General features: G+C 46.5%; 1 protein-coding gene across 2 annotated transcripts; it reads left to right on the forward strand.

Moving 5' to 3' along the window:
* The first annotated feature begins 1,476 nt into the window (after nt 1-1,476).
* saraf (store-operated calcium entry-associated regulatory factor) lies at nt 1,477-52,193 on the forward strand. Of its 2 annotated transcripts, none has more exons than XM_072517049.1 (6): nt 1,477-1,644; nt 2,519-2,697; nt 18,875-19,274; nt 21,106-21,226; nt 49,360-49,484; nt 50,103-52,193. In XM_072517049.1, exons 1-6 carry the CDS (start codon nt 1,569-1,571, stop codon nt 50,126-50,128), a joined length of 927 nt encoding a protein of 308 aa, XP_072373150.1. In that variant the 5' UTR covers nt 1,477-1,568; the 3' UTR covers nt 50,129-52,193. The 2 variants fall into 2 exon arrangements, with proteins under 2 accessions (XP_072373150.1, XP_072373149.1); XM_072517048.1 differs by lacking the exon at nt 1,477-1,644 and adding an exon at nt 2,193-2,396.
* Nucleotides 52,194-72,089: the final 19,896 nt, after the last annotated feature.

A 72,089-nucleotide genomic window follows, 5' to 3' on the forward strand; every position in this document is an offset into this window, starting at 1 on the left:
GTTGGAGGGATGGGGAGGGAATGGAGTTGGGGAAATGGGGAGTGGAGTTGGGGAAATGGGGAGTGGAGTTGGTGGGATGGGGAAGGAGTGGAGTTGGTGGGATGGGGAAGGAGTGGATTTGGGGGAATGGGGAGGGAGGGAGGGATGGGTAGGGAGTGGAATTGGGGGTTTCAGAGAGTGGAGCTGGAGGGATGGGGAGAGAGTGGAGTGAATGGAGTTGGGGGATGAGGAAGGAGTGGAGTTGGGGCAAGGGCAGGGAGTGGAGGAATGGGGTGGACTTGGAGGGATGGGGTGGAGGAATGGGCAGGGAGTGGAGTTGGAGGTTTGGGGAAGGAGTGGAGTTGGAGGGGAGAGTTGGAGGGATGGGGAGTGGAGGAATGGGCAGGGAGTTGGAAGATGAGGAGGGTAGGGAGTGGAGTTGGGTGAAGGGCAGGGAATAGAGTTGGAGGAATGGAGCGTGGAGTTGGAGGGATTGGGAGGAAGTGGAGTTGGGGGATGGGCAGTGAGTGGAGTTGGAGGGATTTGGCGGATAGGGAGTGGATTTCATAGAATTTACAGTGCAGAAGGAGGCCATTCAGCCCATCAAGTCTGCACCGGCTCTTGGAAAGAGCACCCTACCCAGGGTCCATACCTCCACCCTATCCCCATAACCCAGTAACCCCACCCAACTCTAAGGGCAATTTTAGACACTAAGGGCAATTTAGCATGGCCAATCCACCTAACCTGCACAACTTTGGACTGTGGGAGGAAACCGGAGCACCCGGAGGAAACCCACGCACTCATGGGGAGAACGTGCAGACTCCGCACAGACAGTGACCCAAGCCGGGAGTCGAACCTGGGACCTTGGAGCTGTGAAGCAATTGTGCTAACCACCATGCTACTGTGCTGCCCTTTTGGAGGGATTTGGAGGAATTGGGAGTGGAGTTGGGGTATGGGCAGTGAATGGAGTTGGAGGGATGAAGAGGGTAGGGAGTGGAGTTGGAGGCATTAGGAGGGGTTACTGGGATAGGGTGGCTTAAGAAAGGTGCTCTTTCCAAGAGCCGAATGGCCTCCTTCTGCACTGTAAATTCTATGAACCTCTATGAGTAGAGTTGGAGGGATAGAGTGGGAGTTTGAGGGATGGATTGCAGTTTGAGGAATGGAGTGGAGGGATAGGGAGTGGAGTTTGAGGGGTAGGGTGGGAGTTTGAGGGATGGATTGCAGTTTGAGGAATGGAGTTGAGGGATTGGGAGTGGAGTTGGAGGGGTTAGAGAGGGAGTGGAGTTGGAGGGACAGGGAAGGAGTTTGGGGAATGGAGTGGAGGGATTGGGAGGGAGTGGAGTTGGAATGATGGGGAATGAGTGGTGGGGGGGGCGAGTGAGATACACGAGGAATTGGGGCAGGGTGACAGGTGTGGGCGAGGGGGCGGGGCCACTCGCCATCAACGAAATGGGCGGTGCCTAATCGGCGATGACATCAGCAGAGGCCGCGCGCGGACGTAGGTACATGCTGCATTGTGCGCTTGGCGAGTGGAGCTGAGTGCGCATGCGTTCTCTCTACCTGGTAGCTGCTCAGTGGAGTGCTGAAAGATGTCTGCCTTCGGCCTGTGCTATTGCCTGTGGCTGCTGCAGCTCTTGATGCAAGCGAAGGGAGCGCACGATTCAGGTAGGGCTGAGCAGGGGCGCACTCAGTTTTTCCCCACGACAATCTGGCTTTTGGGCCCATGAAGAAAGCCCGCAGTCTGTTAATAAAAGGACCAGGAAGAGGCCTCTCCAGCCTGTACCGCCATTCACTCACATCATGGCCGATGCATGACCTGCCTCATCACCGTTATGGTTCTGTAACTCTTTAAATTCTGCCTAACAGAAATCAATCAAACTCAGCGTTATAATCAATTGGCCACCTTTTGGGGACGGGGGGGGGGGGGGAGGGGTGTTCTGGATTTCCACTGCTTCTTAAAAAAATGACTTCTTGGGATCAGCAATAAACATACAGAGAATCTGGTTCTAGGAAATTTAGGGGTGTGCAACAAATGCTGACCTTGCCAGCGACGCTAACAGCCCATGAAACAATAAAGAAAATAAAATGGTGCTGCAGGAGCTTTCAGGTCCACCTGAGAGAGCGGACAGAATCTCGGTTTAACATCTCTGCAGCTCTTCCTCAATCCACAACCTTCTGACTTGGAGATGAGTGCTACTAACTGAGCTGCAGTCAACACCATTTGTTGCCAATGAGTGATGTCTATTGCCCCAGAACTCATTTTGAGTGGCATAAATTGCCCCAGCACACTAACTGTTGTTGATTACTTCCACTGAGCAGCATGAGTTGCATTTCATTAATTGTCCTCGGATTACTGAGCTATGTTCGTCACTCCATTCACGATTATAATCAACCTGATCAACTGGCTACATTCACAAGTATGTTAATCCCTATCCCCTCCTCTGCCAACCCCTCAAGTCTGAAGTTAAATGTAGGATGGATAATGTGAGTTGATAATTCTTCTGCGAAAATAGCTATTAATGTCTCTTTTCATCTCCAGAAAGAGTCCTTCTCCGAGAAGTCCAAGCTCTGACATTGTATAGCGGACGGTATACCACTGGACGCAGATCAAGTCCTGTGCCCCAGCTGCAGTGTGTTGGTGGAACAGCTGGCTGTAAGGCCTTCTTTCCAAAAGTGGTGCAGTGTTATAACAAAGGCTGGGATGGTTATGATGTACAGGTATGCAGCTGAATGTTCTAGTCTAATTTCCAATTGTTACCAGATGGCATTGGGTAAAGTTACAATGAGAGCTGCATTCACTACGTAGGTGGAGTTTGATGTTGAAGCAGGAGAGGATTACCACACGAATGATCAATTTTGGGAAACTGTATTTTGTGGGTTGAAGGATGGAAACTGGACGAGACTTCATATGGAGAAGTACAGAGGAAAAGTGGTACCCTTTCAAGATTACGTTATTGTCAGTACATCATCTGGTGAGAAACTCAGCCAAGACACATGTGGCGAGAAAATACAGGCCGTTCCTCGGTACAGAGTTCCACAAATTGTTTGCACCATAGGGAATAGAGTGTGATGATAAATACCTATGATAGTGGACTCGATCTTTCAGTAGATTAATGGTGAGGCTAACAGTACTGAACATTTATTTATTTGGCAATCAGACAGCAAATTCCATTGAGTGCATAGTTGAGCACAAAATCAGAACGTTGCTCTCCATGGTACAGTGCTCCTTCAAAGGCTTCCAGATAATGACTCACCATTCAAATGTGGTGAGGGGCATGAAGTTGCTGTACTTCTAGCTACAGATAAAGCACTCCAGAAAAAGTTAAGGTTATGTGAGTACCCTGGTAACAGTGTGGTAAGTCTCAAAATCGCTGTCTCACTCTTTCAGATTTTAATTGGTATTGGAAACGTTAATGTTTTAACATGTTTCTTTCTGTCCCTTACCTCTGTGTTAATCCCATCGTTCCATCCCACTCTTTATTTTGCTTTCTGTAATTAATTTTGACATTGAATTTGGTGACTTGAATTTTATGGGGCTGGATTTTCCGTCCTGCCGCACCACATGCTTCACCCTGCCGGCGGGATGCTCCGTTACGCCAGCTGGTCAATGGGGTTTCCCATTGTGGGGCAGCCCCACGCTGTCGGGAAACCCCTGGGCTGTCGGCAAAACGGAGCATCCTGCAGGCGGTGAATCCAGAGGTTTCAGACGAATAATGATGGTGATACCGGTAATTTTGCCATCATTGCTACCATAAAATCTGGACTGAGAGGCTAATTGATAGTTCCTGGTTCAGACTCTGTTGCCAAAATCAATTTCCCAGTCTGACTGGTTTAAGAAATGCAGTTTGTTTGTCCTCCGTGCTCTGGAGAGGACACATCAGTTTTGAATGGTTTTTGGATCGGGGTTATGGGAAGAAGGCAGGAGAATGGGAATGAGAAATATATCAGCCACAATTGAATGGTGAAGCAGACCCGATGGGCTGAATGGCCTAATTCTGCTCCTATGTCTTATGGTCTCTTATGGTTCGATGGCTAACAGGAACTTCCAGTACAAAGGCCAATATGGGTTAGTGTATGTTAGAATCATAGAATGGTTTGAGCACAAAAGGAGCCCATTTGGTCCGTAATGTCCAAACTAGCTCTCTGCAAGTTCAGCTCAGCCAGACCAACTCCCACGCTCTTTCCTCGTCACCCTGCATATTTTTTCTCTTCAGGTGCTTGTCAGATTCTCCTTTGAAATCCCTGATTCTATCTGCCTCCACCACAATTCCATTCATCCTCTACATGTTTGCCACCAAAGGCAATATCTGATCCCATTATGATTTAGTTTAATAGGTTTTTCTTTTATTCTGGTTAGAATAAAAGCAGAGCTGGTTTAGCTCAGTGGGCTAGACAGTTGGTTTGTAATGCAGAACAAGGCCAACTGCATGGGTTCAATTCCTGTACCAGCTGAGAATTCTGAATTCTCCCTCTGTGTACCCGAACAGGCGCTAGAATGTGGCGACTAGGGGCTTTTCACAGTAACTTTATTGCAATGTTAATGTAAGCCTACTTGTGACGATAAAAAAAAAGATATAATGCAGTTTTGCCACAAGGAAATTCCAACATTTGTTTCTTGGTTTTCTTTATTGATCGATTAAAAATTGCATATAGACAAGAAATCAGGAATCTGGTTAAGGAGAGTAAGAAACTGGTCAGGAGGGTCAACAGACTAACATTACGTATGCTGGGAATAGCAAGTGTATTTCAAACAAACAAACAGATGGGTAGGAAAATGAAGGACCTAAAAAGAGCCAATATATCAAGTGGCCAAGGAATGGCAAATTTATGACATTTATTGTTTCTCTCTGTGTTCACAGAGGAAGCCCCCTGAGAGTTTTCCAAATGTTGAGATAGGATTTTTGATCAAAATGATGAGATTGTGAGGCAATATATTTGTGAAGGCAATTAAGCACACCAAAGGCCCTGTGTCCAGATGTACTGCACCCTAGGGCATTTAATGAAATAAATCAAATTAGACATGTTTGAAGCACTGCCTTGTTTCTGCATGCTGAGGAAAGGAAATTAGGGTACTTGTTTCAAATATTCAGTGCTGATTAAATGGAACAAAATTTGTTAAGAACATTATTGTACAAAGGGTTTGTTTGGATGGAAAGATGGTGACTAGTGGGTGCTTCAGAAATTACTACTGGGGCCTTTGCTGGTTAGAAAATGTGCAATCGACTTCCGGTGGCGGCTATGAAGGAGTAAGTCGCACATTTGGTGGCTCCCGCTCGGGTCGGACTTTTGGACCTTTTCCCCTGATTTTCTACCGGACTTGAACTGTAAAACTGAAGAAAGAGGCAATTGTGTACTGAATTTGCACATCGGTGCATGGAGAGAAGGACGAGAAGTGCTCGTAAAGGCAGAAACCGAAAGACAGAGACGGCTTCGGCTGAAGTTGCAGCGGGAGACAGCGTGGCGGAGGACCGGATCTCTGGCCTGTCAACCCAGTGGTCAACGGAGCAGCTGATGCAAGTTATTCAGGAAGACTTTTCTAAGCAGAAACGGGACTGTTTGGACCTGATAAAAGAGTCGATTGAGCGGCTGGAGCTTAGATTGGATGCCCAAGATCGGGCAATCCAGAAGGTGGAGAAGACGCTGGCTGAGCAGGAGGAACATCAAACTGCGGTGGAGTTGGAGGTGGGGATGCTGAGAAACTAAAAGAAGAAGCTCCTGGAGAAGGTTGAGGATCTAGAGAAGAGGCCCCGCCGGCAGAACTTGAGAATTGTTGGGGTCCGAAGGAGCGGACGCTGGGGCATACATCGCAGATATGTTTGAGAAGCTGCTTGGGGGATGGGGCATTCTCCCGACCCTTGGAGGTGCACAGGGCTCAGTAGAGCACTCACAAGGAAGCCGCGACCGGGAGACCCCCCCCCCCCCCCCCCCCCAAAGGGCAATGGTGGTGAGATTCCACAGGTACTTGGATAAGGAGCGCATTCTACAGTGGGCCAAGCAGACACGGCACTGTAAGTGGGAAGTATCCTGCGGGTCTACCATGACCTGAGTGTGGAGGTGGCCAGGAGAAGAGCGGGCTTCAACCAGATTAGGTCGATCCTTTTTAAGAAAAAGGTGAAGCTCAGACTGTTGTATCCGTCCCGTCTCTGGGTCGCGTACGAGGAACAGCACTTTTATTTTGCGTCGCCTGAGGATGCACTGGGCTTTGTGAAAAGGAAAGGACTGGTGGTGGACTGAAAACTTTTGAACTTTGCTGCAGCGTTCATGTTATTTTTTTTCTTTTGGTTTCTCTGTTCTTTAAAAAAGAGTTTCTCGTTTTTCGATTTGTGGAAGCTGTTTGTAATGCCCTCTATTGATTTGGGACCAGTGGCAGAGCTGTGTGAGTTAAGGTTTTCATTTGCACCGTTGGGGGATGGAGGTGTGCTTGTTTAGATGTTGGTGTTTTTCTGTCAGGCAATTGTGGGGATTGTTTGATGTTGGAGTATGTTTGTATGATCGGGGGGCTGGGGGTGGGGGGGATGGGGAGGGAACAATAGGTGGGGGGGGATGGGGAGGGAACAATAGGTGGGAGACTATCCGGCGCCAGGGATGGGGCCACCAAGCTAGCTGGGCGGGCTAGCTCACGGAATTGCAGTGGGGGTATGCATATGTTTGGTTTATCAAAGGGGTTGGGTTACAGAGTGTTGTTACTAGGCGGGGGAGGGGGGAAATTGTTCTGCTGACGAGGGAGGGACTGGGGCCAACGGACAAAGAGGAGGTTGGGGGCGGAGGCTGCGGGGGGGCGGGCCGGTGGAGGCGTGGAGCATAGGCTGGAGGCGGGCCCAAAAAAGGGGATGGCTGATCGGGGGAGGGGCAATGAGCCCCCCAACTAGGCTGATCACCTGGAATGGTTGAGGGTTAAATGGGCCGGTCAAGAGGGCACGTGTGTTCTCCTTCTACTCACACTTGCATAAAGTGTACTCCCGGATCGTTTTCTTCATTTTGAGCAGGGGTTTACTGGCAGGGGTGATGGACACGGGGTACACGGAGATCACAATCTCAGACCATGCTCCGCACTGGGTTCACCTGCAGGTTAATAAAGACAGTAACCAGCGCCTGCACTGGAGGTTAGATGTGGGACTTCTGGCTGACGAAGGGGTGTGCGAGCGGCTGAGGAAATGTATTCAGAACCACCTGCAGGTCAACGACACGGGAAATTTCAGCAGCGGTGGTCTGGGAAGCACTGAAGGCGGTGGTTAGAGGGGAGCTGATCTCAATACGGGCCCACAGGTAGAAAGTAGACAGGGCAGAGACGGACCGACTGGTTAAGGAGATACTACAGATCAATAGGAGGTATGCGGAGACCCCAGAAGCGGGGCTTTTAAGGGAATGTGGAGGCTACAGGCAGAGTTCGGCTTGTTAACCACAGGGAGGGCGGTGGAGCAGCTGAGAAAGGCGAGGGGGGCGATCTATGAGTATGGAGAGAAAGCCTGCAGAATGCTTGCACAGCAGCTTAGAAAGAGAGAGGCAGCCAGGGAGATAAGGAAAGTAAATGACGGAGATGGGAACATGGTTGGAGATTCAGCAGGGGTGAATAAGTCGTTTAGGGATTTCTACAGTAGGCTGTACAGGTCGGAACCCACTACGGGGCCGGCGGGGATGAGGCACTTCTTGGGAGGGGGTGGGGGGGGGGGGGACTGAATTTCCCAAAGGTGGACGGGGAGCTGGTAGAAGGACTGGGAACCTCGATCGGTTGGAAGAGATGGTGGAGAGTCTGAAGGCCATGCAGGCGGGCAAAGCCCTGGGGCCAGACGGGTACCCAGTGGAGTTTTATGAAAGGTTCTCTGGGATATTGGGGCCGGTGTTGATGAGGATGTTCAATGAGGCAAGGGAAAGAGGGGTGCTGCCCCCAACGATGTCACAGGCCACGATTTTGCTTATTCTGAAGCAGGACAAGAACCCGGAGCTGTGTGACTTCTACAGGCCGATATCCCTGTTGAATGTGGATGCCAAACCGCTGGCCAAAATTTTGTCTTCCAGGATTGAGGATTGTGTTCCGGATGTTATTCGGGAGGGCCAGACGGGGTTTGTTAAGGGTAGGCAGTTGGTGGCCAATGTAAGAACGCTGTTAAATGTGATCATGATGCCCCTGGAAGGTAGGGAGGTGGAGGTAGTGATTGCAATGAATGCAGAAAAGGCTTTTGATCGGGTAGAATGGGATTATCTTTGGGAGGTACTGGGACGGTTCGGATTTGGGCGTGGCTTTATTGACTAGGTCAGGTTGCTGTATCAGGCTCCTGTGGCAAGTGTACGGACAAATAGGACAACATCGGACTATTTTAGACTGCACTGGGGGACGAGAGAGGGATGCCCCTCTCCCCACTGTTGTTCGCGCTAGCTATAGAGCAGTTGGCAATTGTTCTGAGAGCTGGAAGGGGCTGGTCCGGGGGATGATGGAGCACCGAGTCTCGCTCTATGCCGGCGACCTGCTTCTGTATGTATCGGACCCATTAGAGGGGATGGAAGAAATCATGAGGATTCTTGGGGAATTTCAGGGTATAAGCTAAATATGAGGAAAAGTGAGATGTTTGCGATCCAGGCGAGGGGAAGGGAGAGGCGATTGGGGGAGCTGCCGTTTGGATTAGTAGGGGGAAGCTTTAGGTACCTAGGCATTCAAGTGGGACGGGAATGGGACCGGCTGCATAAATTACATCTGGCCCGGCTAGTAGACCAAATGAAGGACAATTTTCGGAGATGGGACGCGCTCCCGTTGTCATTAGCTGGAAGGGTGCAGACGTGAAGTTGACTGTCCTCCCGAGATTCCTGTTCGTGTTTCAATGTCTCCCCATCTTTATTCCGCGATCCTTTTTTAAACAGGTCAACAAAGTGATCTCTGGCTTTGTTTGGGCGGGCAAGACCCCACGGGTAAGGAAAGTAATGCTTGAGCGGAGTTGGGGAGAGGGCGGGCTGGCGCTGCCATATTTGAGTAACTATTACTGGGCGGCGGATATAGCCATGATCAGGAAGTGGGTGGTGAGGGAAGGATCGGCATGGGAACGAATGGAGGCGGCTTCATGCAAGGGCACCAGTTTGGGGGCGTTGGTAACTGCTCCTCTGCCATTCCTGCCGGCACGGTACTCCAGCCCCGTGGTGGTGGTGGCCCTGAGAGTCTGGGACAATGGAGGAGATATGTGGGAGCAGAGGGAGCATTGGTCTGGTCCCCAATCTGTAATAATCACCGGTTTGCCCCTGGAAGTATGGATGGGGGGGGTTCCGGATATGGCGGAGAGCAGGGATTGAGAGGATGAGAGATATGTTTATAGAGGGGAGCTTTCCGAGTATGAGGGCGCTGGAGGAGAAGTTTGGATTGGCGAGGGGAAACAAATTCCGGTATCTGCAGATGCGGGACTTCCTATGTAAACCGGTGTCAACCTTCCTACTCCTACCGCTAAGAGGGATTCAGGACAGGGTAGTTTCCAGAGGGTGGGTAGGAGAAGGGAATGTCTGTCATATTTACAAGGAACTTATGGGGTCAGAGGAGATGCAGACCGAGGAGCTGAAGCGCAAGTGGGAGGAGGAGCTGGGAGGAGAGATAGAGGATGGTCTATGGGCGGACGCATTGAGAAGAGTCAACACGTCCGCAATATGTGCCAGGATCAGCCTGATACAATTTAAGGTCGTTCACCGGGCTCACAAGACAGTGGACCGGATGAGCAGATTCTTTGGGGTGGAAGATAGGTGTGCAAAATGTGTGGAAGGACCAGCGAACCATGTCCACATGTTCTGGGCATGTCCGTAGCTTAGGGGATTCTGGCAGGGGTTTGCAAATGTCATGTCCAAGGTGTTAAAATCAAGGGTGGTGCTGAGTCCAGCGGTGGTGATTTTCGGGGTGTCAGAAGATCCGGGAATCCAGGAGGAGAAAGAGGCAGATGTTCTGGCCTTTGCTTCCCTGGTAGCCTGGAGACGGATACTGTTAGCTTGGAGGGACTCAAAGCCCCCGAAGTCGGAGACCTGGCTATCGGACATGGCTACCTTTCTCTGTTTGGAGAAAATCAAGTTCGCCTTGAGAGGGTCACTGTTGGGGTTCGCCCGGAGGTGGCAACCGTTCGTTGACTTCTTCGTGGAAAATTAATCGTCAGCAGGAGGGGGGTTAGTTTAGCTTAGAGTAGGGGGTTAATAAAGGTGGGACCTGTAAGGGAGGGAGATGGCTTTTGCACTATGTTTATAGTTTCATGAACATTATTTATTGTGTTGTTACAATACCAAAAAATACCTCAATAAAATGTTGATTTAAAAAAAAAAAAGAAAATGTGCAATGGGTTTCGAAGTAGGCTCAGAAATAAAACTGCAGATAATACCAAACTAAGAAGGACTGTAAGTAATAGAGAACAGGCTGATCAAACAGACTTAACCAACAATCCGCTGTCGAGTGCCCCAGCAGCCCATAATTCACCCATACCCACCATCACAGCTTCCGAAGTCAGATTGGCCTTCCTGAAAGTGAACCCTCGGAACGCGACGGGGCCGGACGGGATCCCTGGTCGTGCACTCAGAGCCTGCGCGGACCAGCTGGCAGAGGTATTCGCGGACATCTTTAGTCTGTCCCTACTCCACTCCGAGGTCCCCACCTGCTTCAAGAAGACCACCATCACACCGGTGCCAAAGAAGAACCAGGCAACGTGCCTCAATGACTACCGACCAGTGGCCCTGACTTCAGTCGTAATGAAGTGCTTCGAGAGGTTGATCATGAAGCGCATCACCTCCATACTCCTCCCAGAACGCCTTGATCCACTTCAATTCGCATACCGCTGCAACTGGTCCACATCAGACACCATTTCCCTGGCCCTACACTCATCCCTAGAGCATCTCGAAAACAAGGACTCCTACATTAGACTCCTATTTATTGACTACAGCTCCGCCTTCAACACCATAATCCCAGCCAAGCTCATATCAAAGCTCCAAAACCTAGGACTTGGCTCCCCACTCTGCAACTGGATCCTCGATTTTCTGACCAACAGACCACAATCAGTAAGAGTGAACAACAACACCTCCTCCACAATAGTCCTCAACACCAGCGCCCCGCAAGGCTGCGTACTTAGCCCCCTACTCTACTCCCTGTACACACACTTGGCAAACTTGGTTCCAACTCCATCTACAAGTTTGCTGACGATACGACCATAGTGGGCCGGATCTCGAATAATGACGAGTCCGAATACAGGAGGGAGATAGAGAACCTAGTGGAGTGGTGTAGCGACAACAATCTCTCCCTCAATGCCAGCAAAACTAAAGAGCTGGTAATTGACTTCAGGAAGCAAAGTACTGTACACACCCCTGTCAGCATCAATGGGGCCGAGGTGGAGTTAGTTAGCAGTTTCAAATTCCTAGGGGTGCACATCTCCAAAAATCTGTCCTGGTCCACCCATGTCGACGCTGCCACCAAGAAAGCACAACAGCGCCTATACTTCCTCTGGAAACTAAGGAAATTCGGCATGTCCACATTAACCCTTACCAACTTTTACAGATGCACCGTAGAAAGCATCCTATCGGGCTGCATCACAGCCTGGTATGGCAACTGCTCAGCCCAGGACCGCAAGAAACTTCAGAGAGTCGTGAACACCGCCCAGTCCATCACACGAACCTGCCTCCCATCCATTGACTCCATCTACACCTCCCGCTGCCTGGGGAAAGCGAGCAGCATAATCAAAGATCCCTCCCACACAGCTTACTCACTCTTCCAACTTTTTTCTTCGGGCAGGAGATATAGAAGTCTGAGAACACGCACGAACAGACTCAAAAACAGCTTCTTCCCCACTGTCACCAGACTCCTAAATGACCCTCTTATGGACTGACCTCATTAACACTACACCCTGTATGCTTCATCCGATGCCAGTGCTTATGTAGTGACATTGTATATGTTGTGTTGCCCTATTATGTATTTTCTTTTATTCCCTTTTCTTCTCATGTACTTAATGATCTGTTGAGCTGCTCGTAGAAAAATATTTTTCACTGTACCTCGGTACACGTGACAATAAACAAATCCAATCCAATCCAAATAACAGACCTGGGAAGATTGAAGAGCTGAGCGGCAAATGGCATTTATTGTGGTTTGGGAAAGGATAATAAACAGTGGTAATATAAACGTTTGGAAGGTCTGCGAAGAGTCCACACTGAGTTGGTCGAAACAAAAACTTATTTTACTTCGTAATTGTTACATACAGCTCCAGTAGTTTCCTACTGGGTCTTCTCTAGTCGGTGCCTTACTGGACGACTGTATTTATACAGCCAGACATCGTTAAAGGTCCCCTGCTCCCTTATCGGGGAAGCTTGTATTCTGCACGATCCACTGAGTAGTTAATCATCCGTACACCGTAAGACCCGTGGGGTTTTAACATGTCTCCCCACAAAGACCGAAGAATCCTCTGAAGACCGTGACGGAGGAGGGCACCGGATACTTTTGGTGTCTGACTGGGCATTGGACACCTGAGGTACTGGATTGGATGGCATGAATCTGGAAGATGAATGCTGCTTCAGTAACAAATATGGTGGCAGCTGCAATTGAGTCCGAGTTGCCGACCGTAGTCATTTCAGCGTCTTGGGGTTCCATCGTGGCCTGATCAAAAGACGTTTCTGAGGACAAGAAATTTTCTGAAAAAGTGGGCGTCTGGACTGAATGAGGTCAAGGTGCTATCGCTAACACGATTCTGTAAGAAATTGGCCCTGTCTGGTGGAGAATAACTCCAGAGATCCACTGGGCACCGTCGGCGAAGTTTTGAACGAACACTGAGCCATCACCCGGTACAAGGTGCCTGGAAGTTAGACATTGAATTGGGCAATGTCCTTGTGCTCCTGGTTGTGGCGCACTTTCGCATTTATATCAGGAAAAATCGAACCAGGCGGGTATGAAGTCTCCGGCCCATTAGTGGTTCTGCAGGGGCTACCCCAGTCACTGGATGCAGAGTGGTCCTGCAGTGAAACAAGAAATGAGCCAACCAAGTGCCCATCGATCCCAAAGACTCTTTCTTGAGCCCCCGTTTAAATGTTTGAACTGCTCGCTCTGCTAAACTATTAGAAGTCAGGTGATATGGGGTGGTACGAATATGCCGCACCTCATTTGCCTTCAGAAACCTGGAGACCCCCTGACTAGCGAAAGGAGTGCTGTTATCAGTGACAAGTACTTCAGGGAGGCCGTGTGTGCAAAATGATAAACGTAACTTCTCTGTGGTTGCCCAGGACAAGGTTCCCACCACCTTGTGCACTTTAAGCCACTTAGAATGGGCGTCAATCAACAAGAGGAACATGGACCCCTTCTCAATGTCCGCGGCAAGGCCGGCCACCATACATAGCTGCGTGCCAGCATTTTCAACTTGTCTTTCAAAATTAACTCCTGTCCTCTGTCTCAGGTGACTACGCGTGTACTCCACAGCAGAATACCATCCTCTCTACATTGAACTCCGACAGCTTGTAGGAAAATGCCCTGGGAGCCGCCAATGCTATCCACCTATAAGATCACGTGCCGAACTTTAGATTGGATCGGGTCCGTCTGGATCCACTCACAGAACTGTGATGCCATGACAGTCACGGAGTCCGTGAAATTCAGAGTTGCGACTGCCCCGACCATCCTGGGGGTCGATATGGGACCAGAGGTAACCGGCTCAGTGAATCGGCATTTGTGATTTGAGTTCTCAGCCTAGGTTCAAAAGAATACTTGTAAGCGGCCAGTAAAAGGGCCTAGCGCTGGATTCACGTGGAGGCAATGGGCAGAGTCGCCTGAGCAAAGGCTTATGATCTGTAATGATGGTGAAGTGACGGCCATAGACCTATTGGTGAAAACATTTCACTGCAAAAGCCACCTCCAAACCTCCTTTCCCGAGCTGTGCATACTTTCTTTCTGCTGCAGCCAACATACGGGAGATGAAGGCGAGTGGCCATTTCCTTCTATTCTACATCCGGTGGGGCAGAATGGCCCCAATCCCATAGGGGGAAGCGTTGCATATTATGAGTAAGGGTTTGGTTGGATCATAATGGTTCAGTAGCCTGGAAGTTAACAGCTGCTTCTTTGCCTGCCAGAAGGCTATCTGCTGCGGCTGGTCCCAGGCCCATATCTGATTTTTCTTCAGAAGAAGGTGTAAGGGAGCCAACGTGGTCATAAGGTTTGAGAGAAACTTTCCGAACTAATGAGATCAAGAAAAGATCAAATTTCCGAGGCATCTGTCGGGATGGGAGCTTGCTGGTGGATTGCATCTTATCCATTACTGGGTGTAAACCTTCATGGTCCACCTGACATAGAGAGTGGTGGATCTGTAGAATTTGCTCCCACAGAAAGTAGTTGAGGCCAAAACATTGTGTGATTTCAAGAAGGAATTAGATATAGCTCTTGGGGCTAAAGGGATCAAGGGATATAGGGGAAGGCGTACTGAACTTTTAAAAAAATATATATCAATTCAAAATTTTCAACAAATCCCCCCCCCCCAACAACAAAAAGAAAGAAACAAAAACACAGCAATCAAAAATTATACATTGGATTTCCCCCATATACAATAACCCACCATATGACATTTAAAAGCACTAATAGGGAAGCCCCCCCCCCCCCCCCCCCCACCCCTGGGCTGCTGCTGCTGACCTCCTAACGCTCCGCGAGATAGTCTAGGAACGGTTGCCACCGCCTGAGGAACCCCTGCACAGACCCTCGCAAGGCAAACTTTATCCTCTCCAGCTTGATGAACCCTGCCATGTCATTGATCCAAGCTTCCACACTAGGGGGCTTTGCATCTTTCCATATTAGCAAAATCCTCCGCCGGGCTACCAGGGACGCAAAGGCCAGAATACCGGCCTCTTTTGCCTCCTGCACTCCCGGCTCGTCCGTTACCCCAAATAATGCCAACCCCCAGCTCGGCTTGACCCGGGCTTTCACCACCTTGGACATAGTCCTCGCAAAAACCCTCCAAACCCATCCAGTGCCGGACACGACCAGAACAGATGGACGTGATTTGCCGGGCTTCCCGAGCACCTCCCACACCTGTCCTCCACCCCAAATGGGGCTGGTTTAGCACACTGGACTAAATCGCTGGCTTTTAAAGCAGACCAAGGCAGGCCAGCAGCACGGTTCAATTCCCGTACCAGCCTCCCCGAACAGGTGCCGGAATGTGGCGGCTAGGGGCTTTTCACAGTAACTTCATTTGAAGCCTACTTGTGACAATAAGCGATTTTCATTTTCATTTTCATTCAAAGAACCTACTCAACCTCGCCCCTGTCATATGCGCTCTGTGAATAACTTTGAACTGTATTCGGCTGAGCCTGGCGCAAGAGACATCAGCCCACAGACCCTCATCTGTCTCCTCCCCAAGCTCCTCCTCCCACTTGCCCTTTAACTCCTCCACCGAGGCCTCCTCCTTCCTTCAGCTCCTGGTAAATTGCCAAAACGTTGCCTTCTCCAACCCATACACCCGAAATCACCCTGTCCTGAATCCCCTGTGCCGGGAGCAGCGGGAATTCCCTCACCTGCCGCCTCACAAACGCCCTCACTTGCATGTACCTGAAAGCGTTTCCCGGGGGTAGCCCAAACTTCTCCTCCAGCGCCCCTAGGCTCGCAAACGTCCCATCGATGAACAGGTCCCCCATTCCACTTGTAGGAAAAACTAGAATCCGATGGCACAGCTTCAGACTGAAGGGCCAATCCTTTAAAATTGAGATGAGAATTTCTTCAACCAGTGGTGAATCTGTGGAAGTCTTTGCCGCAGAAGGCTGTGGAGACCAAATCAGAGTGTTGTTAAGACAGCGATTGATAGGTTCTTGATTAATAAGGGGATCCGGGGGGAAAGCAGGAGAATGGGGATGAGAAACGTATCAGCCACGATTGAATACCATTGATCAGAAACTGAACCGGACTAGCCACAGTATTACTGTGGCTACCGGGGCAGGTCAAAGACTAGGAATCCTGCGGCGAGTAACTCGCCTCCGGACCCCCCAAAGTCTGCCCACTATCTACAAGGCACAAGTCAGGAGTGTAATAGAATACTCTCCACTTGCCTGGATGAGTGCAGCTCCAACAACACTCAAGAAGCTCGTCATCATCCAGGACAAAGCAGCCCGCTTGATTACTCCCCCTTCCACATACATTCAAATCCTCCACCACTGACGAACAGTGGCAGCCGTGTGTATCATCTACAAGATGCATTGCAGTAACTCACCAAGGTTCATAAGACAGCTCCTCCGAAACCCACGACCACTATCATCTAGAGAGACAAGTGCAGCAGATACCTGGGAATCCCACCACCTGGAAGGTTTGCCTCCAAGTCATTCACCACCCTGACATGGAAATATATTGTTGCCTTTCACTATCTCTGGGGCAACATCCTGGAATTCTCTCCCTACAGCACAGTGGGTATACCTACTCCTCATGGACTGCAGAGAGTCAAGAAGGGAACTCACCACCATCTTCTGAAGGACAACTAGGGATGGGCAATAAATGCTGGCCTAACCAGCGGCGCCCACACCCCGTAAATTAATTAAAAAAAAGAAAGGTGTAGCAGACGCGATGGGCTGAATGGCCTAATTCTGCTCCTATGTCGTATGGTCTTGTGGTGCTGTTGAAGGGAAGGGGTGTTTTTTCTCTCTCCAAATGCGTACTCCGCCTGTCCTTTTCCAGTGGTCAGGGTTGCTTGTAGGTGCCTTTCCACTGATGTGGTGCTGCTGCTGGAACTGCGGGTGGGCTTTATCTTCTTGATTGTTGGATTTATTTTGGTATTGTCTATTTTGTGGTTGCCCTGTATTTTGTCTTTGATCTCTTGTGTAATGGAACTGTTTTTGGGTTGAACTGTGGCCCCTTACGTGGGAGACAGGTGTTCTCTCTCTCTTCCTCGCCTGCCGTGCCCCGCATTTGGTCTGTGCTTCTTGTTTGGGCGCTTATCCACCGATGTGGGCTGGGCGGGGGCCGTGTGTGCTAGCTTGTGCGTCCTATGGTTATTAACAGTGGTACATAATGCAAGCCTGTTTTTGAAAAGATGACATTGGTCTAATGAAGTTGTGACGTTGCCCACGTGGCACACTTTCTCTTGACTGGCTTGAGCAGTGTCCACAACTTGAGGCCTCACCTTACTCCCACAACTTTCAAATTGGTTATTTTTTACTTTTGATATTTTGATGGGACATCACATACCCTCCATATCCAAAAATGTTTGGCCTCAATTTGTGCTTGAAATGCCCCTGTACACATGTGATGACTGAATGGCTTGAGTGCCTTTGCAGAAAGGGTAACACGGTAGCACAGTGGTTAGCCCAGTTGCTTCACAGCTCCAGGGTCCGAGGTTCGATCCCCGGCTTGGGTCACTGTCTCTGCGGAATCTGCACGTTCTCCCCGTGTCTACGTTGGTTTCCTCCGGGTTCCCTGGTTTCCTCCCACAGTCTAAAGAAAGATGTGCAGGTTCGGTGGATTGGCCATGATAAATTGCCATTCGTGTCCAAAAAAGATGAGTTGGGGTTACAGGGATGGGATAGGGTGGAGATGTGGGGTAGGGTGGAGGTGTGGGCTTGAATGGGGTGCTCTTTCCAAGAGCCGGTGCAGACTCAATGGGCTGAATGGCCTCTTTCTGCACTGTAAATTCTATGATTCTATGAAAGCTGGTGGTTTTGTTTTCTTATTGATTATTCATTGGTTTCTGTTTTTGGTGTATTGTGGATGTTTTTAGTGTATTGCTGATTGTTTTGCATTATTGATTAATAAATTAAAATAGATCCATGGGGTAGTTAATCATCCCTACCCTGTAAGACCCATGCGGGATATAAACGGAATGGTATTTTTCTACAGGAGATAACACAGTAGATGATTCTGGGAATACTGAAAGGTAGATAACTAAAATCATCAGCACAGCTTGTGACAGTGATGAAAAAGCAAATGGGATCAGTTGTTATATAGCGTGTGGAATAGAGTAATTGAATCTGAGTTATTGGCCTTGCATTAGTACAGAGCTCTGGGGCAACACGGAGGCACAGTGGTTAGCACTGCTGTTTCATAGGGCTAAGATTTGATTCTGGCCTTGGGTGACTGGGTGGAGTTGCACCTTCCCCTCTGGTTGTGTGAGTTTCCTCCGGGAGCTCCGATTTCCTCCCACAGTCCAAAGATGTGCAGGTTAGGTGGATGCGCGGGGAGAGAGAGTGGGCCTAGTTAGAGTGCTCTTTCAGAGTGGTGGTGCAGAGACGATGGGCTGAATGGCCTCCTTCTGCACTGTAGAGATTCTATGGTCCGTCCTCAACTGGAGTGCTGTGTACAGCATTGATCACCGCATTAAGAAGGAGAGTTAGGCATTTGAGATTGTTCAGGAAAGGGCAACTGAGATTAATACCGTTGTTATGAAAAGAGACTGCAGAAACTGGGAATGTTTACGTGGGGAAGTATTTAATATCTGAAATAAGTTTAACACAGTGACATGTTCTGAAACTAGACTCATGCTTCAAGGTAGGGTTTTGATTTAATCACTTATGCAGAAGGCGGTGTGAATGTATGGACTGGACTGTTAAAGGAGACCGTGGGGCTGTTTAGCAAGTTAAATATATACCTGGAGAACATTCTGTTAAAGGGGAAAAAGAACCTCAAAGAGATGAGACTGTCCTTTACCCATTGAGACCTGATGTGCTGCCTTAAAGGATGATGGAGCAGATTTGATAGTAACTTTCCAAAAGATATTGAACATATACATGAAAACAGAAAAAAAAATTGTACGGTTGTGGGGAAAGAGCAGAAGAATGGGACTAATTGGACAGCTCTTTCAAAAAGCCAACAAAGGCATGTTGAGATGGCTTCCTCCTGTGCTATATGATTCTATGACTGTCTTTGTATACAAACAATAAAACGATTAATTGATGCAAGTAAATATCTAATAACTTTATTTTATGTATTCTCCACCCTTCAACCACACTCACACAGTGGGAATGCAAGACAGATATGGACACTACGTATCGATTTGGAGCAATCACAGTCAGTTGTGAAGGATACAACTATCCAGAAGATCCTTATATTTTGAGGGGATCTTGCGGACTGGAATATGTCATAGAGCTTACCGAGGAAGGCCTACGGAGCAAGAAAACTAACTCTGAATTTGCTCGTGATCCGGATGCAACTACCGCAGCTTCAGATGATTCATTCAATTTTGCGGTGATTCTGGTACTGTTTGGCCTTGCCTATCTGGTGTACATCGTGTGTTTAAGAAACCAACAGAACAGGAACAGGTTTCAGGAATGCAGCGACCAAAATCCTGACGATTCTTGCAACGGTGCAGGTCCTTCTGCACAACCGCCGCCTCCTGGCTTTAAACCAGCCTACAGAGGTAAATCAACCAAAAGATAATACAAGACTGTATAGACATCGGAAGCAATAATCATTAAAATATTGAGTTTTATCACATGGGAGGCTATTTAGCCTATTGTGCGTACTCCATCTCTGAACAAGTCATCCATTTAATCCGAGTCTCTTTTAAGGTTTTTTTCCAAGTATTTATCCTTTCATCTTTTAAAAGCTGCTATAAATTCCGTTTCCATCCTTCCTTCTTGCTGGGGCATTCTTTATTTAACAAACATTTCTGTGGAAAAACAATTTTCTAATCTGTCCCTTTGGTAATCATCTTACCTGCACACCCTCAGGTTGCTGATTTGCCATCAATAAAGTTTTTTGTATTTTTCTCATCAAAATACCTCCTCCTCAAAATACCTCATAATTCTGAACACCATTTTATTCCAAACATGTTCAAAAGTACAAAAACATAAATCAAAAAAACATTTTCCACACCTCACAGCTTGTGAAAGTTTTCACCCCCCCCCCCCCCCCCCACCCCATGATGAGCAATTCCTCCAATATGGTGGTCGTGAACAGTCCCCACCGCATCTCAATGCCCTCCGCTGATCTCATTTCAAACTTGATCTTTTCCAGCCGCAGAAAGATGTACAGATCCCCTAACCAGGCTGCCACCCCCATTGGCTTTGTTGACTACCATTCCAACAGAATCCTTCGCCAGGCAACAAGAGAGGCAGAGGCCACAATTTTGGCCCTGCTCCCATTCATCAGCTCCGGATACCCCAAAAATCGCCACCATAGTGCGCGGCCCGGCCTCTACCCCCTCAATTTTTGATAGCATCCCAAACACCCCCTTCCAGTATCTCTCCAACTTCTCACAGCCCCAGAACGTATGTGCGTGATTTGCTGGTCCTCGCTCACACTTTTCACACTCTGCCATGCCCTGGAAAAACCTGCTCATCCTCGCCCGAGTCTGAATCAAACTCATCCTCGCACACGAGGAGATTGAATTCACCCTGCGCATTGCCTGACTCCACACTCCCCATCCTATCTAAGGTGTATACTTAGTGCATATGTGGGTGGGGTTGTCATGTTTACCACCTTTTGGCTTATTGAGTCATGAGCTCATTCCAGTGAATGAAAATGATCTGAACTGGAGTTTTGTATTTCCTTCAGATACTATGTTTTTAATCTCTCTCTACCTTGTTTAATCTCTCATCTCTCAATAATGATGATCTCGCCTCTTGGCTGTCCTCTGACATTATCGCTTTCCACATGCGCCAGTCAGTTACCCAGTGTGTGTCCATACCCTTGTAAGCGATAATTTTTAAGGAGAGGCAGTGGTGTTGTGGTATTGTCACGGGACTAGAGATCCAGGGATGGGCAATAAATGCTGGCCCAGAATAGAAAAAAAAATTATTAATCTCCTTTATAATTTATGTCAAATTACTCTTCATATTAAATCAGTTTCTTGGTCTTAATTCTATTTGATTCTGTCTCTTCCTTGTGAATTTCATGATTTCTTCTAATATCGTTTCATTTTCTTGGTCATTTCGCCGTGCTGTTTGATCCTCTAATTATTTTCAGACTAAAGTGCCTGTGTAAAGTAAAACAAAAATTCTCAAATCATTTGTAGCTTATGCCCGCTCGCTTTAAAAAGTCTTTCCATTTTAATCCTTTAATGAATTATCACCTGTTCTGACCTAATTTGAATTGAAAATGAAAATGTTTTGCTCTCAAGCTGCCAAGCGTTCTTTTTACTGTGACTTGCCGATTGCTCCTGTCATTCAGTGGGGAACACCCCCTATTGTTTTACTTTTTACGGGGTTCTCTCGCCCTGTGTAATCTACAGATGTTTTTGTTTTCAGATTGCCCAACAGAGGAAACATTTTGTGGCGAGGTCCCTCCACGACGTACCCGCTCAGGACCTGGATTTTGGTCCGGAATGGGAGCAGGCGGTTTGCTTGGATACCTGCTTGGCAGCAGAAGGTATTTAATTTACAATCAGAAAGACATATCAGAATCCTTGTCTCTAATCTGATCATTTTTATTGAAATCAGGCCCAGAATTTGCAGAGTTTTTGACAACACACCACTTCTGAAGTTGACCACAACTTCAGGGTGTAGCACAAACACAGATGAATAAAGAAAATGCTGTTTGTCATTTACTGCCCCTCCACAGGTTGTGCTGTGGAACATCCAAGCCAATAATCATCAAATGTAATTGATTGGTGGAGAATGTTTCCATTCTCATTTCGATGTCATAATTCCCATAAAAAGTGAACTTGATCAGTGAGATGAAATTAGGAGTTCAACGATCATCTGAATAATAACAAGTGTAAATAATTGATTTATCCGTGATAAAACCATGTGGAATATTAAGTATCTCCATTGTGATCAATAGCTTGATTTTGTTTTTTGTTTTTGGAGAACAATTTCTTAAATAGTTTTTTCATGATATTTCAATTTCTGCTTTCACCCCATGTATATGTCCCAATCTTAATTTTGCATTCTGTTAAAAAAAAAGTTTTAAAGGTGAGTTGATTATTAGTGATCTTCATTTCCTGGTTGGCTTCCTGTGAAAATTCCTTTGTGTGACTGGTTGTTTGACCAGCGTGGTGATATCAAAGAAGCGTTTCACCGTGAATTCCCATCAAACTATGCCGTAATTAATTGGATGTTGAAAGGTAACATTTTTGTCATAGAATTTGTTAGATCTCTATGCAAGACTTTCTTTTGAGGCCAATGGCAAGTGTTTGTGCTTCGCTCTGGCACCCAAATGTCCGAGGGTAAAGTAGGCATTTGAATGTTGCATATGATGCCTGATTTATGGAGATTGTTGGTAAGTGAGTGATTATGAATACTGTGAATTGAGCAGTGTGTGATGCTAGTGATGAAGTTCGTATGATATGACATTTGTAGATGGATTTACTGACATTGGCAACTTGTCGACGAGCTAATTGATAAAGTAATCAAGTGTAGAGAAGATAACACTTCTTGTCAAGATGTGATTGCATTTGCTCATATCAAAAAGTCAGGGAAGCGATAACTGAGGCAGCATTACATACATAAATATATTGTTATGGGCGAGATATTTTCAGAACCCCAAAATGTATCATGGAGTTCAACCAACCTCTCCCTTTAATGTATTTGTTGCTTTTCCTAGCACACGGCTTTTTCCCTAGGTGTGGGATTACAATTATAGACACCTGGGTTTTTAAACACAAAACACTGTTTATTCCATGAACTCAACTTAACATCTTGAATAAACATTGGTTCTCTTAACACCCCTTACTTCAAAGATAACTCAGAAAATATTGCAACAGTAAATAATTCCCTAAAATGTTCCTCAAACTTCCAAGAGACTTAACACCTTTAAACAAAATCACATTAGGTTAAAGGTTTTACTATTATGGGTTTAAATCACGCAAATGATCCAGAGATGGTCTTTTATGGCAGACATCACAGCAACTGCAAAACACAGACACTCCCCAAGCTGTTTTCTAACTTGCAGCTCTCTGGAAACACACAGACACAAGCCAACTGCTCTTTCAAACTGGCTTTCTCCTTTTTAATCAGCTCACAGCAAAACCAGCCAGGCACTTTTTAGCTGCAAAATCTTCAAAATGGCTGAACTGAGCTGAGCTCCACCCACTCTCTGACATCACTATTTTCTTAAAGGTACATTGCTTAAACATCCATGGCTTAAAGGTACCCTCACATGACAATATGCATCTGAAAACTGGGTGGGAGGGGACGGTATACCTTGGCGGGGGGGAGCCACCCGTGCTAGCTAACTAAAGTCGGCTAGTGAACGGAGGTGAGGTGAGAGGAGGGCTGCGGACATTGGAGCCTGGTTCGCAGGTTTCGATGGGCCTACGAGGCGAGCAAGGGGGGGGGGGAGGGATCGATGCTGGGAGATGTTTTTTCCAGAGGAAATGTGGAAATGTAAGGGGTGGGGTTTGATGTTTATGATGGATAGGGGTGGGTCAGGCTCATGGGGCAGGGCCTGGTGGTATGATGATGGTGGATAAGAAGGATGTGGGGGGGTGAGAGACCCCCAGTTAGGATAGTCACGTGGAATGTGAAGGGGTTAGGAGGTCCGGTCAAGGGTGCTTGCGCATTTTAAAAGTTTGAAAGCCATAGCAATTGTAGCAATACTGCAGGAGACTCACTTGAGGGTGAAGGACCAGTTGAGACTTAAAAAGGGCTGGGTTAGTCAGGTGTTTCACTTTGGATTTGACGGAAGGGCTCGAGGGGTAGCGGTAATGGTCAGCAAAAGAGTACGTTTCCAGATGGAGAATGTGGTGGCAGATCAGGGGGTATATATGTGATTGTGACAGGGGCGCTGGAGGGGAGGTAATTGGCGCTGTTAAGTGTATACGGTCCCAATTGAGGCGATGTGGGATTTGCAAAGAAGGTGTTTGGGGTGGTCCCCGACTTGGACACACACAAACTGATAGTGGGAGGGGACTGGAACTGTTGAATCCCAAGTTTCTTTATCCGTCAGTCTGGCCTCAATAAAAGTCGAGATGGATTTGCAGGTACAGCATTAGTTACTTTATTTAGCTTGCAAGCTTGATTCATTTCACAGAAACATAGGAGACATCCAGTCTTCTACATCCCAGAAAGCGAATGAACAAAGAGACAAAGGGATCTCTGCAAATCAATTCAAATGGTATCAAGTTTCACATACTCGACACCCATAGGTCATCCTATATCCCTCCTGACCTGTTTGATCTATTCTGATTGGCTCACTTCCAATCCCTTCCTCTGGCCCCTATTACTCAGCATCCTTTTCTCCTGCGTTGGTGGACACACCTCTTCCTGCTTTTCCATGCGGTCTGAAATCCTTTGTCTGTGAACTCACCAGAATTAAACTGGCCTACCTCTACATTGCATTAACTAATATCTCTAAAGTAACTATTTTATATCACATTCGTCATTCCCTCCTTTTATCATTCCATGATAACCGAACTATCCAATCCATAGCTACGGTTCCTCATCTAAAAAGATCCGTCGCTGCATTTCCAATTCCTGGCTTTAGCCCCCCCTCATCTGCTGCACCCTCATGGATTTTAACAGTTAAGTTTTTAGGGGCATTGATCTGATCCAGTGCACCCCGCATTTTACCCATCACACATTTAAGGATGGCCAGGCCCACAAAGATGCAGCCGATAGCCACCACTAAATACATGGCCATATTTATCAACCAGTCCTTCCAACCTCCAAATCCCCAGTTACCCCAAGAGCCAGGATCCTGCATTCCGTCCAGGTGATCCCGTATGTGATCCATAAATTTAGTGATGTTAGCGGTCAAGTCTTGAACTCCCATGATACACTTGCCCTGCACTATGGCGCATACCCCACCCTCACGGGCCAGAAGATAGTCAAGAGCATACCGGTTCTGCATTGCAAACAACCGTAGCTGAGACAATTCCTTGGTTATTGCCCCGAGGGCTCCCAAGGTTTCATTTCCCAAGATGGTAAGGCCACAAATAAAATAATTCCTATTGCTGACAGCCAAGGAACCCCCCACACCTCCCAGTGTCAAGACGCTCAGAATCCCCCACCCGGCTGAGTGGCCCCGGTTGGGTGTGAGAACCTGAGGTTTTTTCCAGATCTCGCAAAATTCAGCAGAGACTGCCCGGCGTGCTAACTGATTATGCAGCTTCCACGCCGAAGGGCAGGGGACTGTGGTAGGGACTAGAGTCCCTATAGCAATTTGGCGGGGAAATGGGGGTGACAAAACGTTGGTCGCTGTGCCATTAAATAAAAAGTAGTATCCTTGCTCCGTGTGCAGGCTAGCATCACAATCAGTATACCGGTTGCGTAAGGATCCCCCAGTAGCCCAGTTTATCCAGCTTTGAAACGCCCATTCGGGCCGCCTAGCAATGCGGAAAGCCCTAGTCCCAACAGTAATATGAGAGACATTCGCCCAGCCACAAAGGAGCTGGAGGCCGGCGTTCAATGGAACGCAAGTGGTGTTGTAACAAACGCATTGGCCAGACACCTGGGTGATATGGCACCTCCTGTCCGTACAGGTGGGGAACAGACATGTTATATTCGTTTCCACCTCTACCAGCAAACAGCCGTATCCTTCACTGCGGAAACAATTCTCGTACGACCGGGAATCCCTATTGGGAGTGAAGTGGCGAGCTATGTATGCCCTCCACCGTTGCAGCCTATCATACTTTGAATGGGAATTATCCCGAGGAAGGGGAAGGCAAATAGCCGGTGGTGCTGAACCCGGATCGTAAGGAAGAGTGACTTGCTCGGGCAGTGGCTCGGAATGCTGACAATGAACCACCGTTTGGGGAGTGCCCCAAAGCGGTGAAACAGAAAATAACCTAGACACCGCTGCGGGGTTCGGGTAGCAGACAACCCGTCCCTGGCCATACAAGCGGTGGTAAATCTGGTAAAAGAGATTCATACTACCCGGGTTTTCCTCAGTTTGGCCTTTAACTAACTTAAGTGTATCTCCCGGTAACCTACGTTCTAGCTGTACTTCCCTTCTCACACGCCCCGTCCTCTCTCTAGTCCCTCTCTCTTTCTCATAGCCTCTTCCTACGCTCTCCTGATGGCCTGATGTTACCTTTATTGCACCAATCTTAACACATCCAAAATCAAATTTACATGTATTCCAAAAACAAGGCAATGTCCATATGATATTCCCTTCCCATCGCCGGGACCGGTGCAATTGCTTCATGAGTCCTGCATTCTCCTTAACTTTGACGACCTTCCATGAGTCGATACCATGTCCTCGTATATGGGAGCAGCGAAGAACATCACCTTTGCATAGGTGATGTATCCTTGTAGATTGGTTGGGGTTACAAATATAGATAATATTCCCCTTTTCCATGTCCATTGCCAATAACACTCCAAGCGAGGTGAGGCCAAATATCACACAGACGGTGCGTAGCCACCCCATCATGCTCCACACCTGTAAAATAGCACTGGAGAAGGGAGGCAGGTTAATCTGTCCAAGAAAATGAGGCCTGTTATCAGAACTCAACTGAGCTGGTCTACTGTACCGGGGAATGATTTCCCGCATCAGAACTTTAACCACAGTAGCAGCTTTATTATCGGTAGTCGGATATGCCTCAACCCATCTGCTAAACACATCCACAATGACCAAAACATATTTATAACATTGACACCTTTCCAACTCAATGTAATCCATTTGGAGCGTCTCAAAGGGACCACTGGGCAACGGGGTTTGCCCCATCCCACAAGGGATACCTTTTCCGGTGTTATATTGCTGACAAATCAAACACCGATTACTGATACTCTGGGCCAACCCCTGCATTTTAGGGTGCCAGCAAGTGTCCAGCAACAAATCACTAGTCCCTCGAGCCCCACAATGAGTTGCAAAGTGTACACATTCAATGACCCATAAAGCCAGTACATCAGACATACAAGTCTGATGTGCTGGCGTGGTCCATAAAGAGGAAACAGAATCATATGTACAACCTAACCGTTTCCACATTTGTTTATCACTCTCAGGAGCGTCCTCCTGTAACCTTATGACGTCTTGGATGGTTGGCATTGACTTGTCAGAAGCAGACATATTTATAGTAGATCGGTTAGTCTGACTTAACATTTTAGGCACCATCACTTGCTGAATTTGCGCGGCTGTCCGTGCTGCACAATCTGCTCGTTCATTACCAACGTCAACTGGGGTCTTACCATTTGTGTGGACAGCGCATTTAATAACAGAAATCTGCACGGGCATAAGGAGGGCCTGCAGTAGGTCATTAACTAAACCCCGGTTGGATATTTCTGTGCCTGCCGAGGTAAGGAATCCCCTATTCTTCCAGAGTTGTCCGAAGTCATGAACTACCCCGAAAGCATATCGGGAGTCAGTGTAAATATTTACCCGACGATCTCCCCCAAGTATACATGCACGGGTGAGGGCAAAAAGTTCGGCTTGTTGAGCTGAATAAGGGGTCTGGAAAGCTGCCGCTTCTAGAATCAGACCATCCTGTTCTACGATTGCATAACCGGACAGTCTCCGGCCAGTGGGGCTTACTAATGCACTGCCATCAACATACATAATCATGTCAGTTGTTCTAACGGAATATCACTCGGATCGTCCCTTATTGTGGTAGTTTCCTGAATCAAGGCTAAACAGTCGTGACCAGGTGCGTCCTCATGGACAGGGGGACCGCTAAGAAAACAGGCTGGATTGATAGTGGTACAATATTTAAATGTCAGACGTGGATTGTTCAAAAGGTATATCTCATACCTATTCTGACGAGCTGCGGTAAGATGCTGAGTCTGCAGTTGCCTCAGTAGTGCTATTACCGAGTGGGAGCTATACACCGTAATATCCTGTTGGAGGGTGAGAGCATGTAACGGCTATGCGATGGCATTGATTGAACGTAAATCCTGTACTAATCGGTACTGGTCTGGTTTGGCTGGTTTAGGCACAGCAAGTATGGGGGTGTTACATTCTGATTGGCAAGGGACCAAAATACCCTGTTGCAACAGCTCTTGAATTAATTTGTCTATCGACGGAGCAGCTTGGGATCTCAGGGGGTATTGCCGAATGGAAGGTAGCTTTACATGATCCTTAATCATTACCTTTATAGGTGTAACATTTGTCTTTCCCACTTGTGATGGGTATTCCGCCCAGACCTGTGGATTGACATATTCCAACACATCATGTCCCCAGTGATGCTGCAGTCGAGTGTTAATTGTTTCAGGGACCTCAAAATATTTTATGGCAGTGCCGTCCGGCATGACTTGAAGTGCGTAGTCTGTTGGATCCGAATGATCCACTGCCCTCCTTACCATTCGCCCCATATCCCTGGCATGGTACTGGTCGTGGACCTGACGTGTAATATGAGGGCTTACCGAAGCTGACTGTGGCCATAAATGTGGTGATATTGTAACAAAATCGGCTGTACCTTCTTTTCCCGTGACTGTGGCTATAACCTTGACTGGCCATTCGGTCCCAATTAATGGCCGGTATTTATCCTCCAACTCCCTGTTTTGTCCAGTTCTGTCATAGGCCAGGGTAACGTGATGCAGTGAATGTTCAATGTCTAACGTCCACCACTGGGGGGTGATAGAAATATAGCACTATTGTCTCATCCTCCATGATTTAACCGTTACCCCCTCGTCTCCGCACTCTAGCTGTAGCTGGAAGATACACAGTAAATCTCGGGCCAACAAGTTACAGTCCAATCCAGTAGTCACTACAAACTGATGATCTGCAGACTTATTCTCGTAAGTGACTGTCACAGGTTCAGAAATAGGATACTCACACACCTGTCCTTGGAACCCCGACAATTGCTGCGTGTGGTCGGATAGTGGTAGTCGAAGTTCTGATTGCACAGAAGACATGGCTGCTCCAGTGTCGATTACAAATGAGTGATGTTGATCTCCTATCTGCAGAGAGATAATAGGTTCCCTTTCCGATTGGAGAGTCCTTATGACTAAATTAGCTCGTCAATCCTGTGTTGGGAAAGGGTTTGCCTGGGAGAAGTCAGTGTATCTCGTCTGTCCTCCCCTTGGTGGGTATCCCCTCCTTTGAGTCGGATATTCCCCTTCCCTGCCTGTCTTTTAAAGGGGCATTCCTGTTGCCAGTGATCTGCACGGCCGCAATGAAAACATGCATTGCTCCCTCTATATCTGCCCCGTCCTCTTCTCCCAGTAGACCAATGGCCCCTCAGAGGGGGTGGCGGTTGTAAAGCTGTTGATGCATATGGTGGGCCATAAAAAGGAGCTGAGGGTCCCTTTGGGTGGGTTTGGTATCTTCCTAATCGGCAACTGTCTCCGAATTTCACCAGAGGGCACTCTAGCTATTTCTTCTGGTTCTTCGACGTCTCTCCCTGTCACTAGAGGGAGTTCTTTCTCTTCAAAATCATCTGTTGCAGCTTCCTTTGTTCTACAAACCTTGCGGTTTCTCCTTAGTTTGGAGGGACTTAGGTGGTATACTTAATTGTTTCTGGTGAGGATCAAGCCCTTCTCTCGCTGTCCGAGATCTGGTCCTAGAGCTAACTGGGCTTGCGGAACAGAGCTCCTCTTTCTCTACTGATCGTGAAAATGGTAAATCAGGACCCACACTATCACCCAAAAGGGCTTGAGTTACTGGCATAATTGGAATCTGGGAGCAGTGACTGGATATCAATTATTGTACTCTGGTGGTTCTGGAATTAGTGCAGACAATGCTACAGGTGCAGTCGGAACTTTTAGTGAACATTTTCTAAATTATTGAATTTATCATTTTCTATCAATTCAAGGCCAGCCATTGAACTACGTAGCTCATCTTTTGTTTGACCCGTGCCTTTCCTGTCTCTCCTTGCGCGTTTTTTTCTTTTTTTCTTGGCAAAGCGATTGAAAAGGTTCTAACAGTGTTTTTTTTTTAAACTTAAAAATGTTTGAAAATTCAAATTGAATTACTGCAACTTGCAAGCTTAGCTCTGACTCAACTCAGAACTAAATTTACGATTTGCTTAACACAAACTTGTATAACATTTACAACTTAATTAATTCTTTATCTTAACAATTTTTTCTTTTAACAAGTTTTTTTTTTACATTCACAAAAATGTTGGCAAAGTCAACTATCATCTCCAGATTTACACTTTTTAAAATGGTGTCCGTGATCTTCTTTAAATTTCTATTAATCTCCAGATAAAATGAGATAAACATTATTTCAAGTCAGTAAAACTGAAGATTCTGGCAATTTCAATCCATTGCTTTCGAAAATAATAACTTTTATCAAAGAGGTGGAGAAACCCACTGGTTTCCATTAATTAATTCAAAACGTAACATTGCTGGAGTTCACTGACTCAAAGGAAAGGTATCCGATTACACTACAGGCTGCTGCTGTTATCTCAAAGCCTGAGTGAGAAGCACTGTCTGTCTTTAACTTTGGCTGCTGCTGTTAACCCTTTGAGAGACTTCTGCTTCAACCAATATGCAGCATTCCCCACAATCTCAACTAGTCCTCAGAACTGCGCCCTTCGCCACCACAGTCCAAGGGTACAATTTTAGCTTAATCAACTATATATTTAACACACTCACACATGGAGGTGAACCATCTTCAATTTCAAATGCCCCATCAACCCCATAACCTAACCCAAGCCGAATCAGAACTCACACATTGAGTTGAACCATCTTCAGATTTAAAAACAGTTATTCTGGACTGAACCTTCACTACTGAAGTCCCATCAGCCTCTCTACCCATATAATAGACTGAACCCTCAGTACTGAAGTCGCATCAGCCTTAAAAACACTTATACTTGGAATTGAACCATCATTCGAGATGTCACATCAACCCAAAACCCTAACCCAAGCCGAATCAACAATATGAAATCCCATCAATTAAATTGCTAATCCCCAGACTGACCTTTGATTTCGTCGAGACGATCTTTCCGTACCAACCGCGAGTGACCAGACTAATCAGATGATAAGAATAGGGGAAAAATCAATGCGTGGTCATTTTCCAGTTCTGCATTGTGGGCCCTCTTTCCCCATCCTCCTGTTCATAATCAGTCTAATTCTGATTTCGCAGTTGGTCAGAACCGTCTTGAGAAATCCCGGGTTTTCGGCACCAAATGTTGAATCCCAAGTTTCTTTATCCGTCAGTCTGGCCTCAATAAAAGTCGAGATGGATTTGCAGATACAGCATTAGTTACTTTATTTAGCTTGCAAGCTTGATTCATTTCACAGAAACATAGGAGACATCCAGTTTCCTACATCCCAGAAAGCGAATGAACAAAGAGACAAAGGGATCTCTGCAAATCAATTCAAATGGTATCAAGTTTCACATACTCGACGCCCATAGGTCATCCTATATCCCTCCTGACCTGTTTGATCTATTCTGATTGGCTCACTTCCAATCCCTTCCTCTGGCCCCTATTACTCAGCATCCTTTTCTCCTGCTTTGGTGGACACACCTCTTCCTGCTTTTCCATGCGGTCTGAAATCCTTTGTCTCTGAACTCACCAGAATTAGACTGGCCTACCTCTACATTACATTAACTAATATCTCTAAAGTAACTATTTTATATCACATTCGTCAGAACTTGGTGCAGGAGCCAACGTTAGACAGGTCATGGCCGCCCACGGCAGCGGGGGCGATGGCGATGTCTGGGCTAATGGTGGAAATGGGAGGTGTGGACCCTTGAAGGTTTCTGCACCTGAGGGAACGGGAGTACTTGTTTTTCTCAGCAGTCCATAAGGTATACTCGCGGATCGATGTTTTCATGGTGGGGAAGGCTTTGCTGGCTGGGGTTAAACGGTCGGAATACTCGGCAATTGCAGCGTCAGATCATGCTCCGCATTGGGTGGATATGGTACTGGAAAAGGGGGCAGCGCAGAGGCCGGGGTGGAAATTAGATGTGGGACTTTTGGGGGACCAAGGGTTCTGTGACAAAATTGCTGGGAGGGGCGCTGCCAACGGCCCCCGACTGGCGTGGCGTGAACCCCGCCCCGCCCGAAAACCGGTGCCGGAGAATGTGGCAATCGGCGGCGGAGTGGGATTCGCGCCGCCACCCGGGGATTCTCCAACCCGACGGGGGTCGGAGAATCCCGCCCAATATGTTTTTTTTTACGTGAAAATCATGTTTAACTAACTTGCTGGAGTTTTTGATGAGGTAACATTTGATGATATGGTGTATATGGATTTCCAAAATGCATTTGATAAAAGTGTCACACAACAGACTTGGGAGCAATGTTACAACTCATGGAATTAAAGGGATAATAATGACATGGATATGAAATTGCTTGAGTGACAGAAACAGAGTAGTGATTAATAGTTTTTCTGATTCGAGGAAGGTTTGTAGTGGAATTCCCTACGATCCATGTTCTTCCTGACATATTAATGAGCTAGACTTTGGTATGAATGCAATTTCAAAATTTCTGAACGTTACTAAACTTGGAAGCAGTGTGAACAGTGAGGAGGATAGTGTAGAACTTTAAAATGACATAGTCAGGGAGAATGGGCTGGCAACTGGTAGAGACAATATAAAATAAAAGGTACAATTCAAAAGGGGATACATGAACAAAAGAATCTGGGTGTATATGTGCAGAAGTCATTGAAGGTGGCAGGGCTGATTGGGAGAGCGATTAATAAAGCATACAGAATCCTAGGCTTTATTAATAGGGTAAGCGTTCTCCAAGGCGGCCTTCAGGACGCGCGACAACGCAGAATCGCCGAGCAGAAACTTATAGCCAAGTTCCACACACGTGACTGCGGCCTCAACCGGGACCAGGGATTCATGTCGCCTTACATTCACCCCCCCACCACCTGGCCTGGGCTTGCAAAATCCTACCAACTGTCCTGGCTTGAGACAATTCACACCTCTTTAACTCCAGTTGCTCCGTCTGGACCTGTAAAGACTTAATTACCTGCAAAGCCTCGCATTCAAAGTATCGTCTTGCATCTTGATTTTGTCTATATATGAAGAAATTGAGTTTTTTCTGTCCAGTCTGGTCTCAATCAAAAGGCTGAGTTCAGATTTAGAAATTCCTTTAGTTTATTTCAAATAGCTTGCAAGCTTACACTCCCTCTGATGAAGGCAGGAAACTAGTGTCTCTTGAAACTCCCAGAGCGAGCGAGACAAAGGGAGGCAACACATGTTGTCTCATATACATTCATGCAGTATCAAGTTCCACATACATGAATATAAGATTCCGATAGGCCCTTTCCTTGACCTGGTCATATAATCTAACTGCCACTGATTCTGATAGGCTCATTACACATTCCTTTCCTTCCTCTGGGCCTCTGCCTCCCAGCATCCTTTGTACAAAGAGCCAGTCCTGATAGCCACCCCTCCCCCTCTCGCTATGCTATGCCCATCTCTTTGTTCACTCCCTGCAACCCGAATTAATGTCCATAATGCACTATTATAACTGGTCATGCCAGTCTAACGCTCTTTTCTTTAGTTCAATTCCTCATTCTCTCCTTTTATCATTCTATGATAACTACTATGCCGCCTTATAACCAACATTTCCTTCCGCTACCCGCCGACAACGGGACACCTGTGGCGCTGTGGCAGGTGCATTGGCCTGGCGTCTGGGTTATGCTACACCTCCGTTCCGTGCAGGTGGAGAACAGACATGTTATATTTTCTGTCACCTCTGCCACGAGAGTCTCTATCGCTAGAGAAAGGTGTGGGTAGTATTCGCCCTAATGGTCAAAAGTGTGCTAACAATTCGGCAGACCAACAATAGTCCTGTTGCTGTCTCGGTCCAAATTTGGAGTTTGGTCAGGCATACAACTCCCAGTGTCCATTATAAACATCCCCGGGTTAATAACCTGCATCAATGTCTGGTCTGAAAGACCATCCCGCAATTCATTACATTCTGTACATAAACACCTCATCACATTTTTACAGCCAGTGACTTTCCGTCCGGGTTCCTTCTGGTTTGATGGTTGCCAGTAACGGGATGTTATCTTGGTGAGTGGTGATGGGCCGAGTCTATCGGCATCACCCGAGCCATAGTCATCTTACAACACATTTTTAAAAATATATATATATTTTATTAAATTTTTCAAACAAAAATATTTCCGTTTTTACAACTCACCAAGAGATATACATTAACTGGTAGATAACATTATTTAAATAATATAGTGAACTTACTACAAAAACTAAAAAGAAAAAACAAATAGCAAAAACACAGAATAGTGCTCCCCCCTCCCCCGGTTGCTGTTGCAGTCATTTCTATCTTTTCATTATCATTCCGCGAGATAGTCAAGGAACGGTTGCCACCGCCTGGAGAACCCCTGAGCCGATCCTCTCAACGCAAATTTTATTCGTTCCAATCCTGTGAACCCTGCCATGTCGTTTATCCAGGCCTCCACGTCCGGGGGTTTCGCTTCCTTCCACATGAGTAGAATCCTACGCCGGGCTACTAGGGACGCAACGGCCAAAATATCGGCCTCTTTCGCCTCCTGCACTCCCGGCTCTTCTGCAACCCCAAATATAGCTAACCCCCAGCCTGGCTTGACCCGGACCTTCACCACCTTTGAAATTACCCTTGCCACACACTCCCCCCCAGAACTCCTGCAGTGCCGGACACGACCAGAACATGTGTGTGTGGTTCGCTGAGCTTCCTGAGCACCTCCCACACCTGTCCTCGACCCCGAAAAACTTGCTCAGTCTTGCTCCCATCATATGTGCTCTATGTAGAACCTTAAATTGAATCAGGCTAAGCCTGGCACACGAGGACGAGGAATTTACCCTACTTAGGGCATCCGCCCAAAGCCCCTCCTCAATCTCTTCCCCCAGCTCTTCCCATTTTCCCTTCAGCTCCTCTATCATCGCCTCCCCCTCGTCCCTCATCTCCCGGTATATTTCGGACACTTTGCACTCTCCAACCCATGCCCCCGAAATCACTCTATCTTGGATCCCCTGCGTCAGGAGCTGCGGAAATTCCCTTACCTGTTGCCTCGTAAATGCCATCACTTGCATATATCTGAAGGCGTTCCCTGGGGGCAACTTATATTTTTCTTCTAGCGCTCCCAGACTTGCAAACGTCCCGTCTATATACAGGTCCCTCAGCTTCCTAATTCCTGCTAGTTACCAACACTGGAACCCCCCATCCATCCTCCCTGGGACAAACCTGTGGTTATTCCTTATCGGGGACCACACCGAGGCACTCGTCACTCCCCGATGTCGCCTCCACTGCCCCCAGATCCTCAAGGTTGCCACCACCACTGGGTTTGTGGTGTACCTTTTCGGGGAGAACGGCAGCGTCGCCGTCACCAGCGCTTTTAGGCTCGTTCCCTTACAGTACGCCATCTCCAGCTTCATCCACGCTGCTCCCTCTTCCTCCCTCATCCACTTACAGACCATCGACACATTGGCGGCCCAATAGTAGTCACTCAGACTCAGCAGCGCCAGTCCCCCTCTGTCCCTACTGCGCTGCAGGAACCCCCTCTTTACTCTCGGGGTCTTTCCTGCCCACACAAAGCTCGTAATGCTCCCATCTATTTTTTTTAAAAGGCCTTTGTGATCAGAATGGGGAGGCACTGAAACACAAAAAGAAACCTCGGGAGGACCACCATTTTAACTGCCTGCACTCTGCCCGCCAGCGACACCATATCCCACCTCTTAAAGTCCTCCTCCATCTGCTCCACCAGTCGCGTCAGGTTAAGTCTCTGCAGGGTTTCCCAGTTCCTGGCCACCTGGATCCCCAGGTATCGTAAGTTCCTTTCCACTCTCCTCAGCGGCAGAGCATCGCCCTACCCTGTTCCCCGGGGTGCATTACAAAAAGCTCGCTCTTCCCCATATTTAGTTTATATCCCGAGAACTCTCCAAACTCCCTAAGGATCTGCATTACTTCTGGCATCTCCTCGACCGGGTCCGCAACGTATAGCAGTAGATCATCCGCGTAGAGCGACACTCGGTGTTCCTCTCCCCCTCTAAGCACCCCCCTCCACTTCTTAGAATCCCTCAGCGCTATGGCCAGTGGTTCAATTGCCAACGCGAACAGTAACGGGGACAGGGGCACCCTTGTCTTGTACCCCTATGTAGCCGAAAATACCCCGATCTTTGCCGGTTTGTGACTACGCTTGCCATCGGGGCCCCATATAAGAGTCTGACCCATCTAATAAACCCCTCACCGAACCCAAACCTCTTCAGCACCTCCCACAGATAGTCCCACTCCACCCGATCGAATGCCTTCTCTGCATCCATTGCCGCCACTATCTCTGCCTCCCCCTCCGGTGGGGGCGTCATCATCACCCCCAGCAACCTTCGTACATTAACATTCAGTTGTCTCCCCTTTACAAACCCTGTCTGATCGTCATGCACCACCCCTGGGACGTAATCCTCTATCCTTGTCGCCATCACTTTGGCCAGCAGCTTGGCATCTACATTTAGGAGTGAGATAGGCCTGTATGACCTGCATTGCAGCGGGTCTTTATCTTGTTTCAGGATTAGCGATATCGTCGCCTCTGACATTGTCGGGGGTAGCATTTCCCTTTCCTTAGCCTCATTAAAGATTCTCGCCAAAAGCGAGGCCAACAGATCCATATACTTCCTGTAGAATTCCACCGGAAACCCGTCTGGTCCCGGGGCCTTCCCTGCCTGCATGTTCCCCAGTCCTTTAATCACCTCATCCCCCTCGATTGGCGCCCCCAGACCTGCCACCTCCTGCCCCTTCACCTTCGGGAACCTTAGCTGGTCCAGAAAGTGTAGTATTCCTTCTTTTCCCCCGGGAGTTGGGACTTATATAGCCTCTCATAAAAGGTCTTGAACACCTCGTTCACTTTCCCTGCTCTCTGCTCCCTATTTCCCGTTTCGTCCCTAACTCCCCCGATCTCTCTCGCCGCCGTCCTCCTCCGAAGTTGGTGGGCCAACTGCCGGCTCGCCTTTTCCCCATACTCATATTGCATCCCCTGTGTCTTCCTCCACTGTGCCTCTGCCTTTCCCGTGGTCAGCAGGTCAAACTCCGTCTGTAGTCTTCGTCTTTCTCTGTATAGCCCTTCGTCTGGGGCCTCCGCATATTTTTTATCCACCCTTAAAATTTCCCCCACTAATCTCTCTCTTTCTTTGCCCTCTTGTTTCCCCTTGTGGGCTCTGATGGAGATCAGCTCTCCTCTAACCACCGCCTTCAGCGCTTCCCATACTACCCCTACCTAAACCTCCCATCGTCATTGACTTCCAGGTATCGCTCAATACACCCCCTCACCCTTCCGCAGACCCCCTCGTCCGCCAGTAGTCCCATATCTAGTCGCCAGAGTGGGCGCTGCTCCCTTTCCTCTCCGAGTTCCAGATCCACCCAATGCGGGGCGTGGTCTGAAACAGCTATGGCCGAGTACTCCGTTCCTGCCACCTTTGGGATCAGTTCCCTTCCCAAAACGAAAAAGTCTATCCGGGAGTATACCTTATGGACGTGGGAGAAGAAAGAGAACTCTTTAGCCATCGGCCTGGCGAATCTCCACGGATTCACTCCCCCCATTTGTTCCATAAATCCCTTAAGCACCTTGGTGGACTTCTCCCGGTCCTGGATCTGGACCAGTCCAGCCCAGGTCCGGGATACGTCCCAGCATTCGCTTCATGAATCCCGCGTCATCCCAGTTCGGGGCATATACATTCACCAGCACAACCGCCTCTCCCTGCAGTCTGCCACTCACCATCACATATCTGCCCCCGCTGTCCACCACTATATTCTTAGCCTCGAATGATACACGTTTCCCCACCAATATTGCCACCCCTCTGTTTTTCGTGTCCAACCCTGAGTGGAATACCTGTCCCACCCATCCTTTTCTTAGTCTAACCTGATCCGCCACCTTCAGGTGCGTCTCCTGGAGCATGACTACATCCGCCTTCAGTCTCTTTAAGTGCGCAAGCACCCATGCCCTCTTAATCAGCCCATTTAAGCCTCTCACATTCCACGTGATCAGCCAGATTGGGGGGCCATTCACCCCCCACCCCTCGTCGACTAGCCATCCCCTTTTTTAGGCCATCTCCTCATCCAGGTCCCGCGCACCCGTCTGTCCCCCAGGCAGCGCCTTCCCGCTCCGACCACCTCATCTCTTACCAGCTCCCCCTTGCACTCAGCAGCAGCAACCCAGTTAATTCGACCCCCCCCCCCGGCGCTAGATCCCTCTCTAGCTTGGTTACTCCCCCCATATTGCTTCCGGAAGTCAACTAACTCTGGCTGACCTCGGTTTCCCCCGTTCACTCTTTGACCTCCCTGCGTGTGGGGCTCCCTTCCTTCCTGCACCCATTTTCCCGCTATAATTTCCATAGCGTGGGAAAAATACCCGCGCTTTTCTCTCGGCCCCGCACTCTATGGCGCAGTTCCCTCATTCCCCTTCCCTGTCCCTTTTCCCACCGGTGCCCACATTTCTTCGTGTCCCCCCCCATCGGGGGGAGAAAAATTCCCCGTCCAACATTGCTGTACAATAGCCCTCCCCTTTCCCCACTTTACATTTCTGTACCACCACCTCGCTGCTTCTCTCCAAGCATCAAACTCTCAAATCTAGTCCCGTTTCTCCTCTTGGATGAATGTCCATGCCTCATCCGCCGTCTCGAAGTAGTGGTGCTTGCCCTGGTGCGTGACCCACAATGGCGCCGGCTGCAGCATCCCAAATTTTATTTTCTTCCTATGGAGCACCGCCTTGGCCCGGTTAAAGCTCGCCCTCCTTCTCGCCACCTCCGCACTCCAGTCCTGATACACACTTATCACCGCATTCTCCCATTTGCTACACCGTGCTTGCTTGGCCCAGCTCAGGACCATCTCTCTGTCCCTGTAGCGATGGAACTTCACCACTATTGCTCTTGGTGTTTCACCTGCCTTTGGTCTTCTCACGAGGACCCGATACGCTCCCTCCACTTCCAGCTGGCCCGTTGGGGCCTCAGCTCCCATTAGTGTGTGGAGCATCGCGCTCACATAAGCCCCAACATCAGCTCCCTCTGCTCCTTCGGGGAGACCTAGAATCCGTAGGTTTTTCCTCCTCGAGCTGTTCTCCAGGGCTTCCAGCCTTTCTATGCACCTCTTGTGTAGTGCCTCGTGTGTCTCCGTTTTTACCACCAGGCCCTGTATCTCATCTTCATTTTCGGCTGCCTTTGCCTTCACTCCACGGAGCTCCATCGCCTGGACCTTTTGTGTTTCCTTCAGTCCCTCGATTGCCAGTAGCATCGGCGCCAGCACCTCTTTCTTGAGCTCCTCCACACATCGTCGGAGAAACTTCTGCTGGTCCGGGTCCCATAGCATCTGGGCTCCATCCGCCGCCATCTTGCTTCTCCCTTCTCTTCTCTGCCGCTGGTCCAAAGGATCCTTCGCAATCTGGCCATTACCGCCGCTCCTTTCCATACACACCCGGGGGACTCCTTCCTTCGTCACCCCACACTGGGTTAGGTCGAAAAAAAATTCCGTTGGAGCCCCCGATAAGAGCCCAAAAGTCCGTTGGAACGGGAGCTGCCGAAACGTGCGGCTTAGCAGTGCATCACTGCAACCGGAAGTCTTACAACACATATTAAGGCAGCCAATGATTATACAATATACAATTATAATAACAAGTATTATCAATCCATGCATCAGGTAAAACCTCATGACCGAGCTATGAGAGCTGACTCTCAGCTGAATTCTAGTCGTACTGACTAGCAGCAATCACCGATCCTTATCATGTATGTGTATACATGTCGTGATTTGTAAACCGTGCACAGAATCAACTGTAAATTCATCCATCCCGCAGACCAGTGGGATAGACTCTTTGTATTGTCCTTGCCTCAAGTCTAATCACCGTGAATCATAGCTGTCGCTACTCAGGAAGATAACCAAATAGCTATATCCATGTGTTTCACTCCGTCCAAGGCATCTGATTACCTTGGGGTAGCAGCACCGTAGAAGCTTCCTCATGTCCCTTGGAAACAGCACACAACTCAGTCCATCAGCGACCAAAAAGGTTTTCATCCCTCACTGGTATTATTTATGATATCATGTACGATCCACTGATTATCTCGCTTTATGATTTGCAGAAGCTTCAATCAATCCTGTTTTTATTCCTGACTTCCTCACACTAACGTCTAACATTGTACTGAACCATGTAGTCTGCCAGCCCCAGTTTACATGAGACAATACTCCGTTTTCTTCAAATCCCTTTTGTCCGTTATCATTTTCCTTACAGCATGGAGTGTATATTTGCTATTATTTGTTTGTTTGTTTTTCTACTTTGCAATAACACCACTTGCACATTCAATACAGTCAACTTTTGGGGTTACAACCCAATTGAATCCATACATAACAGTCCCTAAAACTTACAGGACATTTCGTCCGTAATAACTATTACACTCTCCAATGCAATATTGTTTGCTGCATTGGTTATAAATTCCCTGCCGTGGCAACAAGCTGCCAAAATTCCTAAACTATTGTCATTTAAAATGCGGGGGTTCCTCGTCAGTCGCTGCCGTGTGCCAAGACCCTGGATAACTTCACCGCGTAGTACATACCCCGTGGAGACCACAGATCATCCATCAGCTAACGTGCAGTTCGGGATGTCTGATCGGAGGTTTCACTATTCAGGAATAATTTGATGTTTCGATTTGTTTCTAACCCGTAAGGTTTTCCTTCTGGGCTCTTGTCATTTAATTCCCTCAAATATGTAGCCAATTGTATCATTAGTTTTCCCCCCCCCTCCCCGCCCCCATACTGTCTAAAACATACTTCTCTGGAGTGTAGTTCTCGTTCTTAGTCTGTTATTTTTGCTTCATCTGAAAACCAAATTAACAGGTCAAAGGCGGAGAGGGCCCTATTCCTTAATTTGTATCTTTCTATTCTTGTTTGGATGTTCCAGAAGTGCCCTCTCCAGGACTTCCGGATTTCCATTTAATTCCCTTTTTTTTCTTTAACTGATTTGTTTTCCCGATCATGTACGTACATCATATGATTACGGCCTGTTAAGCCTCCTCCTCCTATCGTTGCACCCCGAGTGAGACTCGAAGAATCTCAAACTCCTCTTTTACTAACTCCGTGATCCAAGCAGGTTGAAACTTTCCCTGATACATGTCGGATAGTGCTACTGCATGTACTTTAATTCCTTTAATTTTGATTACGACCGGATTTTTATGAAAGTAATTTCCAATCATGACATTTTCACTTTATCATCTGTCCTATCAATGCTGCTAACAGGTTTCAATTCCCTGGCATCCCGCTCCACTGATTCCATTATACTAGTAAGTGCAGTTATCCCCTGCCACTCACAACGAAACATTCCTTTTCCCTTGTCCGAGTGGTTTGGGGATATGATCTATCCTGTGGCACGGCATCATTGCCACAGTCTCTAAACACTGTTAGGCTATTTTTACGTCCCCAGGTCATCCCAACATCTCTTCAACTACGTACTCCCTCACTAATTGGTACCACAAGTTTATCACTTCTTCACAATCCTGCACATCCTTTCCCAATCACTCCGTCGTCAGCTTGGTTTTCTCTGCAGTAATTACAATTTATCATTATCGCACCATCCCATGGTCAAAAGCTATCATGTGGTCACAAACTTCGATCATCAGTGTTGCCTGATGTTTCACAAAACAATCATGACAACTGAATTCCCCAAATTTACATGGGAGCCGAAGCATTTCCCCATTTCTGTCGTTCTAAACGCAATGTCAACTCACCTGAATGCTATATCTGCCATTCTCCTCGGTTGCATATGATTACTTCCTGTCCAAACTACTGGGCTACAGAACGTGCCACATCCTTGACACGATGTTTCATTATGTTCACAATGAATCATTTTAACTGGGGTCCATTAATAACAGCCCTTGATCTATCATCCCATATTCTCAATTCCTGACTAATTATGTTTCTTCGTTTGCTGCCGATAGGTTGCAAATGGATTATTATAATCCCTCTTTTATCATTTAATTGGGTTGGATGTTTTAATTCTGATATAATTCCTTTGCTCCAGATGCCACTGATTCTCTAATTCAACGTCCCCCGTGCTGCTATCAGCTTTGATTTTAAAAAGTACAAATTACTTTTGCTGCTCCTAGGAAAAAGAGGGCCTGCATACTCTAGTGACCATTCTTCCATCAGTGTCTCAGTTTTTTTCTATGCTACTATGTTTCTTTACTCCCTGTTTCTCCACCTTTTTCTTTCCTGAATTAAAAAATAAATAAATGGATGCCCCCCTGGCTTGTCCCTCGTCCTCAACTTTACTACCATCCGTATATACCACCCAAGCATTTACCAACTCTGTTCTGCTAACAGATATATCAAGTTTCTGTCCCTTTTTAATGTTATGAATAAACATTAAGGCAGGGTTTAAAAGAATGGTTTCCCATCTTTCCCATCGAGCTGTATTCGCGCCTTGCTGGCAACCCTGTCTCTTGGTCAACTCTGTCAATTCTAAAAAATTCATTTGTGACATAAATTTTCTTCCCGGCTGATAGATTTTCAATCTCTGCTTTCCTTTTTGTTATGGCTGCCAAACATTTTGCAATGTCCGAAAACTTTTGTTCAGCCCTTGACCAATTTCCTGTCAATGTTTGATAGGTGTCTGAGTACTATGATTAACCAGCACCATACCATATCCATTTGCGTACAGATCAAATTTAATGCTCAAATCGTCCTCTTCATGTCTCTCCTCTAATAGCCCGGATGTTGCTACAGCTGTTTTTAACTGGTCCAACCTCCTCTTTGACAGGAGCTAGGGAACTTGGATTGGGAGCAGCTGTTTAAGGGTAAATCCACATTTGAAATGAAAGGTTGATTAGAATGCAGGACAGACGTGTCCCTGAGAAAATCAGGGATAGAAATGGCAAGATTAGTGAACCATGGATGACGGGTGGAATTGTGAGACTAGCTCAGGTGAAAAAGGAAGCATACATAAGATCTAGGCGACTTAAAACTGATGAAGCTTTGAAGCAATATCGGGAAAGTAGGACAAATCTCAGATATGGACAGGGTGGATAGCAACAAACTTTTTCCAAGAGTGGGGGTGTCAATTACAAGGGGTCACGATTTCAAGGTGAGAGGAGGAAAGTTTAAGGGAGATGTGCGTGGAAAGTTTTTACGCAGAGGGTGGTGGGTGCCTGGAACACTTTGCCAGCGGAGGTGGTAGAGGCGGGCAGGATAGCATAATTTAAGATGCATCGAGACAGATATGAACAGCGGGGAACAGAGGGAAGTATATCCTTGGAAAATAGGTGACCGGTTTCGATAAAGGATCTGGATCGGCGCAGGCTGGGAGGGCTGAAGGGCCTGCTCCTGTGCTGTAATTTTTTTTGTTCTTCACTGGTCCACCTAAAATCCCCTTTCAAAGTTTCATAAATGGATCTAGAATAAAGACTTCCACTACTGGTCTCAAATACCCCAAAATTCCCATGATTTGCTTACCCTTGTTTCGTGAAACGGGCGCTGCAATTCTAGCAGCTTTCTCGCTCATCCCAACACTGGCTTCCCCACCTGCCCTTGACACTGACTACCCAAGATAGTCGACTTCATTCCTGCCAATCTGGCATTTCTTTAACCCTATCTTAAATCCTGCTTCATTAAGTGTTTTAATAATTTTGGTCACTCTTTCAACATGTGTCCCCATGATCATCATCTCCAATTAACACATCATCAATATATCCTAAAGCCAAATCATCTTTAATCAACTCCCTTACTATTGTCTGAAAGTGGTCTGGGGAATTAACATATCCTTGTGGCAATTTACAGTATACGTAATGTTTAGTGCCAAAGGTAAATGCTGTCTTTTCCCTGCTGTCTGGGTCTAACGGAACACTCCCGAATCCGTTGGCTAAATCTATACTAGTTAAATAAGTTTTGCCTGCCACCTTCTCCAATATAGTTTGTGGATTTATTAAATACCGTTTATCCTTCTCTTTTTCTTTTTGTAACCTTATTTAATGCTTTGTAATTCGTTACCATTCTAAATGTACCAGCAGGCTTGCTAACTACCTGAAGTGGGCTATTCGTCGATGCATATGTGACTTCTTGAATGATTCCGTGCTGTTCAAACTCTTTGATCATTATCTCCAGCACGCATTTGGCACCTTGGGTCAAGGGCTATTTCTTTTACGGCCTGTTATCGTCTCCCTGGATTGTGTGCTGGAATTGTGTGCTGATTCACCCTGTGCTGATTAACCCTGTCATTCTTTCTATTGCTAGGTTTGCTTTCCTTATCTCCTTTACGTTATCAATTGGTTTTAATATCTTAATTTTAAAACATTTCTGCACCTATTTTTATTAATCTTTCCCTGCCATCGGATTCTCATTTCCTGATACTGCAAGTAATACTCCTAATCTTAGCTCCGGTCCCATATCTTTATTCCCTAAAGCTCTGCCTGCAATGTAGTTTACATTCTAAACTTCATTTCTTCTGCTAGTGACTTTCTTGCAACTCAGCGGGCACAAGGACCCAGTGGAGCTGTGCCATATCACTTCCTTTCTCCTGGGATCTTCCTTTCCCCCTGTGTAATCTTAAAATAAAGTTTTAAAAATCCATAGTCTTTGCTATATGAAAATCCCCAAATCTTAAGTTTGATATGTAGTGAGTTTACAGAGAAAATACTGAAATCTCTACAATTTGGAACTCACCGAACAACATTTTTTAATGTAGGTACATCATGGCTGCCTCTAATAAAGGAGCACATGGACTCAACTCACCGAATGTCTAGTCTTCGCATTTCAATTTTAGATTCCTTTGTGTTCTCCTCTTTTTCTTTTTTAATCAACCAAGACTATGCCGAGTTCAACTAATCATTTACAAATCCCAATTTATAGATTTTGATTTTGTTTTTTGTTTACTTCCTGAGAATTGTGTTCTAAATAACTTCCACAATGTTAATCATTATTACTGATTTTCTAAAGAACTTTCAAATACTTATATCCCATTTTAAATCTCACTTTTAACTACGCCTGAATACCTCCTAATTGATGTGCAACTTCCCGCTCCCGCCGAAATCCCAAGGCCTGCTCCTGTGAAGGTAAGTGTTTTTAAAGGAGAAACTTACCTCCCAGAAATCACTTGCGCACCGCTCCCGCTGAAATCCCAAGGCCTGCTCCTGTGAAGGTAAGTGTTTTTAAAGGAGAAACTTACCATGGGAATGCGATTGTGGCCAGCGCTCTGAGGAATGTCCCTGCACAGGAACTTTCCTCCATTCTCACTCACTCCGCTCCTGGTTCCTTGACCCATCCCCGTACTCTTTCTGCTGTAGCCGCCCAGTGGTAGAACTGTAGGTTCGGGAGAGATAAGCCTACAGCGTTTCTCCTCCTCTATAGGACCTTCTTTTGGATCCCGGGTTCTTTTCCCCCCCCCACATAAATGCCATGATTAACCTGTCAACTGCGTTAAAAAAGGCCTTGGGGATGTAGGTCAGGAGAAATCTGAACAGGAAGAAAAACCTGGGCAGCGTGTTCATTTTCGTCGTCTACAGTCTCCCTGCCAGGGAGAGAGAGAGTGAGCCTCACCTCTGCAGGCCCTTTTTGACTTCCTCCACCAAACTTGTCAGGTACTGTGTCCAGTCGTGGGTTATTTGGATACCCAGGTAGTGGAGTTTAGTCTGGGCCTATTTGAATGGCAGTCCCCCAGCTCTGTCCCTTCCCCTGTGGATTAACAGGGAAGATCTCGCACTTGCTCAGGTTAAGCTTGTAGCTTCTCTTGTATTTTTACACACTTTGAATGCAATAATTTCCCCCGATCAGAACCTTCAGCACCTCCCAGAATGTGGAGGGTGAGACCTCCCCGTTCTGGTTGTTGGTAACGTACCCATCTATGGCCTGTGATATCCGATCGCAAAATGTCTTCTTGGAAAGGAGGGCCTTGTCCAGCCTCCATGAGGGACATTGAGCCCGGCCCGTATCCAACCTCACATCTACGTACTGTGGTCGGAGATTACGGTTACAGAGTATTCTGTTCCTGCTACCCTTAGATCACCGATTTCCCCACTAAAAAGAAGTCGATTCAAGAGGATTCAAGTCGATCCTTCTTCTCCCTGTGGACCTGGGAGAAGAAGGAGTCCGCCTTCTCCCTCGGGTGCGTGAATCTCCAGGGGTCTGCTACCCTCATCTGCTCCATGAAGACTTTCAGCTCTCTCGCCATATTCATTAGTTTCCCCGATTTGGGGCTGGATATGTCTGTCCATGGATCCTCTTTGCAGTTAAATTCCAGCCACATGATGAGTCATGTGTGTCTATGTCGGAGATTTCTGCCATGATTTTCTTGAATTCCATTTCATCCCAGTTGGGAGCATACACGTTTACAAGGACGACTAACAATGTCATACCGTCCCCCTGGGTCCACAATCGTCGTCTTGTTTAGAAGTATGGCTCCCCCCCTCTCCCTCATCCTGTAACACGATTTGTATGTCTCACCCACCCAGATTTTTCTTACCTGCAGTCAGTGCTCCTCCCTCAGATGTGTTTCCAGCCCTCAGACTTTTCAGATGGACGAAGACTCTGGATCATTTCACTAGATCTTTAAGTCTCCTGACGTTCTAGGTGACTATACTGATGGTGGGGGGGGGGGGGGGGGGGGGGGGGGGGGCGTGGTTTCCTAATCCCCCCTTCCTGCTGGGTCAACCATACTAACCTTGTGGATGCGCCCCTGCCTCCAGGGTTTCCCTTTGTTAGGGGGGAAACAAGTTGGTCGTTCCTGGCATTGTTCTTTTTGCTGCTGCCATGTGTGAACCATGATAGCCTGTATTCTACAAACCCCCCTCCCGTGCCCATGTGGGCTCTCATTCTCCCCCTTCCTGGGACTCAAAATATAGGTATAAAGTGAGGCAACTCAGTGCCGCCCTCTTAGGTCTTTCTATCTCTTTTGTCGCCCCTATCTCCCCCCCTGTAATTTTCCCCCCTTCCTCCCATCACTCTCACCCTCTCCTTCCTGGGACTCAAATTTAGGTTGAAAGTGAGGCAGTTCTGTCCTGTGCAATTGCCCTTTTCTGTTCACACACAGTTTGTTTCTACTGTTGCCTCTGTTGCTGCTGCCTCCCCAGTGCTGTCCGCCTTGGCTGCTGCGATGAAGTAGTACTCCTTCCCCTGGAAGATTTCCCACGGTTTGGCCAGGTACAACATTCCAAATCTTACCCCACTGTTGTAAAAGGCCACCTTGGCTGCGTTAAATTCAGTGCGGCGCTTGGTCACATCTGCCCAATGTCCTGGTACACTCTGATTGAGTGGCCTTTCCGCTGGCAAGACCATGTGTGCTTTGCCCAGGTCAGCATCTTCTCCCGGGCCTGGTACCGGCGAAGTTTCGCTATGACGGCCCTTGGTTATTCTCCCGCTTTAGGGCTTTGGCCTGAGTGACCTGTGGGCTCTATCTCTGGGGGTTTGTGAAACTCTCCCTTCCTCCCAGCTTACACAGAATCTGGGCCACATATATTCCATGGGGATCCTGCCCTCAATACCCTCCGGCAGCCCCATGATGCGGAGGTTTTGGCAGTGCGACCGGTTCTCCTGGTCCTCTAACTTCCCCTTCAGGGTCCCTTGCCACCAACCTTGTCATTTCTGTCTCCAAGTAAGTGATTCTGTCACTCTGGTCAGTCGCCGCTTTCTCCAGTTCTCTGATTGTCGCCTCTTGTGCCTCCAACCGCTGCTCTGTCTTTTCTAGCACCATCTTGAAAGGGGCCAGGGCGTCAGCGACCGCTGCCTTCACCATTGGCATCATTTTGAGTGTGATGGCGTGGCACCCTGTGCTTGAGTAGCACCTGAGTCGGGAGGTCCAGAGCCCCGGCTACCCAGCCTGCTTGGGTGTGGCTGGCTCGGATTCGTCTCACGTGCTCGCTGACGTCCCGTTCTTCCTCTCTCGGCTTTTACTGATTCTGCCGCCATTTTGGGTCCCAGAGCTATACCCGGGCATTTCTTGGTAGTTATGGTGGTCTTGGAGGAGGGCGGTTTCAGTGGCCTATTTTCGTGTTGAAGATATCGATTTGCTGAGTTCCCGGAGGAGAGCCACCTTTCCTGCATTCGGTCAGCACGTCCCCATCCATGATGTGGTAACTTGAAACCACAAAGTAGATAGTCGAATGTGTTGTTTAAAATAAGGAATGTATTTACATAAATAAATAACAATGTTTATCAATAACAGTAATAACTGAAAACAGGAGCGCTTGAGGTCTTGCTTAACAGGTCACCTCTTGCAGACTGAAAAAGCCTACCCAAAGCTTGCACCTTGCACTAACCAGGACATTTTTGCACAAGAATGTATGAAAAGCAGCGATATCTCACTCCTTTTCACCCACTGTAGATCCATTAAAACCACAAGATTGCCTTGCTATTACATGAAATCTGCAGGGGCAGAAGTTAGCTGTGCCCATTTTTCAGGAATAAATTGGGTTCAGCACCGAAAAATTCTATAGTGGCACTTGTCAGTCATCTAACTACTATAACTGCAGAGGTATTTATTTTAGGAAACCAGGTCAGTTGCCCTAAAACAGGCATTACAACCCAAAGGTATGTAAATCAGGGGCTTAATTGGGCGACCCATTGTTTCAGCCTGTTGCCGTCCCACTAAACATACTTTTTCCTATCTCAATCCTGCGTTTTTCTCCCCCTTTGCAGTCTACCCTTTTGCAGTCTCTTTGTGCTAGCATCGGTGATTCTTCCAATGCTCTATCTCACTTCAATGGTTTCTGTTACAGAGGCCAGAATTCTCCGGCTGTTGGGATTCTGCTTTCTGGCTGGCAGCGCGCCCCCCCTTTGGGTATCCCTGCAGCAAGGGGTGCCTTCAATGGGAAATACCATTGATAAGCAGTGGGAAGAGAGAATCCTGCCACCAGCAAACGCAATGTTTAGCAATAACAGTAATAACTGAAAACAGGAGCGCTTGAGGTCTTGCTTAACAGGTCACCTCTTGCAGACTGAAAAAGCCTACCCAAAGCTTGCACCTGCTCAGAACCCTTAACAGACACCAGTAAAACAACTACAAACAACAAAGGCTAATGAGCATACACTCTACTCAAAATGACACTCCGGCGGGATTCTCCGGTCCCCCAGCCTCGTATTTCTCATAGGCATGCGTTTGCTGGTGGCAGGATTCTCTCTTCCCACTGCTTATCAATGGTATTTCCCATTGAAGGCACCCCTTGCTGCAGGGATACCCAAAGGGGGGGCGCGCTGCCAGCCAGAAAGCAGAATCCCAACAGCCGGAGAATTCTGGCCTCTGTAACAGAAACCATTGAAGTGAGATAGAGCATTGGAAGAATCACCGATGCTAGCACAAAGAGACTGCAAAAGGGTAGACTGCAAAGGGGGAGAAAAACGCAGGATTGAGATAGGAAAAAGTATGTTTAGTGGGACGGCAACAGGCTGAAACAATGGGTCGCCCAATTAAGCCCCTGATTTACATACCTTTGGGTTGTAATGCCTGTTTTAGGGCAACTGACCTGGTTTCCTAAAATAAATACCTCTGCAGTTATAGTAGTTAGATGACTGACAAGTGCCACTATAGAATTTTTTGGTGCTGAACCCAATTTATTCCTGAAAAATGGGCACAGCTAACTTCTGCCCCTGCAGATTTCATGTAATAGCAAGGCAATCTTGTGGTTTTAATGGATCTACAGTGGGTGAAAAGGAGTGAGATATCGCTGCTTTTCATACATTCTTGTGCAAAAATGTCCTGGTTAGTGCAAGGTAAATTCTAATTTAATTAAAAGTATTATTTCAAAGATTAAATAATAATGCATTTTGAATCTTCTCCTTTCAGATCACAGCCAAACACTTCATCCTATCAGCACTATCAGAACTATCCGGATTATTACAGGTACCAACCACAGGCAAGGCCGGGTACTAACTGGAATCCTGAAAGTCCAGCAACCAGGCCAACTTCAGGTAAACATGATTTTCTTTCAAATATGATATCAATAAAGCTACAGGGCGGGATGCGCCGCCACGCCGCACCCGTTTTTTGGTGTGCCGCACACCCGCCGGCAGCAGGATCCTCTATCCCAGCAGCCGGCCAATGGGGTTTCCCATTGTGGGCACCTCCACGTCGTCGGGAAATCCGCAGACGTGAGTGTGCTGCTGGCGAAACGGAGGACCCCGCCAAACAGAGAATCCAGCCCCACAGTGTTTCTCAACGTGATTTTGCTGATTTTCATTTTCACCACTTCTTCACATATTATGCATCTTCCAGTATTTAATTTTCCATTTGTAATGTTGCAACCCCCTGGGTCGCCCAAATTGAAAAATGCTGATCCGGTGTCGTAACAAAGTTCCACAGAAGGGTCATATGGACTTGAAACATTACCTCTGTTTCTCTCCACAGATGCTGTTCTGCTGAGTTTATCCAGCATTTTCTGTTTTTATTGTCTGAGATCGCTGTTGTACCCCACAATAACAAACTGCTTCTCATCTAAGTGCAACAGGTTTCCTGGAAAGATATAGAATGTATTTGCAAAAAAGCTGCAATTAAGAGATCAAATTTGTTTCTCACTTTCATTTTAACAGGCTATGGTGGGACAAAAAGAAGATGAGATGTGCATGACGAAGAGGACAGGAAGATTAAAAAGTGCAAAAACTGTCAAGATTTGGCTGTACAATTGTTCAAATGCTCTTGATTCAGTCTGACTGTCCAACATAAGGCTGAGGCATTCTTTGTGAGCAGGAGATGTTCTTGCATTGTTGAATAGTTTTAAAATTTTCACTCAACTTTTTATGTAAACATCCAACTACTTGTATTCCAAACCTGTAATAACAATGAAGGTACTACTGACTGAGAAATATTCACATATGAATGAACATTTGAGCCAAGCTCACTTTGCCATAATTTATCATAAATATGAAGGAAAAAAATATTCAATAAGCTAAGGTAGTCTTTTGATACATCCTCTACCCCAAAACACGCGTAACTCGATTGGGAGGTGGGAGGGGATAAAACTGACCAAAAATCTTATTTGCTAAACCTAATAATGCTTTTGGTAAATTTTCTATTTGAATTTTAGTGCAACATATGAGAGTGCTAGCTAAGAGAATTCTGCTCCTCTGAGGCTTTAGAGGAAATCCTGAATATGGCAAATTAAATAACTGAATATTATTTGAGGAGAAGGGGACAGTTCAAAATGTGAGTTTTGGCTCGGTATTCAGAGCAGGACCTGCTTAATATTTCATTTTACTCCGCTAAAACGAGGTTGTGTACTCGCATGAAATTTTTTAATGGATTTACCCACTGGTTTACTTCAGCCACTACCCACTGCTTCTGTCCCTGTTGGCCTCCCTTTCTTTCAAGCATTAACAATTATCTCTCTGTCCTGCACAAAAGCATGGACTATATTTACATGGGTTCTTCAAAGGCACCGGATGTTAAATGTTCCAATGCGCAAGAATGTTCTTTGGTTTAGAATTTAGAATTTACAGTGCAGAAGGAGGCCATTCGACCCATCGTGTCTGCACCGGCTCTTGGAAAGAGCACCCTACCCAAGGTCAACACCTCCACCCTATCCCCATAACCCAGCAACCCCACCCAACATTAAGGGTTTCAATGTTATCAAATTTTATAATGGAAAATAAGTGACTGAATAATTAAATAGTTGTCCTGGAAGCCCACCCCCCTGCTTAATGTTAGAGTAAATCTGAATGCTCGATTGGATATGAGGGAAGAATCATGGGATATGGGAATTGCTAAATGAAAAACACACGGTCTATCTAGTTCGCTTGCCATCATGGTGGTGTCATGATGCAACAATAATAGCGTTGCTACCGAATCAATCTTTATCAATTATAACAGACCCAAAAATAGCTCAAGAAACCCCAATGATAGAGAGGTTGTTTTTTTTTTGTTTGTTTGCCTTTCACATAATGACATTGATGTTTTCTATGATCAATTTTTTCTTTCGGTAGGACAGCATGTTGGCGTGGTGATTAGCACTGCTGCCTCACAGGACCGAGGACCCAGGTTCAATCCTGGCCCTGGGTCGCTGTCCATGTGGAGTTTGCACATTCTCCCCGTGTCTGTGTGGATCTCACCCCCACAACCCAAAGATGTGCAGGGTAGGTGGATTGCCACGCTAAATTGTCCCATAATTGGAAAATTAAATAATATATTTTTTTTTCTGGTTGCATGCAGATGCACAGCAACCCAGAAAGCATTGCACAATTCACGTGCAAGTTGTCCTTTTTAAGATGCAGTTCGTGCACATACAAAATAATTTAAAAGTACCTTGCATTGAAGTGAATTGGCCGACCCAGCATTAAGAAAATTAGAGGAATATTTCTTTGGCTCACTTCCATTTTCTCAAATGGAAGGTTCGACGTGATAGCCCATCTTTATTTTGCTCTCATGAGAAGTTCAGGGAGCATAACATTCATAGTACAAGAAACAGCAATGTTACTCGGTTTATATCTAAAACATTCAACCTTCTCCTTAGAATAGAATTCTGTCTTATTTTCCTCTGTGAAGACGCAGCTTGCAATTGCTTGTGCTTTTTATCCCTGTGATGTCTTGTGTTCATGTTAAAATATGCTGAAACGTTTCACTAGTTGGCAATGCTTTATTGCTGCTAATCAGATACCAATAAGGAATAAATAACTAACATAGCCCAACCATGTTTTGTAGGCCACAATTTTCCACTGCACAGAAATCTGCACTTATTTATCTATGCTGGAATATAAAAATCAATGTGAAAGAATCTGTTTCGCACAGGGCTAAATCGCTGGCTTTGAAAGCAGACCAAGGCAGGCCAGCAGCACGGTTCAATTCCCGTAACAGCCTCCCCGAACATTCCCTGCCGGAATGTGGCGACTAGGGGCTTTTCACAGTAACTTCATTGAAGCCTACTTGTGACAATAAGCGATTTTCATTTCATTTCATAAATACAGTACAACTAGTAGGAGTCATAGAGAGTGGGGTGTTATCTTCTGTCATGGCACCTCACTATCGTAACTTTTGAACAGCACAGGAGAACCATAGAATTCCTACATCGCAGAAGAGGGCCATTTGGCCCATCAAGTTTAAGGGATTAGCAATGGACATTGGACTGTGGGTGGAGATCAGAGTACCTGGATGAAACCCACGCAAACACGGGGAGAAATTGCAAACTCCACACAGTCAGCCAAGGCGGGAATTGAACTTGCGTCCCTGGCGCTGTCTTGGTCTTCATTCGTGTGGCTCATGACAGCACTCGTTGAAGCCCATGGAGCCACGATTAAGAAGATGGAGGCGACAGTAACAGATCACAGTGGTCGGATTACCTTTCTGGAGTCCGATCTGTCCTTGGTGGTCGAAGCCAATAAATCATTAAGAACAAAGCTGAATGACTTGGACAACCGGTCCCGCAGGCAGAACATCCATATTGTGGGGTTACCGGAGGGGATTGTGGGATGCACCCCTATGGAATTTTTATCGAACATGTTCCTCACGATAGTGGGTGAGTGTGGGTTTGCATCCCCCCCCCCGAATTAGACAGGGCCCATTGCTCACCTCGACCGAACCCTCATTCTGAAGATCCGCCGTGTGCAGTGGTCATAAGATTTCATAGTTTTAAAGAAAAATAAATGGTTCTTTGACGGGTAAGGGAGCATCGCGACCTCTAGTGGGAAGGAAACTCCATAAAGATGTACATGAGTACGGAGTTAGTGAAAAGAAGAGCCATATTTAATGTAGTGAAGGCTGTCCTGTGCAAGAGTGGAGTCAGGTTTGGGAAGGTTTATTCAGCTCGCTTTAGAGACACATGAGGAAAACAACCAGGGGCTGGATTCTCCGCTGGCGGGATGCTCCGTTTTGCCGGCAGCCCGGGGGTTTCCCGGCGGCATGGGACTGCCCCACAATGGGAAACCCCATTGACCAGCCAGCGTAACGGAGCATCCCGCCGACGTGCTGAACCAGAAATGTGGCACGGTGGGTCAGAGAATACAGCCCCACTTTTTTCACATGTGGGAGATTTGGACTCTTTAAAAGGCACAAGCTGTGTGATGTGTGATCTGTTTTATGACTAGAAAGGCTCTTTGTGTTTATTGTTTTTTTTCGTGTTCTTTGTTGGGTTGTGCTCTTTAGTGCCTTTGATTAGATTTGTTTTTATTTAAATTTTACATGAATCTATTGTTCCTTTTCTCTTTTCAGCGTTGTTGTTTGACGTGACATTTTGTCATGAGTGTGGGGTTGCAAGTTAGATGGGGTTTTTATTCTCCAGTTGGGAGTCCCCCTGCTGACTAGGGAGTTAGTTAATGGTTTGGGAGGGTTCACTGCAGTTTTTAAAAAAATGAGCTGAGAGTTTTTGTTTTGTTGAATGTAGGGTTTAGTTTTAGGTAAGTCTTTGTTTACCACTGTTTCATTTGCTTTTGGGTGGTTACATTCAATGGTGATGGCAATTTTGGGATGGGGAAGGTGGGAGCAGGGTTAGGGTTAGTCTGTTGACGGTGTCTGCCGGCTTTCCTTTGTCCAGTCTTTTGACTTGGCTTGGTGGCTACCTTGGGTGTGTTGCTAACTTTGCCTCAGTTTAATTGCTCTGTTTTATCACCTTTGCTCTTGAGTCGCCAGGTATCTTTCTGATACCGCCACGTGGTTCAAGTCCGTGTAATGATCAATAATCCAATACACCGCTTAGTAAGATTTAAACCAAAGCACATTTATTATACACAGCAATCACTACTCATGTATAAATTCTACGTCTAAGCTACTTCTACGACTAATAGGCCAATACTTAACTTGGAACTGGCCCACCAGGTCAGGGAAACGAATGGCCTTTCGTTCGGGTTCTGAGCCTGCGGGATTCGAAGTTGGTACAGATTGGTAGCTCAGAGCGCCTATCTCGTAGCGAGCATTGAAGTAAGACTTACTAGATATCTGCGGTGGCTGGACCGGTCACTGTCAAGGGTTGCTTCGCGTTGCTGAGTGACCCGGTCAAGCAGAGAAGCAGAGGGCCGATTTGAACTTGGGCTTGATTCTTATAGTCCCCAGGAGCTTCCCGCCTTTCGGGGCGGACCCTGTACCTGGTTCCAAGTGATTGGACTTTGTCCCAATCACTTGGTTCGATTTTCTCCAATACTGGAGCGGTTCCCTGATCGATGGGCGGTCCTGAGGTGGTCGTTCACCTCCCTTTGTGTAGGCTTCTGCTGGCGCCAAAGAGTCTGGTTTGGCTTTATGTGTCTAAATGTTGCTCATTGTTCCCGGGGATTGCTCATTAATATGCAGATGGCTGGTGTTTTGTTATGCTGATGGTTGCCGGTATCGATCTTGTCTGGCCTTTCCAGAGGTAAATACCCACTCAACCTGCAGCTGCTCGTTTGTGTCCTGTTGGCTGACTTTCCCATCAGCCTTTGCCGTTCGCCATTTTAAATCGGGAGTTAGCCATTCTAAATCGTGAGTTAGCCATTTTAACTGGCTACAGGTGGATCTTTTTGCTTTATCTTTTCAGTGTCCCTTGATTAATTTCTCTTGATGGGGATGGTTGACTCTGGATTAAGGAAAGGTGGGAGACCTCCAGTCTGTCTGGTTACCTGCAATATTAGAGGTTTGAATGGCCCAGTTAAAACAACATGGGCATTTGCTCATCTGAAGAGCTTAAACTCCCAAAGTTTTTTTTTGCAGAAGGCTCACTTGTGTATCAAGGACAAGATCAGGCAGTGCAAGTGGTGGGTTGGGCAGGTTTTTCATTCCGGTTTTGATGGCAGGGCCAGAGGTAAGGCAGTCTTAATAGTAAAAGAGTTCAGTCCTCCTCTCAGATTATAGGGGCAGCATGGTAGCACAATGGTTAGCACAGTTGCTTCACAACTCCAGGGTCCCAGGTTCGATTCCTGGCTTCGGTCACTGTCTGTGAGGAGTCTGCACGTTCTCCCCATGTCTGCGTGAGTTTCCTCCGGGTGCTCCGCTTTCCTCCCACAGTCCAAAGATGTGCAGGTTAGGTGGATTGGCCATGATAAATTGCCCTAAGTGTCCAAAAAGGTTAGATGGGGTTACGGGGATGGGGTGGGGGGTATGGGCTTAAGCAGGGCGCTCTTTCCAAGGGCCCGGGCAGACTCGATGGGCCGAATGGCCCCCTTCTGCATTGTAAATTCTATGATTCTATAGCTGATCCCAATGATCGATATATTATTGTTTGTGTTCCCTCCAAACACCTCAGTAGTCATGGTCAATGTTTATGCCCCCAACTGGGACGATACAAATTTTATTAACTACCTGTTAGCTTCCCTCCCCAGACCTGACTCACACCAGCTTATTTGAGGTGGTGATCTGAACTGTGTTCTGGACCCTAGACTGAACCATTCCTAAATCTCTTGTTCCATCTGGGATGTCCAGGGGGTTGCCTTCTTTTCTGACTCAGAAGGGATGGGTGGATCCCTGGTACTTTTTGCATCCGAATAACATGGGATATCTTGTTCTTTTCCACATGTCCACCATGCGTATTCCCTCATTGATTTGTTTCATTTTGGTTAGGGCTCGGTGGTGGCGGCTGAGTACTCAGCAATTGTTATTTCTGTCCATGCTCCACACTATCGATTTGTTGCTAGATTCTGGCCCCATCCAATGTTCCCCCTGGAGATTAGATACTGCATTGTTGGCAGATAAACATTTTGTGAGCGGGTGTCCACCGCCATAGATGACGGCACAAAATCAAACCGATCTGACTCAATCTCTCCCACACTGTGGGAGGCTCTTAAGGCAATCCCAAAGGGGGAATTGATCTCTTATAGGGCACATATGCCGAAGATAATGAAGTTGGAGCAGCAGAGGCTGGTAAATTCCATTCTAGAGGTGGATCACCAGTACCCCCTGGACCCTACTCCAGAGCTATTGGTGAACAGGAAATAAATACAGACCCAGTTTGAGCTGCTGTCCACTAGCAGGGTGGTATGTCAGTCACAGCGCTCCAGGGGCACTGTTTATGAGTAGGGGAAGAATGCCAGTTGTTTCCTGGCTCGCCAACGCAAACTTTAAGTATCCTCCCCTGAGATCCCTCAGATACTCAGTACGGATGGCAGAGTCCTCTGCAGATAAATCAGCCATGTTTACCCATGTCCTGCCCCAAACTGGTAGGTTTCTGGACCATCTCCTTTAGCACCATGCTGGAGATACTTCTTTTGGATTTCGACCCATGTCAACTGGTAGCCATATTTGGCGTGACAGATTCGTCGGTGATTCAGTCTGGGGTAGCTAGACTGAATTTTTTTGGCTCACTGATAGCCCGGACATGAATATTGCTTGGTTCGAGGTCTCCCTATCTGCCTGATGCCTCTGCTTGGTTGGGTGACTTAATGTCATTCCTACACTTGGAGAAAATCAAATTCACTATCGGGACAGAAGAGAGAACCTAACATAGCAACCATTTATTTCCTTTATTAAGGGATCTTGTCACAGTCAATTGTTTAACTGGTTTAGTTTAGTTACAACATTTAAGTTAATTCTGTGTTGTATTATTTTTTTACATTAATATTTGCTTGTGAATTTGTTTTTTCCTGCATCCTTGTGTTCTCGCTTGTGTTGATTATTCTGTAAATATTTAATAAACATACTTTAAAAATAATGCAGATCAAGCTCCAATAATCTGACTAGGGCTCAATCTCTGATTTTCTGGAGGAATTAGACAGGGAACATTGATGAGTTCCCTAAGAGGGACCGACTGAGAACTGAATCGAGGACAGGAAGGTAAGTTCAAAAGGTTTTGATTCCTTGTGATGCTGGAGCGCATACAGGCTCGAAAACTGACTGTGAAGGGACTTTGATCAAGAAGGAAGGAAATGGCACTTTTACACAGTTCTGAAGCAGAGTTAGAGGCTGAAGCAGAAACTGTCAACATTCAGGATTGGATTAGCTATGTAAATAAAAGTTGAATCGATATGGGAAGAAGGTGGGTAAATATGATTAGAATGATTTGATCACTACTACGCGGTTATAATTTTTGTAGATGAGTAAGTTTGCAAATTTCAATACTTTCATTGCTTTATTCTCCCCCATCAATCCTCTTGCTTGTCCCAAATGCTTTTTTTGCTTAGAGGCACCTGGCATAATGATTAAGCTGAACCAACTACATTGGTGTCCTGTCTATATTTATCGATGGAAAAATATTCATGCTATTCTGTTTTGAGGATTTGTTGCATTGTTTGTAAAAATGGAAACATTTCATGGGTTAATAGACTACCTACAGTGCAGAAGGGGGCCATTTGGCTCATTGAGTTTCCACTGCCCTTGCTCCGATAGAGCACCCTATTAAGGCCCAATCCCCTGCTCTTATCCCTATAACCACACCTACCTCTTGGGTAATATTACCATGGCCAATTCACCTGCACATCTATGGACTGAGGGGGAACCGGGGCACCCGGAGGAAACCCACAGAAACACGGGGAGAACGTGCAAGCTCCACACAAACAATCACCGCAGGTCGAAATCAAACCCGGGTCATTGTCTCTGTGAGACAGCAGTGCTAACCACTTAGATGGCATAGTAGCACATTGGTAGCACTGTTGCTTCAGGGCGCCAGGGTCCCAGGTTCGATTCCTGGCTTGGATCACTGTCTGTGCTGAGTCTGCATGTTCTCCCCGTGTCTGCGTGGGTTTCCTCCGGGTGCTCCGGTTTCCTCCCACAAAGTCCTGAAAACGTGCTTGTCAGGTGAATTGGACATTCTGAATTCTCCCTCAGCGTATCTGAACAAGCGCCGTAGTGCGGCGAAAGGGAATTTTCACAGTAACTTCTTTGCAGTGTTAATGTAAGCCTACTTGTGACACTAATAAAGATTATATTATATTATGTGCCACCGTGACACCTAAATGATATGTTTAAAAAAATTACATCAGCACTCAAACCCTTATCGCATTTCTTGGAAATGTTTTAAAGCAAGCAATAAAGTTTATAATTGGTCTGTGGAATGATGGTTGTTTGCAGAGGGCAGTTTATGAAAGTTAGTTGTTCTATTTGTCCTCTGGGTTGAGTAATGTGCATTGTTTGCCCTTCCCAGAAATTTCTAAGGTGCTCTGCCAGTACTAAGATATAATGAACTCTAGAATATTGACAAATCGTGATGCATGTTCAAATTGTAGCCACCTAAATTGTCCAACTCCCGATTTAAAATGGCGAATGGCAAAGGCTGATGGGAAAGTCAGCCAACATAGACAGAAACCAGCAGCTGCAGGCTGGCTGTGTATTTACCTCCTGGAAAGGCCAGACAATATCGATACCAGCAACCATCAGCATAACAAAGCAACGGCCATCTGCATACTGATGAGCAATCCCCGGGAACAATAAGTAACATTTTGGACACACAAAGCAAAGCCAGGCTCCTCGGCGCCAGCAGGAGCCAACACAAAGGAGGTGAACGAGCACCTCAAGACCGCCCATCGATCAGGGAACCGCTCAAGTATTGGAGAAATCAAACCAAGCGATTGGGACCAAGTCCAATCACTTGGGACCAGGTACAGGGTCCGCCCCGAAAGGCGGGAAGCCCCTGGGGACTATAAGAGTTAAGCCCCAAGTTCAAAGCGCTCTCTCTTCAGCCCTCTTCACCTCTGCGTCCTGCCCGGGTCACCCAGAAACACAAACCAACATTGACCGTAACTGGTGCAGTGACCACAGAACAAAGTAAGTCTTAATTCAACGCTCGCTACGAGATAGGCGCTCCTAGCTACCAATCCGTACCAACTTCGAATCCCGCAGACCCAGAACCCGAACGAAAGGCCATTTGTTCCCCTGACCTGGTGGGCCAGTCCGAAGTTAAGTATAGGCCTGTTAGTTGTAGAAGTAGCTTAGACGTAGAATTTGTGCATGAGTAGCGATTACTGTGTATAATAAATGTGCTTTGATTTGAATCCTACTAATCGGTGTATTGGGTTATTGATCATTACTCGGACTTGAACCTCGTGGCGGTATCATAAAGATACCTGGCGACTCGAGAGCAAAGGTAATAAAACAGAGCAATTGAACCAAGGAGAAAGTTAGCAACAAAATCAATGTGGTGTTTAATTTGGAAATGACGGCCTTCCCATTACATCTCTGTCTTTCGTCCTTCGTTGTTGTTAAGGGTTGTGTGAGAGGGACATACTTTGAGAAATAACCTTGGTATTTTGTTGCAGTGCACCCTGTAGATTCTGCATACTGTAGCCTCAGTTCATCAATATTGGAGGAGTGGATAATGAGCCTGATGACATGCATGAATTCAAGCAAACTACTGTCTCCTGAATAGTGTTGAATTTCTTGAGCTGTTTTTTAAAAACTGAACCTTTCTAGGCACATATTGGTCAGAAACTTCTGTACCTTGGATTTACGGAGATTCTCCGCCACACATGAGCATTGTGATGATGTGGAGGTCCGGACACACTGGAAGAGCACCATGCTTAAGCTACCGACCTGTTTTTTTTAAAGCTGTTTTTTTTCCACCGCTGTGCTGAAACGGCTGAATGAAAGTTAACGTGACAGCACTAACTTGGCTGGCTTGCCCTAATTATGCTTTTTTATTTGCACTTTTTTTTCAATCTCATATCATCGAACAGAGACAGGAGGCATCGGAGACCATTTTGTGGTGGGTTAATATTTTATAATATTAGTGTTAAGTGTTTATAAATATGCTTAAATGCACATAAAGGGAAAGAAAGACCTGTTTTAATTTATCTTTTAACTTTGGTTTGTCGTGAGGCTGCTAATTCCATTAATAAGTACTTTACTGTATAAAGTGAGTTTGAAGTTACGGAAAGTGAGAGAAAGAGGATGTTATTCCATTTAAGGAACTATAATGGTTGAATGGGTTTGGAGTATATGTCATCTTCAATGATCACTCGCTAACGAGTATGAATGTCCACCTAACAAACTCCATGTTACTGATCATGGGTTCTGTGAGTCCTTCCGCGGCTTATGAGCCCGATCCTAGAGCTGCATCATCGACTGCACACTTGGCAGGTGTTTCTGGAAGGTGGGTCGGACCTGGGATTCTAGATCACCGGTATTCCTTTCTCAGGCTCCTTTTCCGGCCTTCTCTTGGCAGCGGGTGTCCTCAAAGAATTGTGTCCCTTCAATCAGGAGGTTCCTCCAAGTTGGTTTCTTCTGAGCAAGGGTCACCATGGCATTGACGTCTATGTTCCATTTTTTGAGGTAAGCCTTCAGGGTGTCTTTAATGCACTTTTCTTTCCCTCTTGTTTGGAGTCCTTCCTTGAGCTTGGGGAAGGAGATTTGCTTTGGCAAATTTATTCAGTTGGGACTCTAAAATCTGAAGTAAATGGCTGGCCCAGTGGAGTTGGTTTCGGGTGATCATGGCCTCAATACTGGTGCTCATGACTCCTTCAAGGACATTAATATTAGCACGCCTCCCAGCTGATGCAGAGTTAAGTAAATTTGGATTTTGCAATATATTTTGGCTGTGTCTTCAAGAGTCTCCCTGATGTAATGTTGATCCTTACAAGCCTCAATGATTGTTTCAAAGAATTTACCAAAATTTAATGCCTTAGTTGATGTATGCAAGCCTCATGTAAACTAATGTGGACTACCTCTCTGACAGGTATTGCAGGACTCTGCAGATTCAAAAACTGGAGTCAGGCTATATGTCTGACTGGTGAGGAAGTGAAACAATTAGCCACCCCTTAGAGTGTACAGACAAAGGACATCATATGAAATGATGTTAGAGGAAATGTGTGCCAGGAGACTGTGCTTCAGCAAGGCAGCAATGGGACGCCTTTGTGAAATGTTGACTGAAGAACTGCAGTCGAACTCGAACTGCCGCATTGCTTTAACAGGGAAGATGAAACTCGTGATAATTGTGTGTTGTGCAGGGCACAACTTTTCCCTTCAACATGGACTGAGCATCGACCTGAAAGATGACTTATCACCAGAAGTGGAGGAGTTGGAGGAGGGCATTATGGAGCCTGTTGCAGCCATACCTCCTGCTGCAGGAGTGCAGGCCCAGGCGATGCAAGGACAGTGTAGGAGTTAACAGTTTGGCTTAGTTATAATACAGAATCACAGGATCTGCGTGTACTTTTGTATGAGGTTTAACTTCTGTGAGTGGATGATTAGTTTTGGAACTATCCAATCCTTTTAATTTTAATCACTGTGAGAATATCTTACCCAGCCCACATTATAAATGTCCATGATTATAATCCCCTATGTTACAGAAATTCAAGTGTTATCCACTGCTTAATTATTTGTTTTAGATTTCATAGATTTCATAGAATTTACAGTGCAGAAGGAGGCCATTAGGTTGGCATTGCTTTGTTTAAAATAATAAATAGCTTTGCCATCTGTCCTAAAAGTAAAACAGCCTCTCTAAACTCAACAGCCACAGTAAAATATGAACCCTCCCTTCTTCCCCCACCTCCTCTCCCTCCTGTCCCTCCCATCCACCCCCCTCCATTTACAGAAAGACAACAGAACCATTGTGTTGAAGTAAAAAAATATTGATCGTTGTGTTAAAGTGAAAAGATGTATTTTGTTGCAAAGAATTCGGAAAAACAGGTTATTAAACAAAATATCATAAAGCAGCTGCTAATGTTAAATGTAAGTAAAAAGTTTAAAAAAAAAAAATTAGAGTACTCAATTCATTTTTTCCAATTAAGGGGCAATTTAGCGTTACCAATCCACCTACCCTGCACATTGTTGGGTTCTGGGGGTGAAACCCATGCAAACATGGGGAGAATGTGCAAACTCCACACGGACAGTGACCCATCGAACCTGGGACCTTGATGCCGTGAGGCAGCAGTGCTAACCACTGCGCCACCGTGCTGTCCTGCAAATAAAAACACTCCGCTGTCCACTGAAATTTGCTACGCTTCTTCAGCAAGTTGGTCAGTGGAGTAATCACACTGCTTAAATTCGGCACAAATTTACGGTAAAAAACATTCATGCCAAGAAATCTCATTATTTCCCTTCATGTCAAGGGTATTGGAAACTCCCCAATAACTTTTATTTTTGTCAAGGTGTCAGAGATTTATAGAGAGATGAGGGAAGAGGGGAAGGAGTCGGTGGGCGAACTGAAAAGAAAGTGGGAAGAAGAATTAGGGGAGGAGATAGAGGAGGGTATGTGGGCTGATGCCCTAAGCAGGGTAAATTCCTCTTCCTCATGCGCCAGGCTTAGCCTGATTCAATTTAAGGTGCTACATAGAGCACACATAACGGGGGCAAGATTGAGCAGGTTCTTTGGAGTGGAGGACAAATGTGGGAGGTGTGGCGGGAGCCCGGCAAACCACGCACATATGTTTTGGGCGTGCCCGGCACTGGAAGGGTATTGGAAGGGAGTGACGGGAGTGATTTCGCAGGTGGTGAAGGCTCGGGTCAAACCAGGCTGGGGGTTAGCTCTATTTGGAGTTGCGGAAGAGCCGGGAGTGCAGGAGGCGAAAGAGGCCGATGTCGTGGCCTTTGCGTCCCTCGTAGCCCGGCGCAGGATCCTACTCATGTGGAAGGAGGCGAAACCCCCCGGACTGGAGGCCTGGGTAAGCGATATGGCGGGGTTTATTAAACTGGAGCAGATAAAGTTTGCCCTGAGAGGATCGGCTCAAGGGTTCACCAGGCGGTGGCAGCCATTTCTCGACTACCTAGGGGAACGTTAGAGGGAAGACAGATGACCAGCAGCAGCAACCCAGGGGGGAGGAGGTTTAGTTGAGTATAGGACAATAGAGTACGAGGTTTTGTTACTTGTATATTATTATTATTGTTAAAAAGTTAAAAAAATTATGTTTTGTTATTGTTATCGTCTCGCTTGTTTTGTAAGCGGGAAAAATGTTGCTCAGGGAAAAAACATTTCAATAAAATATATATTTTTAAAAAACTTTTATTTTTGTATCCCGTAGGACTATTTGTCCATGTCTGATTGTATCGCCAAGGAATGTGATTTGGACTTTTCCAAACTCACTTTTGGCGGTTTACCACCAAACTTACCTCCTGAAGTCGATCGAACAACTCCATTGGATGCTTCAAATGTTCTTTCCAAGTCTGATAACTTATCACAATTTTTAAGAACATTCTTGTTATCCAATTTAATTTGAGGAATGTCAAATTCAGAATCATCTGGATTTGGTTCTTCACTTTGAGTGTGAATCATTAAAACCTGCTCCTTTTGCTCTCCTTCCCTTTCAAAATACCTTTTAAGCATATTCACATGACACACTTGGTGAGTTTTCCTTTTATCTGGCGATCTTGCCAAATAATTCACTCACTCAATTTCCTTTCAATCTGATAAGGTCCACAAAACCTTGCTTTTAAACGTTCACCTGTCACTGGTAATGATATTAAAACTTTATCTCCACTGGCAAAACTATGAACTTTTGCTTTCTTGTCCGCTTCCTGTTTCATCACATGCTGTGCAACTTTGAAATGTTGTCTAGCCAATTCACCTGCTCCATTTAATCGTTCCCTAAAATTTGTCACGTAATCCAACAGTGTCGTTTCAGACTGCTCACTCACCAATTTCTCCTGAATCAATTTGAGTGGTCCTCTTACTCATGACCAAAAATTACTTCATAAGGACTGAATTTTGTTGACTGATTAGGTGCGTCCCGAATTGCAAACAGTACAAATGGAATTCCTTTATCCCAATCTTCTGGATAATCTTGACAATAATCCCTCAACATTGTCTTTAATATCTGATGCACCGTTCTAACGCTCCCTGTGATTCGGATGGTAAGCGCTTGATTTAAATTGTTTTACTCCTGAGCTATCCATAACCTCCTTGAATAACCTTGAGGTAAAATTTGATCCTTGATCCGATTGTATTTCCGAGGGTAGTCCATATCTAGTAAAACATTTCAGTAACTCCTCCACAATCTTTTTAGCTGTAATATTGCATAATGGAATGGCCTCTGGAAACCTAGCAGGCACATCCATTATAGTCAAAAGAGATTGATTCTCACTTTTCGTTTTAGGAAGCGGTCCTACACAATCAATTAAGACCTTTGTAAAAGGTTCCTCAAATGCTGGAATTGGTATTAAGGGCGCTGGTTTTATCACTGCTTGAGGTTTCCCTATCACTTGACATGTGTGACATGATCAACAAACTTTAACTACATCTTTATGTAGTCCAGGCCAATAAAAATGTTTTTGTATTTTAGCTTGAGTTTTCCATACTCCCAAATGACCTCCTACGGGTACCTCATGTGCTACTCTCAACTCCTCCTTTCTATAGCCTACCGGCAATACCACTTGATGAACTTCTGCCCACTTTTCATCGTCTGCATATGTAAAGGTTTCCATTTTCTCTTCAAGATATCATTTTTAAGGTAATAACATCCTGGTATACACTAAGATTCCTCTTCCATGTATGCTTTCTGATACATCTGTTTTATTTCTATATCTTCCTGTTGTAACTCTGCCAACTTTCTTGAACAAAAATATCCACCTCATCCTCCACCTGTTCTTGTTCTTTTCCAACCACCTGATCAAAAATTGTTTCTGATAATTGAACTTGAACTTTATCTTCACTCTTTAATTTCTCCTCTTGTCTTAACCTGTGACTTTGTGACCTTGTTACTACACAATCAGGAAAAATCCCAGCATATTCGTCCTTCATCAATTCAGATGTTTGATGTTGCACTGGCTTTTCAACCACAGTAGGCATCACTCCCACCTGCGATCCAGCTATTTCATTACCCAAGCTAAGCAGTATTCCTTGAAAAGATAGTTTCTCTATTACTTCTATTACCACTTCACCACTCTTCACTGGACTCTCCAACCTCATCTTATACAATGGAACACTCCTCTTCTCACCCTGAAATCTACATATTGCCACCTTTTCAGGCAATATTCCTCCCAAACTACATAACTCCTCATTTCTTACCATAAAAGATTGATTAGCTCCCATATCTCTTAAAATTTGACTTCTTTACCTACTCCTCCTGGCACACATGAATAAACATTACTCACGCAAGTAAATTTTTAAAGAGATCTGGCACCTTCTTATCCATCACCTCTTGATCAGGCTGTACATTCATTTGCACCTCCTTCGCTACAATTATGCTTTCCTTCACCACTTTAACAAACCCCACCGTCTTATCCTGTTTTACCACACCAGCCTTCCCAGTGCTTTTCTTAAACCCCCAACACTGACTTTACATGGCCAAGTTTATTACAGTAAAAACATCTAAACTTTTCATTTCTCTTCCACCCTCCTGGATTTCTTTTTTAAACTGATGTGCACTGTCCTTATTATCTCCCATCAGATCACCTTTACCTTTACCACTTGAGTATTTCTTTTTTCCCCAGTTTCTATCCCTCACGGGCTGAAACTGATGTCAGAAACCAAGCTTTGATTTATGAACTAATTCATCATCATCTGCCATTTCTGCTGCTAATCTCACAGTTTTAACCCTCTGCTCTTCCACATGAGTTCTCAGTACATCAAGAATTGAATTTTTAAACTCATCCAAAATTATTATTTCTCTAAGAGCTTCAAATGTTTGGTCTATTTTCAAAGCCCTTATCCAGCTATCAAAAGTATTCTGTTTGATCCTTTCAAACTCCATGTATGTTTGACCAGGTTCTTTCCTTAAATTTTGAAACTTTTGTCTGTAGGCTTCAGGCACCAGTTCATATGCACCTATGATCGATTTTTTCATGTCCTCATATGTCCCAGATACCTCTTTTGATAGTGATGTAAACACTTCAGGTGCCGTACCTACCAGCTTTGTTTGAATCAGTAATACCCACATGACCTGTGGCCATTTCATTTGTTTAGCCACCCTCTCAAATGAAATGAAAAGGCTTCTCCATCCTTCTCATCAAACCTTGACAAAGATTCGACTACAAAGCTCTTTCTCACTATCCTCAGACCGTACCTTTCTCTTTACCTCGGCCAATTTTAACTGACGTGCACTTTTTATGGCCAGTTTCCAAAGTTCAAAGTCTCTCTTTTTCTGTTTCCTCTCTCTCCTTTTCTTTTTCCCTGATGTGTACCTCAAGCAGTTTCATTTCTTGTGCTTTTTGTCCAACCCCCCCCCCCCTTCTCTTGCTTTTTGTTCTACTGGGGCTATTCAAGATGCTTTAATTCTTTTTCATGTTCAAGCTGCTTTATCTGTAATTGAATTCTTGCCATTTCCAATGATTCTGACTGTGTCTCAGGCAATTGTAAATGCTCAGCTACTGCCGCAATTACCTTTCCTTTCTGTACACTGACAGGCAATGTTAACTGTAATGTTTTTGCCACTTTTAAAAGCCTTGTTTTAGTCTCCATTTGTCAGGTACTGCGCATGACCTTCTCCAGCCCCATAAACCTTCTGAGCCTCTGAAAGAACCATTGTCCACAACACACACTCAATTTAAATTTGAATACAGTACCAGAAGGGAAACACAAATATGCTCATCCCTCACGGTCTATAAGTTCACTAAGCCAACTCCAATCACGAAAGATAGACTTTTATCCCGGACGAGCCCCCAGTTTTTTTATGGGCCAGGGTTTAGAAACTCCAAATTATATTATGAAGTTCACCTGACCTATAACCTTTAGGTTGAATTTGGCTAGTGTTATAACCTGCCTGCTTACCATTGGCTGGGGACTAATGACAATCCCACAATCCTATGGGAGTATGAGCTTCCCCAATGAGGGGGTGGGGAGCGGAGAAGCCATTAGTAAACTCCAAGTATAAATAAAACTGGCCAGTTTGGAACCAGCAGGAAGGAGTGTGCAGCAAGGGAAGTTGCTGCTGCTGTTATATATATATATATATATATATATATATGTTATTGTAAATAAATGTTGTTACTTTGTATCCTTAAAACTCGTGCTGGATTCTTCGTGGCCCTCACAAAAGCTAGGATGAGCACAAACTGCAGGTGTGATTCATCAGACTTCCTAGACAATTTAATCATAACACTTTTTTTCTGAGAATGTAGTTGACACATATGTATCTATAAACATAGCAAGAATGTTTATAGACACCACACAGCCACTGTAATCTATGTATATATCACTTAACAAATTCCCTCTTAACGATTCCCATTCAATAACAAAATCCATTAAATCAAACCCCTTTCAAGGGCGTGGCCTAGCACACTGCATTCTCACTTGAATGGGACTGGTCCATTCCCTGAGATTCTGATCCAGTCTCAACCAGCAGATTCAAACACCTTCCGAAAATCAAACTATATCTTTAAAGTTACCAAGACAGTTAGCCACAATCAAATGTGTTATGACGAAACAGTTTTTAAAATGAAAACAAAGAAAGACATGGAAAAACACTTATTTCTCCTTCTATTGCCTAAACAGTCAAACTAAAACTGAAACACCTCACAGCCACAGCCCAGCTCCACCCACAATATGACATCACTGAAGCCAGGTAATACGACAAAAACCTTTCTTAAAGGGACACTCACATGACAGTATGAATCGGCATCAGCGTGAGCACTTGCTTGGGAGCCCTCTGAATGACAGGAGACTGTTGGATATGGGGTGGCTCCCATTAATTGTACTGAAATTGGGCTTAAGTGGTGATAATTGATTACGCACCACGCTATGGCGCGATCTGATTTGGCCGGGTGTGGGCCAGTTGCATTGCAAATTGTTTGGCGACTGGCGCGGTTCTCGCTTTTGGCCTCTTCCGCCATTCACCAACCTAGTTTTGCTTGTGCGGGAGCGCGACGAGGCTCGAAGATCGCACTCCCAGTTTCCAAGTTTGCTGATGAGACAAAACCTGCTGGGAATATGAGTTGTGAGGAGGATGTAAAGAGCCTTCAAAGTGACTTTGACAGACTCAGTCAATGGGCAAGAACATGGCATATGGAATATAATATGGAAAAATGTGAAATTATCCACTGAGGTAGGAAAAACAGAATTGCAGAGTATTGCTTCAATGGGGACAGATTGGGAAGTGTTGATGTTCTTGTTCAGAAGTCACTGAAAGCTAACATGCACGTGTAACATGCAATTAGGAAGGCAAATGGTATGTTAGCCTTTATTGCAGTGTTTTTCAAACTTTTTTCTGGGGACCCATTTTTACCAACCATCCAACCTTCGGGATCCAACCCGGCCAACCTTCGTGACCCACGGCGGCCAACCTTTGCGACCCTCGGCGGCCGACCTTCGTGGCCCACGGGGGCCGACCTTCGCGACCCACGGCGGCCGACCTTCGTGGCCCACGGGGGCCGACCTTCGCGACCCACGGTGGCCGACCTTCGTGACCCATGCCGACTGACTTTCCCGGCCCACACTGGCTGACCTTCGCAACCCACCATTTTCTCTTACCTTGTTTGCTACTAAAAAGTCGGGGAATCGCAATCGTGCCCAAAGCATGCGATGCCGATGTTCGGGAGGGGGCTCTCTGCCTCCCTTCAGGCAGGAAGATTACATAGAATTTTTTAAAAAATCTTCCACGTCTCTGATTGCGCAAATTCGCGGGCAACGGCCTCAGCTGCCGGCTTTTTTTTTTTTAAAGTTCAGGGTAGGGTTTTATTTAATAAAGTTTAACAGGAAAAAAATGCAGAAACTGAAAAAGTTGTCACCCTCTAGAAAGTGGAGGTTCACCACATTTCACCTAAACATTACAATTAAAAATGTAAAAAAATAAAAGACACTTAAAAATCAATTAATTGATAAAGCTTCCAAATACGACCTGCAGGCACTTTGTTTTGGTATGTTTAAAAATCAAGATTAAAAAAGTCGACATCTCTTGGTTGAAGTTACAGCTGCGGTGAAACCACCGTTGGACCACTCGCTATTCTTGGAGTAAGAGACTTCCACTTCATCAGCATCAAAGTTCAGAAAGCAACCAACCACATCATTCTCCCCGAACTTTTAATGCCGGCTGCGAACGGCCTTCAAAAAGGCTGCGACCAGATTTTAAAAACTGCATTATTAAAAGCCGGCTGCTGTGGCTGTTGCGCGCGGATTTGCGCGATCGGGAGCGCAGCGATGGACGGCTCCACGACATTCTCGATACCCGCCCGCGACCCACCCGCGGGTCGCGCCCCTGCCTTTGACAAATGCCTGCTTTATTGCAAGTGGATTTGAGTACAGGAGTAAGAACGCTTTTCTACAGCTGTGTAGAGCCTTGGTGAGACTACACCTGGATACTGTGTGCAGTTTTGGCCTCTTTATCTTTTTAAAAATAAGTTTAGGAGCACCCAATTCTTTTTTTCCAATTAAGGGCTGTAGCGCACAAAGACTCACGAGAGACGAATAGAGATGAAGTCGATGAGCCTTTATTAAGCATGACTTGTTCCCCGCAGTTCAGTAACAGACTGGCCTGCGGGGGAAAACTCCTGGTTCTTATACTCCGCCTTCAGGGCGGAGATAGATGTCAACAGCCAAGCAGGACCCGGGATCTGTCAGCCAATGACATCACGGCTTCACAGTCCCACATGACCCCTAATGCATACTACCACATTCACCCCCTGTTAAAAATGAACCCGGCGGGGTGGTGCTTCGCATGGTGGTAAGGGTTTACAAGGATGGTCCTGGGAGGAAAACTTTTGCATGTCATCACAGTATGTACAGGGTTTTTTTTTGTTTTGCACTATTTACAGTGGTCGTAAGGGGGAAAAGAAAAAAGTTCTCGTTAAAGTCCATAACATTGTAGGGTTACATTCGTGCCACGAGTCGGTCGGGCGGTCTGGTCGTTCTTGTCGATCGCCTCGGCCCCGGTGGTGGTGCTTGTTCCCGTGTTGTCGTCTCCGGGAGCCTTACGGTTTCTGCTTCAGCTTCACTTCTGGTCGGACCTGGGAGGAGGACCGATCCTCCCGGAAAGGGGGCGGTGGCGGGGTGCGCCGATGGCAGGGAGGGGGTGATTGGTGTCGGGGGGGTGTGCGTGTTGCCGGCGGGCGCCAGGTCTCGCAGGGAGACCGTGTCCTGTCGGCCGTCTGGGTACTCCACGTAAGCGTACTGCGGGTTCGCGTGGAGGAGGTGAACCCTCTCGACCAACGGGTCCGACTTGTGCGCCCGCACGTGTTTTCGGAGCAAGATGGGTCCTGGGGCCGCCAGCCAGGTCGGCAGCGACGTTCCTGAGGAGGACCTCCTGGGGAAGACAAGGAGGCGCTCATGAGGCGTTTGGTTAGTGCTAGTACACAGTAGCGACCGGATGGAGTGGAGAGCGTCTGGGAGGAGCTCCTGCCACTGTGAAACTGGGAGGTCCCTGGACCGTAGGGCCAGTAGGACGGTCTTCCAGACCGTGCTGTTCTCCCTCTCTACTTGCCCGTTCCCCCGGAGGTTGTAGCTGGTCGTTCTGCTCGAGGCTATACCGTTGTTGAGCAGGAACTGGCGCAGCTCGTCACTCATGAAGGAGGACCCCCTGTCGCTGTGGACGTATGCGGGGCAACCGAACAGTGTGAATATGGTGTTAAGGGCTTTAATGACTGTGGCCGCTGTCATGTCAGGGCAGGGGATAGCGAAGGGGAAACGGGAGTACTCGTCCACCACATTCAGGAAGTATGTGTTGCGGTCGGTGGAGGGGAGGGGCCCTTTGAAATCCAGACTAAGGCGTTCAAAGGGACGGGAAGCCTTGATCAGGTGCGCACCATCCGGCCTGAAAAAGTGCGGTTTGCACTCTGCGCAGATGTGGCAGTTCCTTGTGACTGTACGGACCTCCTCCACAGAGTAGGGGAGGTTGCGGGACTTTATAAAGTGGTAGAACCGAGTGACCCCCGGGTGGCAGAGGTCCTCGTGGAGGGTTTGGAGGCGGTTAATTTGTGCGTTGGCACATGTGCCGCGGGATAGGGCATCGGACGGCTCGTTCAGCTTTCCGGGACGGTACAGGATCTCATAGTTGAAGGTGGAGAGCTCGATCCTCCACCTTAAGATCTTGTCGTTTTTAATTTTGCCCCGCTGTGCATTATCGAACATGAAGGCTACCGACCGTTGGTCCGTGAGGAGAGTGAATCTCCTGCCGGCCAGGTAATGCCTCCAATGTCGCACAGCTTCCACTATGGCTTAGGCTTCCTTTTCCACTGAGGAGTGGCGGATTTCTGAAGCGTGGAGGGTTCGGGAGAAAAAGGCCACAGGTCTGCCCGCTTGGTTAAGGGTGGCCGCTAGAGCTACATCGGAGGCGTCGCTCTCGACCTGGAAGGGGAGGGACTCGTCGATGGCGCGCATCGTGGCCTTTGCGATATCCGCTTTGATGCGGCTGAAGGCCTGGCAAGCCTCTGTCGACAGAGGGAAAGTCGTGGTCTGTATTAGGGGGCGGGCCTTGTCTGCGTACTGGGGGACCCACTGGGCGTAATATGAAAAGAACCCCAGGCAGCGTTTTAGGGCTTTTGAGCAGTGAGGGAGGGGAAATTCCATGAGGGGGCGCATGCGTTCGGGGTCGGGGCCTATTATCCCATTGCGCACTACATATCCCAAGATGGCTAGCCGGTTTTGTGCTGAAAACGCACTTGTCCTCGTTGTATGTGAGGTTCAAGGCTTTAGCAGTCTGGAGGAATTTTTGGAGGTTGGTGTCGTGGTCCTGCTGATCGTGGCCGCAGATGGTTACGTTGTCGAGATACGGGAACGTGGACTTCAACCCGTGTTGATCAACCATTCGGTCCATCTCTCGTTGGAAGACCGAGACCCCGTTTGTGACGCCAAATGGGACCCTTAGGAAGTGGTATAATCGCCTCGAAGGCTGTGTACT

This window comes from Scyliorhinus torazame, chromosome 9, assembly GCF_047496885.1.
Source record: "Scyliorhinus torazame isolate Kashiwa2021f chromosome 9, sScyTor2.1, whole genome shotgun sequence".
NCBI lineage: Eukaryota > Metazoa > Chordata > Chondrichthyes > Carcharhiniformes > Scyliorhinidae > Scyliorhinus > Scyliorhinus torazame.

Bases quoted from the DNA above. Each gene is read 5' to 3' on its own strand.
- saraf (XM_072517048.1), top strand. From the start codon at position 2,300: ATGAGTTGCATTTCATTAATTGTCCTCGGATTACTGAGCTATGTTCGT. The intron at 2,698-18,874 runs GTATGCAGCTGA...ACACTCACACAG, and splicing joins GGGATGGTTATGATGTACAG to TGGGAATGCAAGACAGATAT. The intron at 21,227-49,359 runs GTATTTAATTTA...TTCTCCTTTCAG, and splicing joins TACCTGCTTGGCAGCAGAAG to ATCACAGCCAAACACTTCAT.